Source organism: Jatropha curcas, chromosome 4, assembly GCF_041381405.1.
Source record: "Jatropha curcas cultivar XTBG-Jc1 chromosome 4, XTBG_Jcur_1.0, whole genome shotgun sequence".
In the NCBI taxonomy this organism is placed as follows: Eukaryota; Viridiplantae; Streptophyta; class Magnoliopsida; order Malpighiales; family Euphorbiaceae; genus Jatropha; species Jatropha curcas.
In genome coordinates this window covers 271,265-341,393 of record NC_143154.1, presented here as the reverse complement: position 1 = coordinate 341,393, position 70,129 = coordinate 271,265, and the positions used below count along the sequence as shown (strand labels likewise).

The 70,129-nt window shown below is 33.0% G+C and overlaps 7 protein-coding genes and 2 pseudogenes across 11 annotated transcripts; 4 read left to right on the top strand and 5 right to left on the bottom strand.

Annotated features, from left to right (window-relative positions):
* Positions 1-1,732: 1,732 nt before the first annotated feature.
* On the bottom strand, positions 1,733-4,742 carry LOC105628585 (uncharacterized). Its single transcript, XM_012210036.4, has 5 exons — positions 4,587-4,742; positions 3,672-3,777; positions 3,081-3,180; positions 2,649-2,735; positions 1,733-2,261 (listed from the first exon to the last, which is right to left on the bottom strand). Exons 1-5 carry the CDS (start codon positions 4,648-4,650, stop codon positions 2,127-2,129), a joined length of 492 nt encoding a protein of 163 aa, XP_012065426.1. The 5' UTR covers positions 4,651-4,742; the 3' UTR covers positions 1,733-2,126.
* Positions 4,743-10,070: 5,328 nt separating this feature from the next.
* On the top strand, positions 10,071-15,788 carry LOC105628586 (MLO-like protein 10). The gene is made up of 15 exons (XM_012210037.4): positions 10,071-10,835; positions 11,374-11,431; positions 11,663-11,874; positions 12,621-12,737; positions 13,040-13,100; positions 13,214-13,302; positions 13,550-13,624; positions 13,702-13,790; positions 13,917-13,966; positions 14,128-14,168; positions 14,249-14,422; positions 14,630-14,665; positions 14,769-14,836; positions 14,914-14,974; positions 15,187-15,788. The coding sequence occupies exons 1-15, from the start codon at positions 10,635-10,637 to the stop codon at positions 15,589-15,591; spliced, it is 1,737 nt and encodes a 578-aa protein (XP_012065427.1). The 5' UTR covers positions 10,071-10,634; the 3' UTR covers positions 15,592-15,788.
* Positions 15,789-23,475: 7,687 nt separating this feature from the next.
* On the top strand, positions 23,476-24,640 carry LOC105628587 (RING-H2 finger protein ATL8). The gene has a single exon (XM_012210038.4). It carries the CDS (start codon positions 23,822-23,824, stop codon positions 24,449-24,451), a length of 630 nt encoding a protein of 209 aa, XP_012065428.1. The 5' UTR covers positions 23,476-23,821; the 3' UTR covers positions 24,452-24,640.
* Positions 24,641-27,266: 2,626 nt separating this feature from the next.
* On the bottom strand, positions 27,267-31,028 carry LOC105628588 (GTP binding protein). Of its 2 annotated transcripts, XM_089720808.1 has the most exons (6): positions 30,790-31,028; positions 30,456-30,516; positions 30,228-30,363; positions 29,745-30,072; positions 29,038-29,166; positions 27,267-28,416 (listed from the first exon to the last, which is right to left on the bottom strand). In XM_089720808.1, the coding sequence occupies exons 1-6, from the start codon at positions 30,878-30,880 to the stop codon at positions 27,818-27,820; spliced, it is 1,344 nt and encodes a 447-aa protein (XP_089576934.1). In that variant the 5' UTR covers positions 30,881-31,028; the 3' UTR covers positions 27,267-27,817. The 2 variants fall into 2 exon arrangements, with proteins under 2 accessions (XP_089576934.1, XP_089576935.1); XM_089720809.1 differs by lacking the exons at positions 30,456-30,516; positions 30,790-31,028 and having other exon boundaries at positions 30,162-30,302.
* A 1,980-nt stretch (positions 31,029-33,008) lies between these two features.
* On the bottom strand, positions 33,009-36,228 carry LOC105628619 (monosaccharide-sensing protein 2). The gene is made up of 5 exons (XM_012210063.4): positions 35,763-36,228; positions 35,099-35,665; positions 34,085-35,001; positions 33,717-33,904; positions 33,009-33,635 (listed from the first exon to the last, which is right to left on the bottom strand). The coding sequence occupies exons 1-5, from the start codon at positions 35,839-35,841 to the stop codon at positions 33,197-33,199; spliced, it is 2,190 nt and encodes a 729-aa protein (XP_012065453.1). The 5' UTR covers positions 35,842-36,228; the 3' UTR covers positions 33,009-33,196.
* A 911-nt stretch (positions 36,229-37,139) lies between these two features.
* Positions 37,140-40,345, top strand: LOC105628589 (mitochondrial phosphate carrier protein 1, mitochondrial). 2 transcript variants are annotated; one of them, XM_089720115.1, is made up of 7 exons: positions 37,429-37,460; positions 37,558-37,648; positions 37,746-37,907; positions 38,015-38,058; positions 38,434-38,648; positions 38,739-38,863; positions 39,863-40,345. In XM_089720115.1, the coding sequence occupies exons 2-7, from the start codon at positions 37,641-37,643 to the stop codon at positions 39,891-39,893; spliced, it is 585 nt and encodes a 194-aa protein (XP_089576241.1). In that variant the 5' UTR covers positions 37,429-37,460; positions 37,558-37,640; the 3' UTR covers positions 39,894-40,345. The 2 variants fall into 2 exon arrangements, with proteins under 2 accessions (XP_012065430.1, XP_089576241.1); XM_012210040.4 differs by having other exon boundaries at positions 37,140-37,460; positions 37,558-37,907.
* Positions 40,346-43,153: 2,808 nt separating this feature from the next.
* Positions 43,154-61,521, bottom strand: LOC105628590 (zinc finger CCCH domain-containing protein 51-like; annotated as a pseudogene). Its single transcript, XR_016320418.1, has 4 exons — positions 61,202-61,521; positions 44,651-44,730; positions 43,734-44,538; positions 43,154-43,540 (listed from the first exon to the last, which is right to left on the bottom strand). The product of XR_016320418.1 is annotated as a zinc finger CCCH domain-containing protein 51-like (transcript).
* Positions 61,522-61,564: 43 nt separating this feature from the next.
* Positions 61,565-65,448, top strand: LOC105628592 (RCC1 domain-containing protein RUG3, mitochondrial-like; annotated as a pseudogene). The gene is made up of 6 exons (XR_016320417.1): positions 61,565-61,922; positions 62,472-62,609; positions 62,798-62,991; positions 64,115-64,243; positions 64,398-64,553; positions 64,857-65,448. The product of XR_016320417.1 is annotated as an RCC1 domain-containing protein RUG3, mitochondrial-like (transcript).
* Positions 65,449-66,501: 1,053 nt separating this feature from the next.
* On the bottom strand, positions 66,502-69,807 carry LOC105628593 (plant intracellular Ras-group-related LRR protein 4). Its single transcript, XM_012210042.4, has 5 exons — positions 69,430-69,807; positions 68,536-69,205; positions 67,421-68,334; positions 67,136-67,329; positions 66,502-66,835 (listed from the first exon to the last, which is right to left on the bottom strand). Exons 2-4 carry the CDS (start codon positions 69,179-69,181, stop codon positions 67,180-67,182), a joined length of 1,710 nt encoding a protein of 569 aa, XP_012065432.1. The 5' UTR covers positions 69,182-69,205; positions 69,430-69,807; the 3' UTR covers positions 66,502-66,835; positions 67,136-67,179.
* Between the last annotated feature and the right edge of the window lie 322 nt (positions 69,808-70,129).

Sequence of the window (70,129 nt, the reverse complement as noted above, 5' to 3'; positions counted from 1 at the left end):
GATTATTTAATGTATTAATGTATCGGCTCGATTTCATTTGGTTTGAATTTGTTTGAATTTATTTTGAATTAGTGTTTTGGTTTGGTTTGATTTGATTATTCAATGTATTGATGTATTGGTTTAGTTTGGATTTATTTTGAATTACTGTTTTTAGTTTGGTTTGGTTATTTAATATATTAATGGCTTTAAGTAATTATTAGTTTTTAAAAAATGATAAAATTTAATAACAATGAATTATTCAATTAATGTATTAATATATTACTTTATACCAAATGTTTATTTTCAAATTTATAAAGTAATAAATATTTTCTCTAACAACCGTCAATGTTCCTATTTAAACGTTTCTCTATAAACCATAAACTACTAATTGAGCTGTGTTAGGATATATATATATATATATATATATATATATATATATATATATATATATATATGTGTGTGTGCAAATACTTCCAAATCTTACATGACAATATTGATAATTAGAAAAAACACAAAATCCTAATAAACTAAATTAAGTGTAACGATGTTGTTGAGAATGAAGCAGATATTTTTATTTGGACGAAATTACACTTCTTATCAAGCAAGAATACACTGAATACATGACAAAATAATAATATCCATATTCCCCACTTTGAATATTTCTTTTCAATGGTATATTCCAATTGCTTCTTTTTATCTTTGCCCAAGACCCAATTCCCATGTGAATAAATGGCGATGAGCTCCATGTTAATGTATTTTTAACGTTTCCTATTTAAACGTTCCAATTTATTTATTTTTCTTAAATGGTATAGTAATGTACTTTTTTTTTTTTTTTTTGAATTATTTACCCTCAAAAAATATTTTGGCTTTTTTAGATATATAAGCTGTATCACTATATTCTTCTGTATTCTTGGTAAACGTGCATTGGTCCCTACTTTTAAATATATTATTCGTTTTTTTTAAAAGTTCGGAACTGTCTACATTTCAATTATTTTCACTAATGGAGTCAGTAGTTTTTACTCAAACTTTTTTTGTCTCCTTTTTTAGAGATTATTTAACATGATATTCCTTGGTATTGCCATGTAGGATTTCAAAGTAATGACATGTGTATGACTTAATTGTTTATTTTTATATTTATTTGAAAATAAATTAATTTATGACTGAATTAAACCATCTTAAATGTAATTAATTAATATAACGTTAAAGAATTAATAATGTGTTAAGTAACCGTTTATATAACTTTTAATGATATAAATAAATTGCATAATTTATAAATTTTAATAATATAGGCAGTTATTATTTTATATTTAAAAACTAAAAATTTTGTATTAAACTAAAGTAGGTTAAATATAATTGATTAATTATAGAATTAATAATATGATAAGTTGAAGATTTATACACTCTTAATTATTTAAAATAAATTATTTATTCATAGATTTTAATAAAATAACAAGTTATTTAATAGCATAATAAAAAAAAATTTCATTCAAGGATCTATAAATTATATATATTTTTTCTCAATTTTACTTTATTTTACTTTTTTAAATTATATATATATATTCTTTCAATTTTTTTTAACCATAGCACGGGTATATTTCTAGTTTTGCATATTTCTTGTAATTTCATAGTTATTTAATGCTTCAATATTTAAGAGTTCAGCTCCTGATATTTACTATGCCCTTTTTGTAGATTATAAACTTGATGATGAAATAGTACGTGTAAACTAATAATAATACCCTCTGTTGCACAGAAATGGAAACTAGGAAACATATAGAGTGACGTCTTATAAAATATAATTTTACACAAGAAAACATCTATAGCTAGAAGTTTCCCTGCATCATAGATAATACCGAAATGAGCTGGGCCTAATTCGGTGCAGGGTTGGCTTATGTCCAAAAAACAAACCTTAGACATGACTTTCGGCCTTACCCGCAAGTTGATCACAAAAACAGTAGTGTAATACAACAGTATCATTAACATTTTTCTGATCAATAACCTTCAACCAAAGCCAAGAACACAGGAAAAACAGAACAGGTTTGAGAGAATAAAATTCTTGAGACATTATATTCTAGTGCTGATCACAAGTAAAACCCTTCTTTTTTTTGTCATTTTTCAGTTTGTTTTTGAAATCTCAACAAATATGTTTCTTATGTAGAAGCTTGGATCTCATCAGAATTCACTGCAGTTCCATTTGGGGTATCCTCTGCATGCAACTGAGCAGAAACCTCATCTATTGCAGAATTCAACTGTGCAATCTTCTCGGCCAGTACTTTGCGTGTCTTCTGTTGTCATAATATCATAACCGAATAAGTTTTCAAATGTGAACTGTGCCGTGAACCATAAAGGCAAGATTACATCTTTTTCTTTTGGTTTGTATTTTAAAGGGGGTAACTAATCAAAGAACAAAAACTAGGAAGTCTGCGGCTAAAAACCTTGTCCATTTATATGAAAATGGAGGGCCACAATCCATGTCCCCGTGCATTCACTAGAAGTGATGTATGCCTGAGCATACTTATTTTTTAAATCATCTTATTCCAACCTCAGTCACTCTTATAACTCCCCATTATAAACATAAACTATATTTCAATAAACTTAGCCTTCTTGCATGCAATGATTAATGATAATGAACATGATTTATATGTATGATAAATTGTGAAACAAGTTCTGACCTCCAATGCCTTTTCCTCGTCATATATGAACTTCGGCAGTTTCCTCATCAAACCTTTTCTGTCAGTTCCAGCTAGTGCCTTGCTGATCTGCATATATGCGTATCAATCAGATGATTCAGACTCAATTTTAATGCATGTGGCAACCTCTTGAACGGACCAAAACAGATCCATGAAAAATTACTGATGCATGGTAAACTGATTTTAGTTAACTGGATAGCGAAATACTTTCACTTTCATTAAGCATAAACCTGAATAAAAAATTTTATCATAGCGGCTAAAAGATCAGATGTTGTACACACAACACAGACTGAGAATGTCTTCAAAAGAACAGACATCATTAAGTTTAACGGATAATATAGTGAAACAGAGGCCTTAATGTATAGAAAATTTGCTTAATGCATAATCCACCAACAAAAGATGATGAAGTAGTACCTGTGGAGCATAGACACAGCCTAATGCGCCAACAACTATTCCTCCCAATACAAAACCACCAATGAAGATACCTGCACTATTTGACCCACTCCGATCTCCGCTGCACTTGCATTAGGAAGGAAAAAAGAAAAAAAGGAATGCCGTTGAGATAAAAGACACTGATTTCCAATCAGCATAAGAAGAAAGATATTGATTCAATATAATACTGACGATAGCTGAATAATGAAACCGAAATCAGACTTAATTAAGAATGGAAGGCAAATGGTGGAAAACTGGAAATTGGAAAAAAAAAAAAAAAGTACAATGAGAAAGAATGCAAACCATTGCTTCCTTTAACCATTTTAAAAGGAACAAAGTCATGCCAAACAAAAAAGCTCTAATTGGGGAAATAAAAAAGAAAAGAATTATATAAAAATGTGATTTTCATCAATGCTATGGCTTTCATGCTTTATATCCACATTGATGGTGCCAACAAATAAAGTATCTGAATCCCTGAAAGTGAACAACTAGTATGCAGGTACTGCTACTACTTTTTCGCAGCTATATGATGGTGGGACAACTTATATGTCACCCAAGACAATGAAATTTTACCTTGCTTGAAGAGTAAATGGCCTTCTATATGCAACAAGTCTTCCTTTTTTAGAGGGATTACAATGGCCAACGGGTAAAAGACTCTGGTTACTTGAATTCAAGGAACCTGGCAATCATCAAACACAATAATCAAATTACAAATTGAAAACACTAGAAGCAGTCACAAGCAGACTGCAAAACATAATTGGCTGTGTTATTTTGGCATTGCAGTTGAAACTAATTTTTTAGAAAAACTGCTGATTTGAAGTTTTTTACAACAAACATGCGCAATCCAACTTCAAACCGTGTTTTAGTTATCTTTTTCAACATATTCAAAGTTTGTTCTTCTCAACAACAAATTAAACAGAAATGCGAAACAGAACTCTAACAGTATGAAATTTTAAGTATAAGACTGAAAATATAACTACAAAAATGCAAATGCAAAATCGATTGTCATTGGCACATAACAAATAATTAGTAGAAAGCCAGCAGGCAAAAGGCATAATAAATAACAGTAAATTTCAAATAAGAGCATAAAAACACATTATGACAAATCTCTAACTATTAAGTATCTCTTTGACAACTTAAACTATTTCCAAGATTTCAGTCTACCATTGGCCGCCAGCATAATTGAAGATTCTTGGGGTTCCACTCTCTGGTTTAGAAATCAGAAGTGAGTTCCCAAGAACAATAACTGGACGCCAATTACACAAATTTTAAAAAACCTTACAGAAATCAAGAACTCAAAATGTTAAAGAAATAAGAGAAACTGATTAGGCGATTTGGGTTTTCATTTCTTGCAGTTTTGATGATAATCAAACGAGGTAAGCTTGTATTAACAATGAAACAACAACGAGTGAAGCCGACCCAATACACAAATATATATATATTTATACACATTAGGGAGACTTGAGGCAAACAAGAAATGATCTTTACCTGATGATAAGAAGTGGGTTTGAGGATGAGTGAATGAAACGTAGGACCTTGAAAGAGTAGTCATGGTTGGTTTTCGACTGTTTCTTGATTTTTGTGTGTCTGTGTTAAAGCTTTCTTCTTCGATAATACCAAGAGCTGACTACGGCTAGGCCGTAGGCCCAATTTTCAATTGTATAAAGTCCACTTGAAAGCCCATAAATAATAGCCCTCCATCAAATTGGCCCAAATGTCAACTTCAGCCATACTACTACAGAAAAATTCTTGAATTTTTAATGATGAAGTCAACAAATAACCTCCCAATTCCAAAAATATATTTTTTCTAAGTACGAAACTCAACATCGGGTCCATTTGAAAATGAAATTAGGTAAGAGTGTCGGTGTAAAACTTTGACATGTTGAGAGTTGCATGGGCTTATGTTTGTTGATTCAATTAATTGAATTTTGATAACGTCACGCGCATGCATTAATGTGTTATACTATGTACACGTGCATACAAGATCTTCTCTTCACTCCCAAATTACAATCGGTCCACATCACTTTACCGGATCTTGCACTTTCAATTTTTTTTTTTTGGGAATTATGATATTTGTTTATTGGTCATTAATATGATAATATATATATATAATCGGATCATAAATGCATATTTTTACATATATACGATATATTATTCCAATTATAGAGTATAATTTTATATTTTATTACTCTCGTTATGCTAATTTTGACATTTTTTGAATTTTTATAAGAATTAAAAAATTGATTGAATCGTTTCAATTTTTAGTGTAAAAAATAAGAATAATTAATTAAATTATCCTCTCATTAATTTCTATAATTAAGAGAAAATAAATTCAATAGAGATAATTAAATAAGAATAAAAATTGAAATGATATAATTAATGCTATTTTAATTTTTTGAAAGTTTCATATAAATAAAATAAGAAAAAAAAATCAAAAGTGTCAAAATTAACGAAATCTATACGGTACTCTCTTTTGTCTCAAAATTCTTATCTTTCTTTTTTTTTTTTCATCCGTCCCAAATTGTTGTCATATTTCTTTTTTAAAAAGTCAGTAATACTGAGAATTAGAATTTTACTCTTTATTTAATATAATTTTTTGTTAACAAATATAGTAGTTAAACTACTAAATTATCATTAATTAAAATCTTGCTATAAATAAAATTTAAATATCAATCTTTAATCTTTCTAAAAAAACCTCTATTTAATTAAATATTTGACTATAGTTTGATTAATTTTAATAAGAATTTAATATGGATTATTTAATTTTAATGAGTCATATTAAATAAAAACAAAGCAAAAGTTATAGTTGCATGCATATTAATTGATTAATAAGTTAATTAATTGCTGGAAATTAACAATTAATTAAAAATTTATCATTTATGATGTTCCAATTGCCACCAAACCGTTGACTTCTGTGATTGTTGACCTTTGTTTTGTTGGTGGTGACTGACATAATTAATTATTGTACTATAATTATCCAAATTTCACCAAACTGACCATTAAATAACTTAACTTATAAGCATGGATTTTCTTTTTTTTATGGTTAGGGCAAAACATCACTCCATTGATTGATGGTTCAAAGTACTATTATTTTAACACAAAGATGAGTAATAATTAGAAAAATTGCCAAAATTATGTAGACATGAGATGGCTGTAGTGAGAAGAGAGATTCTATTTTCTATTCCCATTTACAATTTCACATTATGTGTGTATATTTGTTAGAAATTCAGTTCATTCTAATAGGGGTATGCAAAACATTTCAGCGAACCGAACCGATCTATTTCCATTCAGTTCGATCAATCTGTTTAAAGGGGATTCAGTTTGGTCGGGTTAGTTGGTTTGCAATGAAGTTATTAGTGAACGGTGAGAAAATGACGTTAGTTTTTAACTTTATAAACTTTCACAAATTAACTCTCCATGTTTGAAATTTTGAATGTCTCTCATTTTCATAAAGTTACGAGTATTTTCAATTAAATGCGCATAAATATAATAAAAATGTGGAACTAAAATTTTTTATACTCTCACTATCTTCTTAACTTCTACAAGATGTCTTTATATAAATTTGGAATAGATCATAAATATGTAATTGCATTCACAAGCTTTTCAAACAAAGGGCGGTGGCTCTCTAGAAATATACACAGTTGATTATTTTCACTTGAGGAGAATCTAAATAGGACATAACCAATTCATATTAAATGTTGTTGTTTTGTTTCATTTTATACAACTTATTCAGAATATGAGCACGAAATTTTCATCAGCACTCAGTTAAATTATAAAATTACATTAAGTTAGTCGAAGTTAACGAAATTCGTACACATATTTACAAGTGTAATATCAACATAAAATGATCTTTTAAAACTATAGTTCAACCATCCAACTGCGTATCCATATTTTGACTAATTACAATAACTATCACTCAAAGCTTGTGCTCATCTCCATAAAATCGAGCAAACTATTAAAAATATACATTGAAAAATAGTCGGAGAGCAAACTGTTAAATGAATTCCTATTTTTGTCTGTCACTTTCATTTTTTAGAGAGTAATGTTCATGCAGATTACAGAGCTAATATTAGTTCTTTCCAAAATTTCCATTTTTAAAATAAAATTTTCTGTAGTCTGCTCTAATTAAAAAGTTTCACTATATAAAAAGAGTCGAGGGAGTATAATTTTATAATTAATTCAAGGAGTATTGACCTGTTAACTTGAAAAATTTTTGAAAGCCGTTTTTAATTTATGAATATTTAATATGTAATGGTGATCCCTACTAAAAAACCTTAAAAATTCAATGAAAGTCAAATAGTTCCACTTTGACTTTTAAATTTTTTTATTAAGATTCTCATTCATATGTACTTCAAATCATGTTTACAATAGATTTATAATATATTATTCCTTTCTTAAAAAAAAATTATACTCTCTCCGTTTTTTTTATATAAAAATAATTAAATTTTATCAAGATTAAAAAAAAAAATAGTTTAACCAACTTTTTTGTCATTTTTTTCTAATTTACTCTAATATTTCATTTATTCCTCCTTTAATGTCACTGCATTGTTTAAATTATGTTTCAATCTTCAATGAGATTTTAAACGCTTTGTTGAAATGAAAATTTATACTCTAACCTATAGAGAGAAATTAATTTTTTGTCCTTTATTTGGAAAAGTTATGTGGAAAAATGAAAATTTATGTTCATTTAACCTTCCAACTGCCTTTGATTATTGAAAATATATTTTAAATATTGCGCAATTTTTTAAATATTCGACAAAGTCCGTAAGAATTCCTTTCAATATGGTCAACTTGAAAATTTTGTGACTTTTTTTATTCAAACTCCATTTTAATCGATGCTCATATAATTTATACGAATACATTTTTTTCAACAAAAATTGATGTAAAAAAATCCAGTTTCTAAAATTTATTCACATTAAATACTCATCTATACTTTTATCTCCTACTATCTTAAGAATCTTTCATATTAAATGCTTTACAAAGAACTAAAACAAAGATAAGATAGATTTTCATATTGGCATGTTTTCTAAAACTATCAAATTAGGTAAAATTTGTTATATAAAAAGAATATCCAAAATAAAAAATTTTATTAAAAAGAACCCGGGAGTAAAATATTTTTTTTTAAGGAAAAAAATTATAGAATATCATTTTAAATTATTTGGTGTGGTTTTTGTACGTAAAAAAAAAAAAAAAAAAAAAAAAAAAAGAACTTTAGAACGAAACTCTGACGACTGACATCCTGTACGTGATCCAATGACTTGATTAGTTTTAGTTATCCATAAATAAATATAATCTAGAGATTAAGAAAATCATACAAAATCATTAATAGGGCTAGTATTTTACTCAAATGCACTTTTTATAAAAAAAATAAATAAATAATCAGTTTTTGACTTCTCTATGATACTGTCAGGGTAATAACGGGTGTGTGTTCTTTGTATCATCACTTATTTTATAAAAACAAAAAAAGAGAAAAAGAAAAATAAATAAACTATTTAATTTTTTAATTATTTTCAAACAATTGTATCATTTTAAAATTTAATTTCACACTATGAATGTTATCTTTAATACACATCAAGATATAGTTTAGTAGTACGCAATGGCAGATCCACTTTATAAAAGGAGGGATGAATTGATTCATTCTAATTTATACGTGTATATTGTAAAATTAATTCACAAAGTTCAATTTATTTATATTTTTACCCACTTTTTTTTTAAATTATATATCAATCCGGGAAAAATATTTTTAGATCCGCCGCTAGCAGTAAGTACATGTAACTTAATTGCGCGAAAATGTTGATATGGTCAATATGATTACATTGGAATAAGAGGTTTATTATAATAGAACTCTTTTGTACTTGTATTTGTTATTTTAATTACCTTTAATTACCTTAATAAGAACTCTATTTGAATTAAACAACTTCACCAAATGTGTGGATATAAATTCAAGACAAAATTGTTCAACATATAAAGTGATTTGAAACCTTGACTTTTTACTTAAATGACAGTGATTCAAATTAAATAAATTCCTAACTACGCTTACCATAAATATATTTTCTCCGTCCCAAAATATAAGTCGTTTTGAGTACTTTAACGAGTAATAAATGATATTCTTCAATGTTATCTGTATTTATATTAAATACAATAACAACATTCTCTTGGTTTTGAGATAAATGATAATTTGGTTAAATTATTCTTGATTTGTTTCAGAATACTTGTCACTATCTCTGTTCCATAATACTTGTCGCATTTGAAAAAAATAGTTTGTTCCAAAATACTTGCTACACTTGTAGTTTCAAGGAATAATAAATATTTTTTTCCATATTTACCTTTTGTATATGACCAATAATTATTACTTCAATTTAGTAGTTTGATTAGAGAATTAGTATTAAATTAAGGATAATATAGTCAGTTTACTCAGCAATTTATTGTAATTTAGACAAATTTAATGGTTTTCTTAAGAGACGTGAAATTTCAAATGTGACAAGTATATGGAACAGAGGTAGTGTGATTTAGGAAAATTTCTAATCTCCTTGCAAATATATTTTGGGAAAAAAGTATTAAATATGATGCGGTTCATTAATTTAATAATGAATTGAAAAAAAATTTAAAGTGGATATTAAAAACAAAAAATTCATATAGCCGACTTCAATTAGTCTAGGACGAAGGTTTATTTGTTATTATTGTATAGCTACAGATGATTGTGCCGGACACAAATATAATAAATATTATTTTTTAAGATTTAATTTAAGTTTTAATATTTCACTTTTTACTAAAATCATTTTTTAATATATATATTTTCAACATTTTTAATTATGTTCTTAAATGTACATTTGTCTAAATTAGAAGGATTGTCCCAAAATCCAATAATACCTCGAGAAAAAAAAAAAATGTAGCTATTACTGTTAGAGTAATAAAAAGGCAGTGAGAATCGTAGCTTCTAACCCGTTCGTTTCGTTTTAGTTTACGACAAAAGACACTGCTTTTTCTGGTTATGGGATCCACAACCTCCTTTCTTCCTCAATCAATGCCGCCATCAGATGTTACCCTTCGTAGCTGGCCTTCTTGTTCTTACCATTTCGTTTCATCCTTATATAGTAGTATAGTTCTATACACACTGTCCTAAAGGAGACTCTTTTCATTTGACTTCATTTTATCTCTCACCAAATCTGAAACGGCCATAGTTCATATTGAAAGAAATCAAGAATACGCGTGTAACTTGTCTGTGTATAAATAAGGAAAGAGAGATTACCATTTATTAATGCTTCTTTCTAGCTGAAACCGTGTTTTTACTGTTAATTACTTAATTAAGTACTCAAGACTCAAATTTCTTCTTCATTTACCTACGAGCCCCACCACTCTTACTCGTCTTGCTCTGCAGAAACTGTATCTTTTTCTTCTTTTATCTTTATATATGCATAAAGATTCTTTCTGTAACGATAAATAGTTATTACACCCTGTCTCAAACTCTCAATCAGTTTTCTCATCTTTCTTGGCGTTTCTCATCTTTTCTTTTTGTTTTTTGCTCCCTTGTTTAAAATGAAAATGAATTTGCTATTTTCTTTGTATTTCTGGATGGTGGTGGTGTACGGCGGAGGTGTAGTGGTTATGGCTTCTAGTGATAGTAGTTCGACACAGAGGGAGCTTGATCAGACACCCACTTGGGCCGTGGCTGGCGTTTGTGCTGTTATGATCATCATTTCTATTTTATTGGAAAAGGGTCTTCACAAATTTGGAACGGTATGTCTATTTGCCTGTCAATTGATTTCGTGACTTCTTTAAGTATTTTTCACTGTTTTTCAGACATGGGTTTTCGTTTTTGCTTCTTATATCAATAAATTCTTTATGTTTTTTCATTAATTCTTGTTGCTGGGTGGTTTTTAACTTTTATTGCTTTCTGCTCTTCTTTGACTCAGCAGACAAGAATTAAAGACATATTTAATTCAGAAAATGAAAAATGCTTTCTGTTTCTTTCTCTCTGTCTCCTTTAATTTTGGATTTTTCCATTTGCCAATTGAGAGATTGATAATTTTTTTTAATTATTACTTTCTCCCCTGCTTTAGCCATTATAGTGTAGCTCTCAAAGTGAATTTAACATTTGGTGCCAAATTACTTGTAAAGCTTATTCTTTTCCAGTTTTTTTGTTAAATGTAAGTAAAGCCATGTTGCTGATATCTGCTTAATTTTGTTTGAAGAATAGTTAATTGAACCTGTGATCTTGCTATGATGGATTATCCTAATTGTATTTGTTCTAAACTCTTTGAACTTTTTAATTCAGTGGTTGACAGAAAGGCATAAGAGAGCTCTATTCGAAGCCTTGGAGAAGATCAAATCTGGTAAGTACGATAAGAACAATGTTTATGATAATTAGTCAATAGAGCATTAGTTGAATGAAGCAAAGTCAATCTGTTTTAGTGATTATAATTAGCATATGGACCAGCAACATAGAAATAAAGAATTGGCAGAAATTGTCATTTAAATGAAATGTTCTTGATACTCATATTTGTGATTTTTGAAACACTGCTATTTAAAAGGTTGCTAATTTGACTTTGAAATGATGAATGCAGAGCTGATAGTTTTAGGATTCATTTCACTGCTCCTTACTTTTGGGCAGACATACATTACAAAAATATGTATTCCCCAAAAGGTTGCAGACACTATGTTGCCATGTCGGGCGGACGGTGTAAATGATGAAACTGAAGAAGGGCATCGTCGGCGGCTATTGTGGTTTGAACGTAGGAATTTGTCAGGTAGTGAAAGCACTACTATATGCAAAACGGTGAGTGTATATGTTGCCAATTGGTTTTTTTCTTTCCTATTGGTACTTGATAAAGCAATCAAGAATAAAGCAGGTAAGTGAAAACTATTAGTGATAGCTTTCAAGGAATATTTTACTACCAACAATTAAAGAAGCCTTTTCTAAATATTTCTTTTGGTTAGTGGAATGTATGAGTGCGTGCCAGATAAGTGAAAACTAAATTAATATGAATGTTAGATTCCTCAGTATGATTTTTCGTATATGGATGAGCTAATTCAACAAGGCATGCTATAATTGGTAGACCATTGAAGCACACCAAATCCAACGTAATTGTTCTCATTAAACCATGAGGGGTGAACTGGACTAATTATTTTATGGAGAAAATTATATACTTAAATGCAGTGAAGTTCATTTAGGATGCTGAATTAAGATTTCCAGTCAAGAAAAATTCAACCTTTAATAGATATTTCTGTTAATTATGAAATCATTAATTTGTGCTTAAGAGCACCCTGTGTTCAACAATTTCATTTACATCTATCTTGGTTTTGCTTCTAATGTCTTACATTCTGAATTTAAAATTATTACAGTAGCTTTTCTCTTCAATCTGAGTTGGTCTCAAATATAGTTGTATCAGGCATTTCATAAAAGCACAAGTCTTCTTATATGTCAATTGATACTTACTGCCTTAAAAATTGTACATCGCATTTTTGTCAAATGCATTGCATTCGGACCCAGAGAAAGATCGTTCATTTAGTTCTATTTTACAGGGCTATGAACCACTTATATCAGTTGATGGATTGCATCAATTACACATCCTCCTGTTCTTCTTAGCAGTCTTTCATGTGGTATATAGTTTAACAACCATGATGCTTGGAAGACTAAAGGTATGGAGATAATTTTTTTGTTGTACTTTTCTAACAAATCTCATTTATTTAGAAAATGGGCAGCATTAGATATTTTCATTGCTAGAAAGGAAAACCTTCAGAGTAAGGCTTAGTGTAGAGATTTGACTAGACACAGTCATTCATTTGGGTTTATATCAAAATAGGCATGCTTGTTGGTAATTCTATATCCTGCTAAATAATTATAATGAACCAAGTTAATTTTATATCCAAAGGCTCATAATAAAAATGAAGAAAATGACAGTTGATGATATTTAGTTACTTAACAAAGTTACTTTCTGCAGATTCGTGGTTGGAAGGTATGGGAGCAGGAGACTTTATCCCATGATTATGAGTTTTCAAATGGTATGATATTGTCACCCTCTTATGTTGTAGCCTGAAACTTTCAGCCTTTTACACTTAATAAATGGATCTACATTTCATCTTTGATGCCAAATTTTATGAACTTTTATGTGCAGATCCTTCAAGGATCAGACTTACTCATGAGACATCTTTTGTGAGAGCACATACTAGTTTCTGGACTAGAATTCCTTTCTTCTTTTATATTGTAAGATATATTTCACTCAGCAACACTGTTTCATTTTCATTTTCTTTATTCAGAAAATCAGTATAAAATATGTTTATGATGTGGGTTGAATATTGATTGGGATTTTCCAACTCTTATGTCTAAGTATCCATTTGTTTACATAAGATGAGGGTACTTGACAGTTTTTGGAAAAGAAATTGAATGCATGGATAAATATCAAAATAGAAAATATAAATTGTTGATATTATTTCAATCTATGGCATTGCAGGGTTGCTTCTTTCGACAATTTTTTAGGTCTGTTAGCAAGTCTGATTACATGACATTGCGCCATGGATTTATCACAGTGAGTTTTCAAACGCATAATTTACATCTTCCCGTGTTGGACAGGCCACTCTTATTTTGACAGTACTATATTTGTAGGTCCATTTATCTCCTGGAAGTAAATTTAACTTCCAAAAATACATCAAAAGATCATTAGAGGATGATTTCAAAATCGTTGTGGGAGTAAGGTAAGCATTAACTTTTATTCTTCTGAGATATCATCATGTTATGCTCGTATTTGTTGCGGTTTGAACTTACATTAATAAAATTCTCAAATATGTTAGGCAACCTAACTAATTGAATGTTGTTGACAGTCCAATTTTATGGGCATCCTTTGTCATTTTCTTGCTCCTAAATGTTAAAGGTAATGCACTTCTCTCTCTCTCTCTCTCTCTCTCTCTCTCTCTCTCTCTCTCGCTCTCTCTCTTTTCTTTTCTTTGAAGATTTTGGAACAAATAAGCACTTACAAATTGAAGTTGCAAGATTATGAAAAGTCTTAAGAATTTGTTGGTGATTCTTTTTTAGGATGGCAAGCATTATTTTGGGCTTCTATAATCCCAATGATTGTAAGATCTCTGTTCTTGATATCCATTGTCGGAATTAAAAAAGAAAATCAATTTTCTAATGACTTTTTAATTGGTTGCAGATAATCTTAGCTATTGGAACAGAGCTCCAATCCATTCTGACAAAGATGGCCATTGAAATTGCAGAAAGGCATGCTGTAGTGCAAGGGATGCCTCTTGTGCAAGCCTCAGACAAACATTTTTGGTTTGGCCGGCCTATGTTAGTTCTTCATCTCATCCATTTTGCCTTGTTTCAGGTATTGGATCACCTTCTCTTTTACAGACATATTGAATATAACTTACCTGTACAATGACATAAATCTGAAAATTAAAAACGGTACATATATATAAGAAATGTGAATGCTTCTTGAAAAGCTCCATAATTCAAATGAGAGTTTTATGATTTGATTTCCTGCCAAGAGAATTTAATAATTTTCTCTTGACTTGCTTTCTTGTATATGCAGAATGCTTTTCAGATAACATACTTCCTGTGGATATGGGTAATGGATTGTTCCTGCCAATCTTGTCATTCGATGTATCCTTCGTCCAATCCATCTGTGTGTTGCTCATAGTATGCTCACTAACAACTTTATTTGTATGCAGTATGAATTTGGGATAAATTCATGCTTCCATGCCAATTTCAAGCTTGCAATAGTAAAGGTTGCTTTGGGGTAAGCATTTTCTTTTAGGTATTTAATCTTTGTTTTAAATTGAGTTGCTAGATTGAATTTTTGCTTCGGCCTTACAGGGTCGGAGTCCTATTTCTATGCAGCTACATCACACTTCCATTATATGCCCTTGTAACTCAGGTACTCTAATCATGTACTTAGATTCCACAAATGGCTAAATTCCGTTGCTAAACCAGGCTTTAACTGATAATTTTCAGTACCAGGCCAAGCTTACAAATTCTTGCATACAAAAATTCATCCGCAAACCTGGATCATTCCCATTCATTAAGTTGCATTCCTTTTCCTTTACATTTGTTTTATTAATTGAAACCACTGTCGGTGAATGCGCTCAGATGGGTTCGCATATGAAGAAATCAATATTTGATGAACAAACAAGTAAGGCGCTTAAGAAGTGGCATATGGCTGCAAAGAAGAAGCAAAGGAAAGGAGGGAAGTCTCCCACCAGAACCCTAGGTGGAAATTCAAGCCCAGCATCTACACTGCACTCTTCTGGACGGTCACTGCACCGATTCAAAACTACTGGGCATTCTGCTCGTTCGTACGCCTACGAAGACCAGGAAATATCTGATATGGAAGCCGAGGCACTGTCACCGACACCATCAACAACCAACTTGGATGCAAGAACTATTCAGAATGATCAAGCAACTGAACTAAGCGAATCTCATGATGATGACAAAGGAACAAGTAATGAAGATGACTTCTCTTTGCCAAGGCCTGCCTTGACAAAAAAACCTTAATTATATATATCAGTTACAGCTATAGTACAGACAGTGGCTTTTTCCTGTTGCAGTTGCCATTGCACCGCCTTGTACATGAGGTTCTAAGAAAAGATTATAGCTCTTTGAAGTGCAGTTATCTCAAGTCATTTGTTTCATACAATTTTTTTTAAATATATACATGCAATTTATAAAGGAGAAAAGGCATTATGGTTTTAGTCTCTCATCTCTAGCAGTATTTAACAGTTCAGAAATGGAAGGGGAAGGCAGTTTCAGATCTTTAACGTTTAAGTTTTCACATACGGCATGTAGTCGACCATTGAATTATTAAGCTAATGGTAACGATTACTATATCGGTGTTATGAACTAAATGGATTACAAAAATTAAGCTTTAGTTTCAAATTAGTTGTACTTTTTAAAAGAGATTGAACAATCAAGTTTATATTTAACATTTGAAACAATTCTCAAAATTGATTATTCTCGAATTTAAAGTTTCATACCTTTTGCACAAAAAAAAAAAAAAAAAAATATATATATATATATATATTAGCACCTCAAATTTACATGAAATCATCAAAAGCTTGTTTTTACATAAAATAAAATAAAATATCAAAATTATTAGTTTAAAACATTAAACATTAAATCCTCTGCTATTCCCACTTGGGCCAGTCTAGTACTAAGATCCAGGTGAACTTAAGGCCTCCAAGACCCGTAGTGAACATAATTAACTTTAAATATTTAATTTAGCTAAAAGAAAATGAAGATAAATGTAATGCAACCGAGATTATATTATGATCCTGACTACATGCTGTTTTAGTTTAGCAAAACCAGCTATTGTTCTTCCAGAAGATGTAGATCCTGTCGCTGGTGAGAGAATCAGAATTACCAACACATTTTCCAAATTTTGGAACATCATCTTTGAATATGAGCAAGGACCAGTCGTCCATAAATTATACAGTACAGATGTAATTACAACTAGAAATCTACTATATTATTATAATATAATTCATAAGAAAAGCACAAACAATATGCTTATAAGTGCTGCAAATTCATATTTTATGACAGAGTATGCTGGTTAGGCGTCAAAATTCATATGAACTGCAATTTCAGTTGGTTTTTCTTTTTTGTTCTTCATATTGCCCTTACTGCTCTTTAGCTAATTCAGCACCTTCTTTAAGGTTGCATCCTAAAATGCTGTGAGTTGTCTGAGTGTTGTAAATTATGATATATCCTTATTTTTGCACCCCCTATCGATGCAAAATTCAACATTCGTCTTCTGTTCTTCACCTCTTGACGTCCAAGGATCATAGCAGAATGTTCTAACAATGGAAGAACAATTAAAATCTGTTGGTTGTTGTAGCTGATAGGACTCAGGGGTGGAGTGGCGATTCCTTTGATATAGAGAATACAGGCATATAATTGTTTCCAGAGGTCTTTTTTATGCATATTATAATGCTTAGTTATTCAAAACTTTTTGGCTATCAAAGATAGGACACTAAAAGAGAATTACAGATGAAATTTTTGCTACACAATAATATCTTTTGCTATATGCTGAAATTTCATTAGATTGCCATTTGAGATAACCCTTACCTTGCTTTGGCTAACTTAACTAAATGATTTACTTCTTGAAGTGATTTTGTTCCTTGGTTGAATTCATTTGATCAGGTATTACTAGTCCGTGAATGTTACTGCATTTGTATATTCAGGATTTCAAGCTTATGGTCTATATGCTACCATTTGGTCCCCGAGAAACATGTGCTATGCTCCCGCCAAAACCACCACCATTTCACTTTCTTCATGTATATGGCAAGTATGTGCACTTGGTATTTATGTGACATTTCATATATTCTGTGTCGGTCACTATCTTAACTGTTCACAGAATCAATGCCTAGTAAGTCTCTAGCTTCTACCAGTTCGTTAGTTCTGGTGGAAAGATGGATTAGCTAGAGACTTACTAGGTATGGTGCCTTTTAAGCTTAGTACTGATGGATCAGTAAAATTTGGAAAGGCTTATAGAGGGTTAATCATAATGAATGATAAAGGATATTGGATTTGTGATTTGCAACGAATATCGATTGTTGTTGAGTTCCAAATGCGGAACTTTGGGCCTTGTATAATGGTTTAACTCTAGCTAAAACCAGAACTATTTGCCAGTTATTTATAGAGTGTGACAATCTTGTCGTTGTGCAGATGATTAGAGGTGAAGTTGAGGTTCCTGGAAGTTTCAAGCCCTTTTGTGGACTCCATTATCCAGTGGTTAGACTTGTAGCATTTCACATGTCTACATGGAAGCAAACTATTCTAGGCTCTGTGTATAGTTCTGGTTTCTTTGTCTTTTTTTTTTTTTTTTTTTTTTGACATTTTTGCTCTCCCGTGTTACAATAATAATGTTTTTTTCTTGAGTATCAGGGAAGAAATTTAAATATAAATCTATTGTCATATTATATATATATAATATATCTTTTAGTGGCTGGAGCCAGGCGTGACGTGACATATATTTCGTTAAGTTTTGATTGAATTCAATTGCTATCGTCTTCCTACAATTAGATGCTAAGGCTATGAACAATGAACACAGCCTTCCAAGCCATTTCTTCCCTCTTCACATACGTAACTTTTTGGCTTCTTCCATTTTCTAGTATAAGTGATATATCCCAATCATGTTTCTATCTCTTCAGAGTTGGGATTGGTCTTGTCATGATGCTCTCTTGTCCCTTTCAAGCTTCAAATTCATGAATTAATATAAGTCTTTTGGACTTTAATACCAAACAGGATGTCGTTGTATAAATGGGTCAGATTTGAATCCTGAGAGTTACTATCCTAGATTGTCTGCATTCTCAATCCAACTTTAGATTAGGGAATTTAAAATTTAGTAAAATTAATTATTTTATTAATTGTTATATTAGATGTTTTATAGCTAGCTGTTTAATTAGGATTTCATCAAACTTAAAAAGAATAATACGTTTTTTTTAACTTTTAAATCTTAAAAATTATTGTTGAGTCACTCTTGTTTTGAAAATTTTATCTAAATATCAAATCTAACCGAGCGGCAAAATACATGTTCAAATAAAAAAAAAAAAAAATCTCATATTGCATGCGTCTAAGATCTATTTTTTTAATGTTTATAGTTAAAATATTTTTAGAATAAGAAATTAAATATTTATTGTTTATCGATTTAATATTATATTTTAAAGTTCCTTCTAGTAAATCAAACCCTATTTAATAATAAGATTTAATCACCAAAAAAGCTTCAATTTTTGATTTTTTTTTTTAATTTGGCCAATACTTTAATTTTATCGATTAATACTCTATATTTATTTTTTATTATAAATTATTTATGGCTTCCGTCTAGAGTTCGATTAGATGTGATCTACTAATACAACTACGGAAGCGAAGAAACCTATTTGATGAATCTTGGAGTTATGAAGGTGCGAGTTACTCATTGATCAGGGTCTATAAAAAATTTGTTAATCGTAAAAGCATACAAAATTCTTTCGAGTTTGAAGTGAGACAGCGAGAAGATTGTTTCAGCAATGCAATCTTCCAATTTATAGATTTGAAAAGCAAAGATAAAGAATTGAAAATGGCCACATAAATGTAAGCTGGTGTGTTGCAGGCCAATTAACCATAAAAAAACCACAAAACGACGTGCTATAAAATATAAATGAAGGTGGTAACTAAAAAAAAATTCTAAAATTGAAAAGATTAAAAGTATTGGCTAAATTTGCTAAAAACGTGTGCAAGAGCATATCAATTAGGTAATAATTATTTTTCAAAAAAAAAAAAAAAAATCTCATACACAATTATTTGCAAATGTGGGAATTAATTAATTAAACTCCAATTATATCCACAATCCACATGCACACAACTAAAAAATAAATGTCATGTGAGTGGCAGAAGGAAGGGGACCCTACATATTAGACACTGCACATGCTTCTCAAGAACTCTTACATTTGGCGTGGGAAATCTTTTGAAAGGCAATTCTAGCAACCAGGTTGTCAGTTCTTATACTGATTTTAATTTTTAATTTTTTATTTTAAATAATTTCACTGTTATAATTATTTTATGAGGCTGAGGTGTGGAAGAGTTCCATTTTCATCCATTCAATTCTCAAAATATCCATGTCTTCTTCTGCCTTCATTTTAATTAATTAAAGATAACCATTTTCAATTCAGGTCACTTTCATTTTTTATAACAAAATTAATTTTATATTTATGAAAACAGGTGACTATGCTTTCTAAAGCTTGGAATTTCATTTTCAGAAAGAAAACAAAGGGGCTCTTGTTTTCTAATTCCATTTCCAAACTTCAAATTCCAAGAATTTCCAATCATTCACAAATTATTATTATTATTATTATGTCTTAAAGTTATTTTTGCTAGTAGTATATATAATATTGCAGAATATATAAAAAAAAAGTAGTATTCTTTCTGTTTTTTTTTTATTCTGAAACCTTTTTTAATCAGAAAAATATTTTATTTATAATTTTGACAGATAGGATGCATTCAAATAATTACAAGCAAGGCAAGTATCACAAATTCTAATTTAACCTCAACTTGTTTGGTAAGAGAATTTCTTCCAAGTTGAAAGAAAAAGTCAATTTGAGCTCTTCCAAGTAATAATTAATTTCCATTTTCGTAAGATTAAAAATATAAATTTAATGTTTGAAAAGCGCCCTTATTAAAACACGCAAAGAAAAATATTTATACTCTACAGCGCAAAAATAATTATACCTCCTAATTTTGAAAAAAAGAACATATTGAAGATATATTTCTCTGCTCAGACTCAATCGATAATATAAGTTTTAGATCTTAAAATCTAATCTTATAAGTAAAATTCATTTCAAAATATAGTTCACTTCTATTTATTTTGTGAGATTATCGTTGAAATTGTTAAAATTTATGAAACTATAAATTTAAATTTTAGAATTTAATTATCCACTGCTAAGTCATAAATTTCACTCTTTCAAAACTATTGTTTTAGAAAAGGATATAAAATTCTGATTAGTTTCCAGTTGTAGAAAAAGAAAAAGGAGTATCTAAAATACTTAATTATATATATATATATATATATATAATAATAATAATAATAATAATAATAATTGGAGGATTTTATAAGCAATCTCACAACCTTTTCTATTCTTCTTCGCGATTTCTTTTAAATAAGTATTTCGTGTTTCACGAGGCTTTCCTTAATAATGCATTAGTGTAGTCACAATCTTTTTTTTTTTTTTTTATACTTATTCTATCGTCAGATTGTACATATACTTACACCTAAATTATATATAATTAAATTATTATCTGATAAAACTAGTAGTATATATAATATTACAGAATATATAAAAAAAATAGTATTCTTTCTTTTTTTTTTAATTCTGAAACCTTTTTCAATAATAAAAATATTTGTTTATTTATTTATAATTTTGACAGGTAGGATCATTCAATTAATTACAAGCTAGGCGAGTACCGTAAATTCTAACTTAAACTCAACTTGTTTGGTAAAGAGAATATCTTCCAAGTTGAAAAGAAAAAGTCATTAAGTGACTTTAATTTTCGTAAGAGTAAAATTATAAATTCAATGTCTGAAAAGTACACTTACTAAAAAAGACAAAAAAAAAAAAATATTTACACTCTACAGTGCGAAGATAATTACACCTCCTCATTCTAAAAAAAAAAAAAAACATGCTGAAGATATATTTCTACGATCAGAATCAATCGATAATATAAGTTTTAGATCTTAAAATCTAATCTTATAAATAAAATTCGTTTCAAAATGTAGTTCACTTTTATTTATTTATTTCGTGAGATTGTCGTTGAAGTTGTTAAAATTTGTGAAACTATAAATTTAAATTTAGAATTTAATTAATAAAATAGTTAAATCTTGATAAATTGTTTTTTTTTTTTGGGAACTTATCCACTACTTATCCAGATACAGATTTGTTCATTTATGTGGAGTCTATCCACTAAGTTATAAATTTCTCTCTTTCAAAACTACTGTTTTAGAAAAGGAAATAAAATTCTGATTAGTTTCCACTTTTAGAAAATGAAAAAGGAGTATCTAAAATACTTAATTATATTTATATATATATATATAATTATTAATTATTATTAATAAAAAAAAATTAAAATAGTGTAAAATAAAAATAAAACCAATGGAGGAGGAAATAATTAAAGTCTAAAAATATTGAGTTCTCTCATAACTTTGATGTGTATGACTTTGATGTGTGCCATGTGCTATAATTTAATTGAGACAAACAATTTATGCTAAAAAAAAATATTTGCCAAGGAAACAAATATTTTTTTAATGGTTTGACTTAAAATAACTTATATATATATTCATATGAATGGACAATAATCAACCTAATCTCAATTAAAATATCTCTTAAAAAAATCTCAACTAAAATGAAATTAATAATTGTAATCTTAGTCCTTTTCCTTGCACCCTCATTATCATTTTCCTTTCAATAATTGTAAAATTGCTTTCATTATTTCAAATCTATGAAGTTCTTTTATGACTATTTTTAATTTTATTTATCATTTATCTCTAAATTATATTAGATATTAAAGTAAATGAAAATAATTTTAATTTTTGATCCGTTGAGACAAAATCATCTATTTATTCATCAAATCGATAAAAACTGAAATTTAAGACTTCTCACTATTTGTGTAAATGAGAAGATGAATGAGATTTTCGTACACTAAAATATATAATTTTTTATAAATTTTCTTTCATTTTTAATATTTTTTTTAGTGTTTTCCTTTTGTAGGGTATAACTTGATATTGGTTCAATCTCTCTCATAGTCTTCACCCTTGGAAACATATCGTTGCCCTCTTTCAAACAACACCCATATTGTCGCAAGCCTTCATCAAATGTTGACTATTCTATAATTTTAGTTTTCCATTTTTGGACATTTATTGCAGAAAAAAAAATATTTCTAAGTGAATTAAATCGTTTTGATCGAATCATATCGGTTGGTTCGATCTAGCTTTTAAATTTGATGCAGTTCGATTTCAACAAAAAGCTAACTTCGATTTTCCATTCTGAACCGCTCATTTGCATACCCTATGCAAAACATATGCTTTTGACATTAGAGCATTCGCCTCCATTAATATAGATCATACTTTTAAGCATGCAAATTCGAATAGAAGTAAGTGTTAATTTATGCATTTGGTTTATATAATAGTTACTCTCTCTTTCAAAATATAAATCGTTTAAAGTTTTTTTATGAAAATTAAGGAAGTAATTAGTTTTCGAAATTATGACAAAATTAAAAATAATTTAAAGATAATTTGATCAAATTATCTTATATTTCACATTATTACTCCTATCTCAATTCTCAATAATTCTATCTAATATAATTAATCAAGAGATAAGATGATAAAGATGATTTAGAAACATATGAAGATAAAATTGAAAAAAAAATATCATTTATTAATTATTAAATGTATTATATTTCTGAATAAAATAATTACGACTTTTATTTTGAAAGGAAGAGAATATAATTTTAAAATAGAATGAATGATATTTTTTGCCATTAAATGGTAAAAATTTTACACATTATTAGCCTTAACTAATTAATGAAACATAATTTTTTTTATTTAAAAGAAAAACAAGAAAATTAAATTAGGCTAATAACTAATTCAATTTATAAAAATTTTAAAATGAAAACATAGAATAGCAAATAAATAAATTGCTTAGCTTTTGGACCACAACATAAAATAAAATAAACATTTCATCATCAAGCTAATGCCTAACAGTCCAACATTATTCTATGAAAAATAAAAATCCAAAATTATGAGTTTCAATTATTATTATTTTTTTATTAATTTTATTTTTTGAGGTACATGTATATAATTAGAAGGGTGAAAGAGTTATAAAAAAAACAAATTGGGCCAAGTTGTCTCCTATTGTCCACATTAGGAAGGAAGAGTGTAAAGTGGTCCCTTAGGGTAGAGGAACCTGTCTCCTCTGGGTGATAATCCACTACATGCTTCTTTTGCTACATTTGCAACTCCCTTTCCTCTCTTATCTTCTTCTTCCTCTCCTTACTATTAATATCACTTTCGTTCCTATCTATTTACTGAACTAGAACCTCCCCTACCAAACCTTATTAATAATTTTTTTTTTTTTTTCAAAATTCTCCAATTCTTGATTCCTACATATACACACACTCTTCCAAGTTTCAAGAAACTGATTCTTGATCTTTCTTTCTTGAATTTTGTTACTTGATAATATATGTTATTTATCAAGAAACCATGCCTCGCTTTCCAAGAATGCTTACCAGCCTCGACTCTACTCCGGTGGCCGACCCACCGGAGGCGGTCAACGTTGAGTCAGACTTTGTAGTAATATTGGCTGCTCTTTTGTGCGCATTGATATGTGTGGTTGGACTTATTGCGGTGGCTCGGTGTGCTTGGCTCCGCCGTGGCAGTGGAGGCAGCACTTCTCGTTCCACGTCGCAGGCTGCTGCTGTTGCTAATAAAGGGTTAAAGAAAAAGATTGTCCAGTCTCTCCCTAAGTTCACGTACGGCGCCACCGCTGCAGGAGGCGGTAGTTCTTGTAAGTTTGCGTCGACAGAATGCGCAATTTGCTTGGGTGAGTTTGCTGAGGGAGATGAGGTCAGGATTTTGCCACAGTGTGGACATGGTTTCCATGTTGGATGCATTGACACGTGGCTTGGGTCCCATTCCTCCTGTCCTTCTTGCCGTCAGATCTTGGTGGTGGCTAGATGTCAGAAATGCGGCCAGTTTCCTGCTATCTCCTCCGGCCGCGGTGGACCTGCGGCTGAGACTAATTGCAAGGGCAGAGAAGACAATAACAATAACAATAACAACAACAACAATAGTAATCAAAACCATAATGTAATTGTTGGGTTTCTACCTTGACAAAGTCTTCAATTAGGACTTTGGCCATTTCTGTGTATTGTATAGCTTACATTAGAGGTTTTGCAATGCATATTATTTTCTTTCCTGGATAGAGGCGAAAGCCAATTACAGGCAAAAGAATCTATTAGCATGAGCTTTTTCCTTTTATTTTTGTGTAAATGAGAGAATTTGAAACCAGTTCTTGATTAACTTGATCGACTTGATTGATTTGATCGCAGCACTTGCTTTTTTCAAGTAAATATATTGTTTACAGCAGAATTCGTAGATGAACTTGATTGATTTGATCACAAAGCTTGTTTTTTTTTTCAAGTAAAGGTATCGTTCAAAGCTGAATCCGTAGGTTCATATTGGTAAGTACAGAAGAAGTTTTGCTTTTGAACTTTGAAATGGGTTTCCTTCAATGAATGAAAATATAGGCATATTGGGTAATTGACTAGGTTCCATTTAAAAGTGATGCTTCACCAAAATTCCAACATGTAAAGTTATTCAGTCTAAAAGAGTTTGTATTCTTCAAGTTCAAGAGTAATTTGATTCCCCATTTTGCATCTTTGCTTGAAGTCTTTTGTCTTTACAATAATTGAAACTTATCATTCACAAAATCACTATTCCTATTCTCTTTCCCTTTCATTCTAAACCTAACAATACTCACTAATTTAACTTGATATTTTTTTTTTTTGTCTTCTTCACTTCCTACTCTTCTTTGGTGCCTCTCATGTGGCTCTTTAGATAAAGTCATGCATCCATTATTCTAAAATTTACCATTGGCTTTAAAGGGGAATAAGGGAACTTGGGGGAGGATGTAGGGATGAAGAGGAATGGGAAAAAAAAGATTTTTTTTTTTTCAAAAGTGAATGATAAATGATTTAGATTAATCACTCTAAATAAATATAGATTTAATTTTTCAAATTTAAATCTAAAATTGTAGTTGTCTAAAACTTATCTTTAGAACATAATTTCATATTAGAACAAAGAAAAATTAGACAATTTATCAAAAATAACCAAATTACAATACTCTTTATATATATATATATATATACACTATTGGGAGAGGCGATTTTAAACTTCTATTGTCCGATAATATATAAACTTACTACTAGACTATATTTTATCGTGCAACCTAATTATGAAAGTTACGTACCCACTTTCAATGTATATAACCACCATGCACCAAGCTAATCAACAATTGTTACTTCAAAATTTTTTTACCAATTGGAACTCTTGTATCTCTTTTTTTTCCCAATGAATTTCAGCAGTATCCTTATTTGTCCTATGTGTCATCATTAGATTAGTTTGATATATAGATTGATCTATACATCAAATGCAAATAAGTATCATCAATTATAGTACGAACTAATGTATATTTCTAGACTTTACCTGATTATTTTTGTGATACCTTTAAATTTTATGAAGATCCAATTATGACGGTATATTTTCACATTTCAACAATAATTATGCACTCGCCAAAATGAAATATCTTTATAAGAGTTCAATCATAATTCTATATTTCTCCATTTTATTTAACAAAGGATACAGTGATTATTAAAATGTAAAAATATAGTGTCACAGTGGATTCTTCGTAAATTTTAAGGGACTAATAGGATAATCGCAGAGAATACATATCAGGATGAACATCGACGACCGTTGAACGGGGAATCTTCTGTCTGTGTGAACGTAGGGATTAGAGCTATACCAAGAATGATAAGACAACAAAAAACTATAAAGTAGATGCTTGGAATGGAGGTGGTCTTCCACAATTATCCAATCTAATGAATCCAAGACGCGTGTTTAAAGTGGTGATACATTATTCTAAATGGACTAAAACAACACTGAGTTTACACTGATTTCCCTTTAGACTATTGCTGAAAACTCAGCACACAGCACCTTTTGTTTTACCCTTTTGTGCAAAAAGATCTTAACTCATGGCCCACTATAAATCCGAGGTTATCCTCCTTAAGAATAGAAAAAAAAAAAATCTTATAAATATCTCTTAGTAAAAATTACATTGCGAAAAACAGTTAGTCTGTCCTTTTATTTTTAAAAGTATTCTTAAATTCAATTTTTATATATTTTCCGTTAAATCAATAAGAAAAGACATGGTTAAAAGAGAGATTAAAATTTTATATGAGAAAAATTACAATATAGTCTATGTGATTTAAAAAATATAACTAATCCATTCCCGTATTTTAAAAAACATACCAAAGGTGAAAAGAGATAAAAATAATATTTTCGTCATTTTATAAGACACTTAACGAAAAAGATATAAAAATTGGACGAAATGATCTTATAGTCCAATGAAAATAAATTATATTTTAATATATTTTTAAAAACATAAAAACTGACTAACGGTATTAGAGATTGTAATGTAATTTTCCCATATCTCATTTATCTGAGCTGATGATATCTATCTATCAACTATCACATTTTCTTTCAACTTTCAACTCAAGAGTGATTAGCAGTGCACTAAAAGGACATTCACACCTACTTGAAAAATACAAGACTTTGAGTCTCAATTAGTGCTTTGTGCTAGTCTCCTTCAACATGGCTTTTTATAATTGAAATTTTGAATGACTAGATATAATGGAATTTTGCCTACCTTTCCTCTAACTCTACTAAAATCCAACCCTTTACAAGATCATCATATCCCCTGCAAGTTGCTAGTTTCTGTCATGCTATTCCATTTCCTCAATTAAAAAGAACAACTGTTCATACTAAAGTACCTGTCTGTCTCTATTGTGATCCAGCCAACTCTAGGTATGATATATAAATGAAATATCAACTAGTTCTGTTATGCATAGCTTTATACAGTCAACAAAAGTTCAATATCAAAAGAACCCTACTTCCACATAGAATTATGAACATTATTCTGTTTAGGTATACAGAAAAGTAATGAAAAAGTAATCTAGTATCACTCCCACTCAGCTGCAGCAATTGCAGCGTAGTGTCGGTTATTTGATTAACATGTTAACAAAAGGCGAGTCTTTTTTCTTTTCTTGAAGAATACATCATATCTAAATGTTAAAAAGTTAAAAATCACCGGCGGAGTACGACTTTTCACCCACAGATAAAGCAAATCTGCCCCATATGCAAAACCAACTATAAGCAAACTTAGAATTTCTGCTGTTTCAACTTATATTCATGTTTTGTCCGATATCTTAAGTATTATCCTTGTGCATGAAAAAACAGACACTCATTCCTTATCAACCGCTTGCACTTAAAACTGAAGAAGTGAGCAATACAATTTCAAGAAGCTCATCTGGTTTACCCCGTATAAGTATTTGACTGATAGTCATCATGTAAACTTGTCGAGAATGGGATTCAAGGATTATAAAAATGAACTACTTACTCCACATACTGATATCCTTTCGATCAATCAAGCGCCTCTTCATCATCGCTGCCACCACCAAACATGGTAGCCATTTTCATAGCCAATTTTGCAGCCATTTCTCTCCTTTGAAAATCAGGCATAAATCTTAAGTTGTCACGTATATTTCCAATCTCAGACATTAACTGCTCTAAATCTTCAAATTCAAAAGGTGTAACTTCATTTGTTTCTGCTTCTACATTACGATCGTCTACATTGAGCAGTACTTCCTTATTCTGCAATTCTACTATTGATGTTGAGGGCTGTTGCTCCTTGTTGTCAAACTTTTCCCAGTTTGCATGATCATGTTCTATAATATGATTATTCTGACCAATTGATCCCCTTACATCTGATACGGAACTAGTACCAGTTGCAGAAACCCATTCTTCATTTGTGTCATCCCATTGTTCAGCTGTACCAGCAGACAGCACATGATCATGTTCTATAATATGATTATTCTGACCAATTGATCCCCTTACATCTGATACGGAACTAGTACCAGTTGCAGAAACCCATTCTTCATTTGTGTCATCCCATTGTTCAGCTGTACCAGCAGACAGCACTTCATACTCGAATTCATAATCAGATTCTTCTTCTGACAAGTCTGTGCAGGGATATGAAACAATTAGATTCAGATTGTTTCTGTAAAATAACTTAAGGAAAATATTTTTCTAACTTTCCGTTGTTTGAGGCGTTCAGAAAAATAAACCAACGGAAAATATTTTCCTGGTCAAAGAAAAATTAAATCATTTTTTAAGGAAAATAACTTTTCATTTTCATGAAAGCAAAATATTTTCCGGATATTGATAAACTTTATAAATTCATATTTTTTAAAATTTATTAATTATTATAGTCACTACCACTAGTCAACATTTACCACCGGCTACCACCACGGCCATCACCACCGGCGGCTTTCATAATTTATATATATATATATATATATATATATATTTTTTTTTTTTTTTTTTTGCATTTTTCTCATTTTTAACAATAAAATTTTTAAATTATAAAATTTATATTATTGTTAATATTTTTTATAGTATTTTGAGATAAAAACTTTAATATTTTTAACTAATTTTCAATATTACAACCAAACAACGGAAAATAAGTCATTTGAAAAATATTTTTCATCAAGTTATTTTCCTGCAAGTTTTTTTACGGAAATAATCGGAGTGTTAGCATTCAATTAATGGGGGGAAAAAAGATATGGCACATAAAATAAAACCTTCTATATTAGGTAGTGCTGGCTGAGGTATGTTGTTGCCAGATTTTAATATCATTCCAGGCCACATATGAGCAGAGAGAGCACCAAAAAGGCGCTCAACTCCTTGTGAATCGCCATCAACTGATAAACCTGTAACAAACATTTTCATTATCTTTTGGATACCAAAAGTGACGTTAACATTATTACATACTAATTGCAAATGCAATATCTTTCCTGGTTAATCCTCTGTCATCCAAACTGTGATTCAATCCTACCATAATCTCAACTAAGGGCCTTGTGATGTTTGTTTTCTACTTTTGTTTTACACATATAATTGCAATCTTGTTAATTACTAATCTCAAATCTCAGTCAATCAGCTCGGAAAGTTTCATCAATGTACAATATGCCATCGTTTGTGTCATTTACAAATTCCGCATAATGATTGGCCTTAAAGTATAAAGGATCTAAGCAAAATATTCTCATCCTAAAGATATGGAACATGAGGATAATGATAATTTAATTTACTTCCATTTGTCAATTTTTTATGTGTTGGTGAAGTGGTGGAGGTAAAAAAACAAATGAAGAGTGCAATAATTAATTTACTTGCTAGTTAAATCTATAGATGGGTAGGTAGAACGACAATGTAATTGATGGATTTTGCATATATTAGTCAAGTTGCCAAATTGCATGCTAGTTGATTGACGCTGAAAGTAGACAATAGGTCTTACATTTGTCAAAATCAGCATTGGAGGCACAGGATTCAATGTACTCAATATTGTGCTCAGTGCACCAGTCAAGACATGATCTCTTGATATCCCCTGCTGGATCCTCACCACCCAATAGACTACTTCCTTCAGCTTCAGAAATCCCAAACTCATAGAATTCTGTATAAGTATCAGCAGAAGACTCTTCAAGATTCTTTAAGCGTCTTCTGTATTCAGCATGAACTGGATGATCCGAAATAAGATCCACTTTGTTTCCAATGCATAGTAATATTTCAAATTTTTGAATATCAGTGCGAGATACCCAATCCTGAAGTGCGACAAGAGACGATAACTGCACATAATCAAATAAAAGAACACGTTGCATCAGTATATCGTGCTGGAATACAAATGATAACATATAATTGCAGATTAAAAGCTAACCCCAAATGGAGATTGAAGCATCTGCAACTAATAATGCAACAAAAGGAACGATAGAAAGAGGCTAACATCATTAACGTCAAAAACCATCACTAAGGCAGTGAGGCAATTATAAACCGGAAGGGTCTTGATGGAAAATTCATCATGCAGATGAGCCATCCATACAGAAACATCAGCTGTGTAATACTTTGTATTGATAGTCCACCTATTATGACAAGAAAAGGAAGACAACATAAAATTACTATAATCAAATTAATGAAAAGCATTTGTGGAACAAGCAACATAAAGTCTACGCACCCTTGGGCGAGTACTTCAGATGATGAATCCGAAGTATCTTCAAAATCCACTGATAATAATCCTACATCCAGAAAATAGCTTAAATTGCTAAAGTTGAAGCATTTCCTCCACAAAATAACTTAGTCACTCAACTAAAAGCATGTTTCAACAATATTCCACATTAAGACTGATTACAAATAAACCTTTGAATTAAAATCTGAAATTGGATACAGCTGAAATGTTATTACTTAAAGCTTACAACAATCACAATTTAGCATACCAAGCAAGGAGCTTTCTTATACGAATCAAAATCAATCAATCAATCAATATAGAGAGAATTGAGTGAGAGATTTACGAGAGAGAAGAGTGCGCTTGCCAACGTTGGAGGATCCGATCATGAAGATGGCGGGTCGGTTCTCCAAAGCTGTCGTATCGGGCGCTTCCATTTTTAGACAAAAGAAATTCAAATTCAGTATTAAAATCAGTTAAAATTTTCTATCTCTGAAATTTTCTAAACCCTAGAGGAAGAAAGTGAGAGAGAGGGGGAGAGAGAAATGTGCAACTGCAGCTGGGTTCACCTCTTTGCTCCTCCGGGTTCATTCTTAACCAATCATATTTCGCCAATTCATCACTTTTTCTTAAGAAAAAGAAAAACCACCCTTTTTTTTAATTTAAAATTTTCACAACCATCAATTTTTTTTTTTTAAATGACAACCATCAAATTTTAAAGAACAAATTTTGTAAAATTCGCAAAAAATTTTCGCAATTTTCTTTTTTTTTTTTTTTTTTTTTTGAAAAAATAAAATGTGAAGAATAAAAAACATAAAAGGCCAAGTGAGGCAAGATGACTTGTGTGCAAAAATTCTTTACTTTTTAATGAAAAATGATTTATTTAACACAGTTATTTATGAATCTAAAATCTTTTAATTGGAGGAGCGTCAAAAAGATTTTCTATAAGATGTATTTAATTGTTATCTTAATTATTTTATATTAATCATCTATTAATTTTGATACGAACTGACAAAATTTAAAAATTAATGATCATTTTTTGCATTAACAACTAAATGCAATTTTAAGTTTTAATACAATTTTTATTTTGTTTATTTTAATATAAATTGCGAACAATTTTCTTAATTATTTTGGAGTTACTCCAGTTTTTACGATCTAAAATTTTATTTTCTAATCGTGTTAGTGTTAGGTAGGTTGGTGTCGAAATATGTAAGTACCATAGTCAGTCTCATCTATAATTTGGTTAGGCCTAAACTTAAATCTTTAATATTTAAGGAAAGTCATTCAATCTAGAGGGTGGCCATGGTTCCACTTATAAAAAATCTGAAATCGGAATAAAATTAAAAACCGACGGTTTTGATTACGATTTGAAACTGAATAGTTACGTTTTCGATTTCAGTTCTTTAACAGTTTAAAATCGACGGTTCTGACCGATTTTTCGATTAATTTTCCAGCGAATCGTATAATTATAAAATCAAAAATTAAGAAATATTTTTTAAAAAAATTTAAAATTTAAATATTTATGAAATAATTTTTAGAAAAAACTTTAAGAAAAAAATAATAAAACGACTTAATTTACCTGTTTAAAAAGAAGGCTTGAACTTTTTTTTTTTAGAAAAAGGGCTTGAATTTAATTTATTTTTTTCAGAAAAGGCTTGAATTTAACTTATTTTTTTAAATGAAAAGGGGTATTTATAGTAAATTCAAAAATTAACTTTTTAGAAATACTCTTAAAATTAGTGTTATATAGTTGTTAGAAGGATTAATTTGGAGATTTCACAAAAATATTTGAAAATATATAAAAAAAATAGTTGTTGGAATTGGGTGAAACTGGTGGTTCCGATAGGTTCTTGGAAGCGCCGGTTCACGATTTCTCAAAAAAAAACCCTCCGATTCCGGTGCTAAAAACCGTGAAATGGCCATATCTGTCAATTTGTGCTCTTGACATTAGTTTTCACCGTTAATTAGCATCGGTAATCCCTTTTTCAATATGTTGCTTTTACAGATGGAAGTGGGGCAAGTACCTGTGAATTTTGAACTCGTAACCGTATTTATTTAAAATTTTATTATCTGTATATCCATCTCAAATCCGTTTAAATATCCATTTAAGTACCGGTATTTAAATCCGTTTAAAATTTTACTACTCATATCCTCCAAACCTATTTAAAGTACTTCTTAAACAAGTAGGGTATCAGCACATTTTAAACTATCCAAATACGAATTTATTTAAAATATATTTTTTACTAATAAATGGATAGGGTACCCATGAACAAAACCGATACCCAAAGTCTAATATCCGTATCCTTATCTATTGCAGGTAGTAATTTCACTATCTGTATCCGTCTAAAATCCACTTATAACTATTCGTACCTCTCGTTAAACAGATCAGAGTAGATCGGGTACCCTAAAATATCCATCTCACTTCCATCCCTAATTGCTTTAGATAGTGACTGTGATTAATTTAATATAATTAGTTTAATTTAATCAAAAGCAAAAGAGAATATTAATATGCAAATAATTGTTCAATAAACATTATAAAAAAAAAATGCAAGTTTAACTGTTCAATAAGAAAAAAAAGCTGACAAATTTCAATTTCCAGACAATTGAAGATCCAATTACAATCATTTTGTTCCAAAATTATAACATTACCATTTTGTTTCCTCTTCTTTTCATTGTTTTTACTGTTGATGTTTCTGCTGTTACATACTCCAAACACTCTTCTAATCACTCTAATAAAGATTGAGCATTTGAATTCATTCATCTTTGGGAATTGCAGTTGCACCAACAGCAAAGAACTCAGAAATCACTTCTAAAGGCATGCCCTTTGTCTCAGGAACTTTCAAGAAAACGAAAATCCAGGAAACTATGCAGCCTATTGAAAAGAATGTAAACACACCAGAAAGGCCAATGGATTTAAGCATAATAGGAAGCATATAAGTGATGGTAATGTCTCCAAGCCAATATGTCATAGCACAGATTGTGATACAAAGTCCTCGAACGCTTGTCGGAAATATTTCTGAACAAATTATATTAGGAATTGCACCAAATCCCATAACAAAAAAGCTGATATAGAACATAACACTTCCTGTTGAGATTATTGCATGCAAAACCGATCCAATATTGACAATATTGCTAAGGACTAATGCGAGGAGCGAGACGATCAAGACAGGAATTGTATATAGCATTATTGCCCTGCAAGAATTGAAGGTACTAATGCTTATATACTGTAACTGCAAATATAAATAATGGAAAGGTGAAAATAAAGAAACCAACCTTCTACCAGCTACATCCATTAGTCTCATGGCAACCACTATGCAAGGAAGCATTGAGAGTGCAGTGAGGAGACTAATGAAGAGAGATGCAGAATCTGATCTCAACCCCATGTTTGCCAAAAGAACTGCCACGCCTGCTTGTTCGAGAATCTGAGGAGTGTAGTAGAGAACCCCATTGATCCCAGAGACCTACAAGAGCAAGAAGATTGCACATTAGATACATGGAAGAGGCAAAATATATTTTTCTTTTCTGGTTAAAATTTGAAATCTCATAGCTCTAGATGTGAATTTGATACAACTAAGCAATGTATTACAGTCAAATGTTAAAGAATCTGGAAACAAACTTGAAGGCCAATAAAAATATTATACCTGTTGAAGTAATTGAAGGCCCACTCCAACAATTAATGCACGCTTAACTCCAGGTTCAAAAAGTTCGCTGCAGCTTGGTCCTTTATCAGGTATTTCCGGTGGTTCAACATTTGCTGATCCATCAGTAACCTGATCAAGTACTTGCTTAGAGCGAACAGCAGTTCGGCTGACAATAGCAGAAGCTTGTACATATTCGCTATCTTCAGGAATATCAGCAGCAGCTACAGAAAGGAGTGATCCTCGTCGAGAACCAACCATAGCTTCTTGTTTCAAATACATCCTTTGAAGCCCTCCTTCCTTTCTGCCATCTTTACCTGTTGTCTCAGAATATTTATATGCTAATTGCCAACCACCTCCAATACCCATAGCACCTTCTTCGCCTCCATGATTGAATAGACTGCTATTACGTCTAATGCTTAACATACTGGTTGCGGGACGAGCACCATCCCTTTCTACGGTAGAAACTTGTGGCGACAATAAAGGGCTGCACATATTATCATCGGAATCAGCATTTGCATCTCCACCATCATCATCATCATCATCATCATCTCCTCGGTTCGCTTCGTCCCATTGTTCATTTCTGCCTTGATTTCCTGTCATATTAAACATGCTTCCTGTGCTTGGAATCAGCATACTTCCCATTGCAGGAACATTCTCATGAACACTTCCAAACAGAGTTACAAGAGGATCCATAAAAGGCACGTTTTGGTTTGCCATGCTTCCATGTCGAGACATAATTCCAAGATTACTTTGTCCTGTTACAGGTTTAGCAACCCATGAAACGCCCTCTTCAGTTCCATATAATTTCACTTGACCTTTCTCATTAGCCTCAACATCACTAGCTGGACCGATAATGTATTCTTCTATAGCTCCTTCTCGCCCAACACCAAGACCTTCAACTAGCAAAGCCAATTCACCTATAGATCAACATTAAGAAACTTCAGAATTAGCATCGAAATTTCAATATGAGAACCTGGCTATGAGAACTATTAGTTTGGGTATGAATGAACAAACCTGAAACATCTTCCCTTCCACGAAGTCTCTGCAAAATTTGTTTAGCCTGGCTCATCTTTCCCTTACTCACAAGCCACCGCGGAGATTCAGGCAAGTAAAAAATTGTCAATACAAGATAAGCAATAGAAGGAATTGAAAGAACTCCAAGCATAACCCTCCACTTTGGTGAGTCCATTAATGACATACCAAAAACCATGCAATATGACACAAACATTCCACCAGAACCCATGAACTGTGGAAAAGTATTCAGTTGCCCTCTAATTTCTGATGGTGCAGTTTCAGATATATAAACAGGAACAATAGTAACAGCAAGACCAATCCCAAATCCATTCAGTAGCCTTCCCAAAAGGAGGACATAAACATTTGGAGCCCAAAACATCACCAGACCACTAAGAAAATACATAATTGCAGAAATTATCATCAATGGTCGCCTTCCATATATATCTGATACAGGTCCAGAGAATGTTGTTATAATTGTAGCTCCAATAAGTGACATGGCTGCAATTAGCCCTTCCATGGTTGGTTGTGTCTGCAGATTGAACTCCTTCTTGATATAAAGAAGGGATCCTGAAAAAGACATGTAAGGTATTACAATAGACTCAAATCTGGAACGAAGAATCGAATTTAAGTTTTCCTATTTACATATATAATCAAATAAACATACCTGCAATGGTGGAATTGTCCCATCCTTGTAACATATTTCCAACAGCAGCAGCAAGTGCCACAAGAACAGCTCCTCTCATTTTGAGGAATTGGAAAAAAACCCTTTTTTCCTACCCCGAAGGAGACTTTAATCTCACAACAATATATATAAATAGAACCTACTCTGAAAGAGAATTTTACTTCACAACAATGTGTTTTGAAGGTTGTGATACTGCAAACTCTTTTTCAGATCAAATAATTAAATGGGCTTGCTTTGTTTCTATAAAAGAACAATAAACTAGACATTTCAATTTAAAAAGAAAAACAAAAAAGATTTAACAATAACAATACCAAATAAAAGATTTAACAAAACTAGTATTGTGATCAGAAAAGGAAAGTAAAACAGAGCATGTGAGCGTTTTGGATTTTGTTTTAGAAAAATTAGAGAGTGAGTGAATAATAGGTGGAGAGTGAAGTTAAGATGATCGGATTACCCGTTCCAATTCTAAATCAAATACCATATATGGTTGCCAATACCGAATAACGTGCATTGCTCTTCATCACTTTTTTTTTTTTAAATAGAAAAAAATATAATTTCAATTCTTTTTTTTTTTTCTTTTCAATCACATTAATATATTTCCAAGAATTTCTTCCTGGTTTGGTAAGTCTATCTAGTTAATAAATGCTTTTTATATAATCTTTTTTTTTAAAATCACATTCATGAGTTTGCAGTAAAGGAAACCTTGTAGTGAATAGTGATGATTAAGCAATGAATAGGTTCTCTGGCTTCTGCTAAGATCCTTACTTCATGGCTAGTTGGCAAAGTTCTTGACTTCCCTGTATTTTCTCCTTCATTTTCTGCTTCAGATATGGAGTCTATTTTTAATCAGACATTCCTTGTTAATTTCGTTTTATTTTCATATAAGAAAGTATAATTTGAATCTATAAATTATGATTGAATTACTCCAACCACAACAAAAGAGAATTTTTCCCAAAAAGAAATTAAAATTTGATATAGTCAGACATTCCTAAAATCAAACATTCAAATATTTTCTTCATGCACCAGGATCAAACATTCAACCTCATCTTTTATTTAAGAGATTTGAGTCATTTTTACTAAAATCAATCCGTTGATAATTAAATTTGTTAAAATGAAATCACACAATTGAATTATATATATTATTGGTCAGGAAAATCCATACCACCCATTTTAATATTTGGTTGACATTTTATACAATGCCTCTAAAAAAATTAAATTATTTCTGCTACTATCATTAAATTAAATTCCTGCAAGTAAATTATGATAATACCAAATTATTAAACCAATATTACATTTGACAACCTAGTTTCCAATGCGGCAGCATTTAAATGTACTACCAGACAAGGAGCCTTCCTGAGAAAAGGGCAAAGGTACTACCTTTATAAATTCTGAAAGAAAGTCTTGTTATTTTCCTAGAAAATGGGAACTTTTTGTGCTGGTGAAAATGGATGTATGAGGTGAGAGAGCAAGAAAGTGGGTTTTCTTCTTATGTTAACAGAAGGGATAAGCAACTGAGCAAAGAAGACGGCCGCGGTTATGGTCGAAGCATCATTGAGAAATGGAGAAGAGTATAAAGCGGCTGCTGGATATTATGGGCTTTGCGCTGTTAGTGGAATGCTCAGTGCTGGCACAACCCATCTTGCAATCACTCCTCTTGATGTCTTGAAAGTCAATATGCAGGTTTTTCTCTATCGTTCTTGTTTCTATGGTTCTTTTTGGCTTGTTGTAATTCTAGTTGGGGACTTTTATCAAACACATGATCTTCGTTTACTTATAGGTGAATCCGGTCAAGTACAACAGCATATATGCTTGCTTTACCACTCTATTGAGAGAGCAAGGTCCTTCAGTGTTTTGGAGAGGATGGGCAGGCAAGTTATTTGGTTATGGTGTTCAAGGTGGTTGCAGATTTGGTTTGTATGAATACTTCAAGAATCTTTACTCAAATGTCTTGGTTGACCGCAACAGGAGTTTTGTCTTCTTTATGAGTAGTGCTTCAGCTGAAATGTTTGCCAATTTAGCTCTTTGTCCTTTTGAAGCTGTTAAAGTAAGGGTTCAAGCACAGCCCCATTTTGCCAAGGGATTGCTTGATGGATTTCCAAGGGTTTATGCATCAGAAGGGTTTACTGGGTAAAGGTTTCTTAACCATTATCTAGTTTTGATCTTCTTTATGAATTTATACGTGCGTTTATAGACCCTCTGAAATGGTTCTTTTTACTTCTTATTGTTGGCTGCAGCTTTTACAGAGGGCTTGTTCCACTTTTGGGTCGAAACCTTCCATGTAATTGCACAATCATGTAACTTCCATTATCTGGTTTTTCCTTTAAGAGATATTTGTGTAGTAAGCATTTAAAGAATGAAATATCCTTTTGGATTAAGGTGTTGATAGGGAGCAATTTATTACTGAATCTTTAGTTTGGATCTCACCAAATTACTTCCAAATTAGTTAGTTGAAAACTACAAGGAAAGTTTCCCTTTTCGTGTGATCAGTATGATTTGAAATGTAGGATCTCTATGCATTAAATATATAGAAACACAAAATTTACAGTACAAGTTGTTATATTTACGTATGAGCATAACTTCAATAATGACATACTGTGAAATTATTAATTTACAGTTGTTCAGTGCATGATTGATGCTAACACTTTCTTTGCAGTCTCAATGGTTATGTTCTCAACGTTCGAGCATTCTGTGGATTTTCTGTATCGTACTGTTGTTCAAAGAAGGAAGGAAGAGTGCTCAAAAGCTCAACAGCTTGGGGTGACATGTTTAGCTGGATATGCTGCTGGTTCTGTTGGTAGCTTTATTTCTAATCCTGCTGACAACATTGTTGCTTGCCTTTATAACAAAAAGGCCGATAGTCTTATACTGGTATCATCTATTACTGCATCATATTTTAGGATGCTTTCCTTAATTGTAGAAGGCCGTCTACTGAATTAAATTTGCCTTTTACATGAGCAGGCTGTCAAGAGAATTGGGGTTTTTAACTTATTTACAAGAAGCCTTCCTATAAGGATATTACTTGTTGGACCTGCTGTCACTTTACAGTGGTTATTCTATGACAGCATCAAAGTTTTAAGTGGATTGTGAGTGCTCATTCTTGCCCTTTGTTCCTGCTATTGAGTTGTTAATGCTGTTTATAAGGTTGCTTTCTTGAAAATAACAATGATAACCGAACTTATCCTAATAAACTAAAATTGAACTTCTTGGTTTTTTTTTTCCCAACTAACCAAGAAACTAAACAAGTTACAAGCAATAAGAGGATGAAAAAGAACTTTTACATTGGAGTAGGTTTGAAAGAAATGACTCTTATACCGTATGGGTAGACCAATATAACACAACTGAATAGAAATCTTCTAGATTCAATGGCCTTAGTACTGTTCAAGGCCAGTAATTGAAATCACTTAAAACTAAAATGACAGATTCACTGTTTAAGAGGACTGGTCATTAATGCAAATTTTGACATAGTTAGATCGCTGGAATACAAATATCAGGAACATATATTTCGTTGTTTGTGAAAGAAAGTTTGAGATGCACTGACACAGATCTACATAGAGGAAGGAATTTTCTCCCGAGATAAAGTGGCATGTGGTAGACAGAGGAAAGCATTACAGACATTGTTGTTTCCTTTTGAGGCTTAGACTTGTATCTTATTAGCGGTATAACACATTGTTGTTTTATTTTTGTTTCTAAGGCCTATAGTTCACTAGGAAAGGGTAGGGACTGGGATATGATAGACCTTTAATGGGTAAATATTGCCTTGTATCATGTATGATTATTTTCTCACATAAAATTGCTTAGCTCTCTGCCTTTTTTTTGAGATTCCTGTTCCATACTAATTCTCACAAATCCCTTATTTCCATTGCATCTTCATTTAAGACCTGGAATTGTTAGGTCCTCAGCTGCAATGAATTATATATTTCTGTTTCATATTGGGATACTTGAAATCCATTTGTCAATTAATATGGTCAACCATTAGAATCATTCAGATCAAGGACGTAAACAATATTAAGATAGCATGACCTTATCCATATTCATTATTTCTTTTTGTGAAATAATTTACATTTGGCAATGAAATTTTGCAGACCTACTAGTGGAGAAGTTAGAAAGAAGTAGGAGTAGATGGAGCAGACTAAATTCCTGGAAACAAGATATGCAGCTGATATAATTCTGAACCAAGTAACAATAATTTTTCCTATCAAAGAAACAATGAGAAACCAATTATTGTGCCTTTGTAGGTTGGATTCAAAGTCTTTTTGGATGGTAGCATTTTTATGTCCTACCATCGGCTTTTTACTGGCCGGGAAGTTTTCACTAACAGATTGCAGAACAACCATACGCACGCTGGAAGTTTTTCGCTATCTTTCAGAGTTAAAATCTCTCTTGAAGCTACTACATCAAGCTTTCTATCAATAGTTTATACATGTAAAGAGAATTGAAAAAATTATGGTGCCATCTTGTGCAATTGCTGTAATGTTTGGTCTTTCTTGATGTTGCAAGTGCAAACAATATTTTTTCATACAAATGACATAATAAAGATGGATGGGAATGACGTGGTGCGTTGAACATGAACAATTCATCCTTAGGGAAAGTTTTAACATCTCTCGATGAGAGCTTCATTTGAAGTATTTTGGTCTTTTTTTTTTTTTTCTTTTGCCATCAAACACTATTACATGCATTCGTATTTAGAAATATTTTTTCTTAAAAAAAGTTTTCTTTTAAGGGGATGGAGGCTGTCAGGCTATAACCCTTGACCATCAAACTAACATAGGTTAATAGACTGCATATTTGGATAGATTGGAATTGGATAGATATGGATTTTCTTGTTATTTGCTTTTTAAACATTGAATTGAATTGCGAAGTCATTGAAAGCTTCCTAACTTGTCAATATAAATTGTTCTTAAACAGCAAGGTATATCATGAATCTCATCCCTATTACAAAAATCAATGAAAATAATTCAATTTTAAAACTTGTTTCACTCTCTTTGAAACAGAGAACATGTTTATCCCCAAAAAGTAAACATGCATAGAGAATATGGCCTGATACATAAACTTGAACATGAACTTCGGTCGATTATCCTTGTGGAGTTTCGAACTTTGTGAAAGTTCAATTACAATTCTACACTTTTATATTTCAGTAATAATTATGTTCTTGCCAAAATGAAATATCTTTGCTGGTGAGAGGCATAATTATTGTCCAAATGTGAAAATGTAAAGTCATATGATGATTTTCCCGCAAAGTTTAAAAGGACAACGAGAATAATCACTGTAGAGTTAAATTTATGTATTAGCCCTAAAAATAATTGATCACTTGAGCTTTATAAGACAAAAACAAGGTACCTTGGGAAATATGACCACTTGGACATATCTTCCCTCAACTTGAAAGTTGAGAACAATCTAAATGACAGAGAGCTCAGTAGCTCCTGTATTTAACTCACATAATGCATAATGTGGGATACATCAGTTAACAACCGTACACAATTAAACATCCTAAATGCAAATATCTATTTGATATGAAACCACAAGAATAGAAGAGATAAATTTCAAATGTTGAACACAGCAAAGTAGTCCAATATAACCAATTAGAACTGTCAAACATAAACTCTCATAGTAATCACAAATGGAAGAAGCAGAAGACACTTCAGTTTCAACATAGCCAGCAAGAAAGTCTAGCTAGTTACTGTTTTGGCCATATCTATAAGCAAAAGATCTAGTCCTAAAATAATCAACCTCTTCTTGTTGCCACTTTCCATCATCAAAGTTTTTTGAGTAGTTGTACATGTCATAATTCAAGAGTGATTGGCTGCCATTGCCATTTCTTGTCTGCAAGATCTTGAAAACCTTTCTCTTTAGTTGAACAGAAGCCAAGATCGCCCTCTTGGCCAACCCTACAACTAGTTTTCTTCTACTTCTCAAAAATCTTGTGGCCACCCTCTTGACGGATCTCCATGCCCTAATCTTGAAAGCATCAACCATCTCTATATTTTCCTCTTTCTGCTTTTTACTGATCACATTGTTGAAAAACAAGCAGCAAGGAGAGTAGGTTACTGGCTTATTGCCATCTCTTTCTTCCTTCTTGATAGTATGTTCATTGTTTATATGCACACACACACACATATATATAATTGAAATTTGATTTTCTAGTCCTTAGGTTTATAAATGCTTCACAAGTCAAATCATTTTTTTAGGGACACGGTACATTGTATTAAACTTGGTTGCGGCGCAAAAATTGCAGTTTCATTATTACTATAGGTTATGGAATTGTTGGTTAGGGCAGTTGTTTTTTTAATATATATATATATATATATATATATATATATATATATATATATATATATATATGTATGTATGTAGACCTTACATCTAGGCATCATTCATGGAGAATCCAATGTTGGGGACTCGAATAATATTACAGATTTTAGGATAAGAAGAGAAGGAATTACCTCCAACCAATGTTAGTTTGGAGGGCATTGTTGTAATTTACTTGTATTACAATAAGATTTTCTAAAATGCAAAGTAATCAAAGTTGGTTATGTTCTTAGATGCAATTGTCTCTATCAAGTTTGTTTCTTGGAGCATATTTACGTTGACCCACATACACCTACCTCCAGAACTAATTAATTATTCATTTCTAATAACCCTAAATCAGATCATACAAAATTGAGGGGGAAAAGAAAAAAGATGCTTCTCTCTTTGTGATTCCTGTAATTAATAAGAGAACAAGTTTAATTAAATTTTAGAAGTATGGACAGAGTTTTCTTGTGGACCTTCCATTAATATTAAATTTGGAAGTTAAAAAATACCCATAAAGACTTAAGAGGGCCCAAATATTTGTGTTATTTTATCAGATGCCCAGTTCCTGTGACATTATTGAAGATTGCAAGATTTATCAACTTTCAAAAAGCATATTGGTAAGGCAGGGTATGGCTGAGTTGGACACAAGCAGAATGGCATTTAAAGTGTTGTCAACTATGGGTGTAAATTAGTCGAACCAGCTCGAAAATAGTTCCGCTTGAATTGAGCTCAAACTTGCTCGTTTAGCAAGTGAACTAGGCTCAAACCTAATGATATTCAACTTATTAGCTTATCGAACTTTATCAAACTTTTATATATACATATATAATATTATTTTAAATTACTTAAGCCTCGAGCTTCGAATTAAGCTCAATTTTAAAATTTTTCAGGTTAAGCTCGAGCCTAAAATTTTCAGGCTTGTTGAGTTTCGAGCCGAGCTAAATTGTACCCACTCAAGCTTCGAAATTGACAATTTCAAGCTTAGCTCCACTCATTTCCACCCATATTGTCAAGGACAATGTTCATCTAAATGAGTATATTCAAGTGAAAATATTAGTTAGTTTGAATGAAGGCAACTAAAATACAGTAAGTTAACTCCAATAACACATTTATGGAAAATTTCTATTACAAATATTAGCCTTTTCAGAAGAGTATAATCTAATGTTAAAACATGCTATCGACAAGAAGACAGTCACCAAACAAAGAAAACCTATAACAAAAATTCTGGTAACCCTGTCTCCTTTGTTAAAGTTCTAAGATTGCCAAATCACTTATGTTATACTCGATAAAAATATTACAGAAAAAGAAAAATCTCTTCAACTATGAAGACATTCATGGTAACATCTTAGAGTTATCAAAAGACATCATTTACCCTCTTCAGCCATCTTCTTACGGATTTCATGAGCTGTGTTGAAGATACCGAGCTTAGGTTGGTTGCACAAGAAACACTTTTTGTGCTTTGCATGGTGCTGTGAACCAGAAGGAGCAAAAAACAGATCAGATCACAATCACATGAAAAATATATAACACAATTCAAATGCAATATTAAATCAAACACAACAAAACAAAGACATAAATTATCGTATTGAATACTCTCTTTCCTCCGAAATGCACACATTAAGCACATACTAAGTCATCGCCATCAAAAGCACAAGCATTTACCTTCAAAGCACGATGTTCACAAAAGTAGTGCTTGCATTTAGTCACAACAGGATCTACAAAAGGCTTTCTGCAAATGATAATGAATCATCATCATCTTCATTGTCATCGCTCTCGCCCAAACCATCCTCATCCTCTCCCAAAGCCAAATTTCTCTTCCTTATCTTCTCTGCCTCTTCCCATTCTTTCTCTAGTTGCCAGCCAGGCTTATAATCCCCTCGATCATACATGAATTTACATGAATCTCCGTATCCACAGTAACCAGTTTCTTTATAATCCTTACATATGTCGGGCTGATAATCAAACCTTGCCGACACCCTAATGTGAGCAGAAGCCCTAAGGGGGCCATGAGAACCACCAGCTTTTTCACTTGAAATTGTTTGCTCCCTTCTAAAGCCAGCTTTATGATCAGTATAGCCATGAATTCCTTTGTACAACTTTTCATTCCCAGAGACTGGGTTTTTATCCTTCAAAGCCTACTCCGCTTGCTTAAGAGCCCTCTCATGAATGGCTCGAGCATCTTTTGAGAATTCAGTCTCAGTTTCCAGAGTTGTTGTTGTATCATGTTGAACTTGAATTTACTTTGAAGACTCAAATTGAAAGATTGGTCTATTAGATTCCACATTTAATTCAGTAGCCTTGCAATTCTCGGAAGGTTTAGAAGAAAAGTATAGCTTATTATTTTCAGATTTTGGAGCCTTTTTCTAATTGTGCAGCAAGGAGCTTTCTGAATCCTCATCTTCATCTTCCTCAATTGTTCTCTTCCTTATGTTCTTGTTCTTCAGTGGCTTTTTGAAGAAATTACACACTGCAAATGCCCAAGACATCAAAGGCAATACTTATATTATGATGCAAAAAAAAAAAAAAAAAAACTTTAAAAGAGGGAGAAACCAAAGGAGATAAAGTTCCAAGGCATATACCTGGTGCAGGTTGTTGGGATTCACCTGAATCAGCCATCTTCAGATGTGGAAGGAAAATTATATGTAGGACTATATGAGATCTAGTGGAAAAAGCAATCCTTTATAGCTTTGAAAATAAACTGAGAAGATTACATCAACCCAAACACAATATAATCTCACGAAATGAGAAGACAATTGTAGTGCAAATAGATTCATTAAATAAAACAGCACCAACGAGCTTGATTGGATATATAATAAATCCATACTTTATATTCAGGAACTCTCACAATATAAAGTGCAAAAGCATGATAGTAATAGTGAATAAACCATCAACCATCTAAAGGTTTTTAAACAAGATATTTACACCATGCCTCAAATGGCTTAAACAATTTAAATGATTTTTCAGGATTAAGTCAAAATTTACACAACACTCATTGGTTGAAGATTGGGGATTAATAGAAAATCAATAAAAATAAGCAATTAAGGAAAAAGAAAAAAGAATGACTTAATCAAAGAGTGAAACGGGTACTAATCAATTGAAACAAATACAATCAAAATCAAAGTAGATATGCACCTGTATAACAGTGAAGCCAAATGTATATTAAAAATTGGAAAAGTGATGCAAGGGAGGAATATAGGCAATTAATTCTCAACAATTAAGCAAGAATAAGATGATTTTGGTTGGAACAAAATAACAATAATTGGTTTCAAAGAACCCCTAAAAGAATTAAAATTCTGAATTAATAAGGAAAAACACAATACATCAAACTGATTTCTGTTGTCCTATTTATATAAGTTAGGGCAAATCTTAATTCTATACTGAAAAGTATTCTTAATCAGTCAATAGTCTATTAAATTAGTTGAAACTCTAGGCGGTTTAGTGACAAAAATGATATCTAATAGATGCTTAGAAACTATGAATAGAATAGAGATAGTTCAGGTTTAAGCTAGCTATGAAAAGAGCATTTTGTCATGTGAACAGTGAATTATCCTAACTGAAAGCACATAAGCTGGTCAGTAATATACCTGTATGGAATACATGAAAGTTACTGTTCATTTCTACAAAAAAATCCAAAATTTTAACCCTTGCTTGTAATTTTCCTTTTACAGGACATGTTGCAAAATACAATTTTTCAGTTCAGCTCCAAATTGATAAGCCAATAATGAAGAAGAAATAAATTTCAAAACAAATTGACAACAAAAATTTTTTTGACAAGGAAACAAGTTGATAACATAAGTAGAAACGGAACTGCAAACAATGAATACTGCAAACAAGCAAGACTGACAATTAGCAAAGCAAAGATAATCAAATTCAACAACCAACAAGAAAATAAACAAGAACAACATTTCTTGCAATATAAGAGAGAATATAAGCAAATTAACCAAAACCAAACATCTTGCAACTGAGCTTCAGAAGGTAAGAATATATTGCAAAATAGAACTTTTCAGTTAAGTTAGTTATGAATTGTTAAGTCAACAATGAAGAAGAAATAAATTTCAAAACATCAACAATGCAAATGTTTTTTTTTTACAAGGGAGAAAATCAATAAAATAAGTAGAAACTGAACTGCAAACAACAAATACTGCAAATAAGCAAGACTAACCATGAAAAAAGCCATAGAAATAGTCAAAATTCAACAACCAACAAGATGAATAACAAGGGCAAAATTTCTTGCAATGCAAAATAGAATAAAAGCAAATTCAGCTCTTTCTCTCTCTCTCTCTCTCTCTCTAAAGAAGAATTTCAGAAAAAATTGGAGGAAGGAGAGATTTCCACCTTGTCCACATTGCAAAAAAACAAACCACACTGAGAACTACTGCTGGTTCAGACCTGGAGCTCAATGTAAGGTTTGTAAGCAATTTGGTCACACCAAGAAAGTTTGTTTTACAAACCAGAATCAACAAGTGGTATCAGAGCAACCTTGATCTCAAAGGGCTGTGTGTGTTTGAGTGAAAATCATAGAGAAAGCCACCAAATAAACCAGAATTTGTGAAGTTTTCTGTTTATTTGCTTTCCCTCAAATGGCTTCCAGCAGCATGTCTCTTTCACCACCTCATTTTAATGGGGAAAACTATCATGTTTGGGCTGTGAAGATGAGAGCTTATTTCAAGGAGCTTGGATTATGGCAGTATGTGGAGGAAAACAGAGTACCTCCACCTCTTAATCAAAATCCAACCCTTCGGCAGATTAGACAACATGAAGAAGAGGTTGCTAAGGCTCCAAAAGCTCTGTCCTATATTCATGCAGCTGTTGCAGATTCTATCTTCACCAAGATTATGACATGTGAGACAGCACATGAAGCTTAGGAGAAGTTAAAAATTGAGTATCATAGATCTGAAAAAACTAGACAGATGTAGGTATTTAATTTAAGAAAAGAATTTGAAATATTGAAAATGAAGGACAATGAAAAGGTGAAAGATTATGTTGATAGAGTTATGAAAATTGTAAACCAAATTCGATTGTTGGGAGAAGAGTTAAAAGAGAAGAGAATTGTGGAGAAAGTTATGGTGACTCTCCCTGAAAAATTTGAAGCTAAGATTTCTTCTGTTGAAGATACTTTGAGACATGTCACAAATATCATTGAATATGCTTTCAAATGCTCTACAAGTTGTGGAACAAAGAAAAGCCTATAGGGAAGAAGAAACCATCGTAGAGAAGGCTCTTGTTGTGACTCATAAAACAAAAATGCAAGAAGGAGGTTCAAGAGACCAGCAAACTGACAGAAAACCAAAAATGAAGAAGAATTTCAGAAAAAATTGAAGGAAGGGCAGATTTCCACCTTGTCCACATTGCAAAAAAACAAAGCATACTGAGAACTAATGCTGGTTCAGACCTGCAGCTCAATATAAGGTTTGTAAGCAATTTGGTCACACCGAGAAAGTTTGTTCTACAAACCAGAATCAACAAACACAAGCCCATCATGCACAAGTCACCAAAAATTCTGAAAACTCTGAAGAACAACTATTTGCTGCCATCATGCACAAGTCACCAAAAATTCTGAAAACTCTGAAGAACAACTATTTGCTGCAAATGAAATTGAAAAATGTGGTGTCTCAATTGAAGCTAAAGAAGCATGGCTTGTTGATAGTGGTTGCACTAACCACATGACACCAAACTTGGTGAATTTCGATAGCTTGGATACAAATTATTCTTCAAAAGTCAGACTTAGAGATGGTAGGCTTGTTGATGTCAAAGGCAAAGGAGATGTGATTGTACAAACTCCTTCAGGTACAAAGGATATTTCCAATGTTCTTTATGTACCTGAGCTAAATCAAAGCTTGTTTTCGATTGGTCAATTGCTGGATAAGAATTACAGTTTGCTATTTAAAGATAAAACTTGTGAAATAAGTGATCCTTCTGGCTCAAAGTTATTTGTTGTCAAAATGAAACGGAGAAACTTTCCTCTAAATTTAAGAAGCTTCGAAGAAGAATCTTGCTTGAGTCATAAAGAAGAATCTGATTTGTGGCATAAGAGACTTGGTCACACCAATTTCAATTCATTAAAATTGCTGCAATCCAAGAAGTTAGTTGTTGATTTGCCATCTGTAGTTGAAAACAACAGTGAATCCAAAGCCTACAGAATTTTGAATCCTGTTACTAAACAAGTGTATGTCAGCAGGAGTGTCAAATTCGATGAGAAAGGTGAATGGGATTGGAGTAAAATGGAGCCAGGAAATTCTTAATCAGTTCTTGAACAAGATCTTTCTCAGCAAGAGCAAGAACTTCCAGTTGACAATGAAGAATCAGATGAAGATGATTATGCAATTAGAGTGACTAGATCCCTAGAGGCAATTTACAGCAGATGTAATGCTGTCTCACTTGAACCAACTCAGATGAATGAAGCCTTAAAATTGCCTGAGTGGAGAGCTGCCATGGAGGAGAAGTTGAAGATGATTATGAATTTTCATCAAGAGAATCCAACTAAAATACTTTGTGACAACAAATCAGCTATTGCTATGGTTAAGAATCCAATCTGCCATGGAAAAACCAAGCATATAAAAATCAAGAACCATGCAATTCATGAAGCTCAAAAGGAAAATGAAATTTAGATTGTTCATTGCAATTCTGAAGACCAAATAGCAGATATTTTCATCAAGGCATTGCAAAAAACCAAGATTTGAATTTCTTAGGAATAGATTTGGTGTTTGTCTCAACTCCTGCATCAAGGAGGAGTGTTAAAGTTATAGCTACAGCTCTTGAAGCTAAAATTGATGCAAGTGTCGTTGACAGTTTTTAGAGAAATTTTGTTAAAGTCATTTAGATTTTGTTATACTTTGTTGAAATGAAGAAGTAGGTGAACTACCTTGCTTTTAGGTAGGTTTGGTGAACAAACTTCCTTGACTTATAGAAGTTTGGTGAACAAACTTCCTTGACTTATGGAAGGTTGGTGAACAAACTTCCTTGACTTATGGAAGGTTGGTGAACAAACTTTAAAATAACTCTAGTATAAATATTTACATTATGCTGTAATGAAAATGAGATGTGAATATTTGTTTCTCCACACTTACAAAATCTGCAGAAAATCATCACCAACATAAACCGTATACGTGAACAGTAGTATACGCGAATAGTGACATGAATAGTAACTGTACACGTGAATAGTACTATGCGTGAATAGTGCTGGGCTTACTTGAAACGAACTCAGCAACAGTAACTCCAATAGTACTGTTCACCATCAACTTTAAGTTACTATTTTACTATTAATCACTAAGTCGATTCTGCAACGTCTTTTCGAGCGGACAGCACCAATGGACTCGTTGTAATTTTCTCTTCGTCGTGGTATATTTATTTTCAGAATATATCCACGGATCCGGTACCACTATCTGACCGACTGGACCTACTGAAACCTTTGGCTCTGATACCAGTTGTTGGGCATCAGCTCTGATACCATTTGTTAGGCATCAACTCTCATACCAGTTTTTGGGCATCAGCTCTCATACCACTTGTTGGGCCCTTTCAACTAATTAAGAGAAATTTAAAGCAGGGGAAAAGTAAACCTGTGACACACAGAAATTTACGTGGTTCACCCTCAACTATTTAGGGCTACGTCCACGGGACAAACTCCGAATAATTCTTCCACTATTAAAAAATAGTAGTTACACAGAGAGTAATACAAAAATAGTGGCACAAAGTGTTTCCCAAAAACACTCCAAAATAATTTTTTCACTATTTTTCTCTCCCCTAGTTTTAGAAAACCCTTCCTAAAACTAGATAACTCTCTCTCTACATTTTTGTTTTTCTTCTTTTGTTGTGTGTATTGTGAGCTGCAAACTTCTCCTATTTATAGGAGAAGGAAACGCGTATTGAACGAGCTGTACAATACCAATGCAAATTGGCTACCACTTTCAATTTGCACGTTTCACGGCTGCCGCCTGACTTCTTTATTTCCTCCTCCCTTTCCTGACTTTTCTTTCCCTTTTTTTCTTTATTGTACACACGTGGGTCCTATTTAAGTGGGCACAACACAACAATTGGTTTGGTGAACAAACTTCCTTGACTTATGGAAGGTTAATGAACAAACTTTAGAATAACTCTAGTATAAATGTTTAAATTATGCTGTAATGGAATTAATGAGATGTGAATATTTGTTTCTCCAGACTTACAAAATCTGCAGATTTTTCCTTATCTTCCTTATTTTTCTACTCTTCTAAACCGACAAGTGGTATTAGAGCTGAAAAAGGAATTTTAGTTAGCTACAGCAGTGAATCCAAAGCCTACAGAATTTTGAATCCTGTTACTAAACAGGTGTATGTCAGCAGAAGTGTCAAATTCGATGAGAAAGGTGAATGAGATTGGAGTAAAATGGAGTCAGGAAATTCTAAATCAGTTCTTGAACAAGATCTTTTTCAGCAAGAGCAAAAACTTCCAATTGACAATGAAGAAGAATCAGATGAAGATGATTATGCAATTAGAGGAACCAGATCCCTAGAAGAAATTTACAACAGATGTAATGTTATCTCACTTGAACCAACTCAGGTGGATGAAGCCTTAAAATTGCCTGAGTGGAGAGCTGCCATGGAGGAGTTGAAGATGATTATGAAGAACGACACATGGATTTTAGTTCCTAGACCATTGAATAAGCATGTAATTGGAACTAAATGGGTATTCAAATTGAAATTAAATTCTGATGTCTACTTCAATAAGCACAAAGCAAGATATGTTGTTAAAGGCTACGCTCAACAACAAAGGGTTGATTTTACAAAAACCTTCGCACTAGTTGCAAGATTTGACACTATCAGATTGATTTTGGCACTAACAACAAGTGAAGGTTGGCAAGCCTTTCAATTGGATGTGATATCAGCTTTCTTAAATGGTTCTTTGAAGGAGGAAGTGTATATTGAGTAGCCTGAAGGTTTTAATGATGGAACCAATAGAGTGTGTTTGTTGAAGAAAGCATTCTATGGTTTAAAACAGGCCCCAAGGGCCTGGTATGCCAAGATTGATCATTACTTGCTGAATTTGGGTTTTAAACGCAGCTTGAATGAGGCAACACTTTATGTAACTCAACAAGAAAATGATGTGCTTATCGTTTCGGTATACATTGACGATCTACTTATCACAGGCAACAATTTACAATTAATTCAAGAATTCAGATTGAAGATGCAGCAGGTTTTTGAGATGAATGATCTTGGCTTAATGTGTTATTTCCTTGGGATTGAAATTGTTCAAGATGAGCAAGGGATTTTTATTTCACAAAAGAAATTTGCTTGGTAGCTACTTAAAAAATTTGAACTTAGCAAATGCAAACCGGTGAGTACACCTACGGCCCAAGGAATAAAATTGCAAAAGAATGATGGTTCTCACTCTATAGATGCTTCAACTTATAGGAGCATGGTTGGTTCTTTGCTGTATTTATCTGTAACAAGACCAGATATCATGTTTGCAACAAATTTACTGTCGAGATTCATGAATTCTCCAACTGAAAACCATCTTACAGCAGCTAAACGAGTTTTGAGATATGTGCAAGGGACTGTTGGATTTGGTTTGTTTTATAGAAGATTAAATGGTGTGAAGTTGTTGGGGTTCTCAGACAGTGATTGGGCTGGTTCATTGGACGATATGAAGAGCACTACCAGTTTTTGTTTTTCACTTGGTTCTGTTGTCATTTGCTGGGAAACAAGAAAGCAAGCTTCAGTCGCTCAATCAACTGCAGAAGTAGAGTATGTTGCAGCATCTGCTACTGTAAACCAAGCTATTTGGTTGAGAAAAGTGTTAGCTGATCTAAATTTTCATCAAAAGAATCCAACTAAAATACTTTGTGATAACAAATCAGCTGTTGTTATGGTTAAGAGCCCGATCTTCCATGGAAAAACCAAGCATATAAAAATCAAGTATCATGCAATTCGTGAAGCTGAAAAGGAAAATGAAATTCAGATTGTTCATTACAGTTCTGAAGACCAAACAGCAGATATTTCACCAAGGCATTGCAAAAACCAAGATTTGAATTTCTTAGGAATAGACTTGGTGTTTGTCTTAACTCTTGCATTAAGGAGGAGTGTTAAGGTTACAGCTACCGCTCTTGAAGCTAAAATTGATGCAAGTGTTGTTGACAGTTTTTAGAGAAATTTTGTTAAAGTCACTTAGATTTTGTTGTACTTTGTTGAAGTCAAGAAGTAGGTGAACTACCTTGCTTTTAGGTAGATTTGGTGAACAAACTTCCTTGACTTATAGAAGTTTGGTGATCAAACTTCCTTGACTTATGGAAGGTTAATGACCAAACTTTAGAATAACTCTAGTATAAATATTTACATTATGCTGTAATGGAATTAATGAGATGTGAATATTTGTTTCTACACACTTACAAAATCTGTAGATTTTTCCTTCTCTGCAGAATTTTCCTTCTCTTTCTTATTTTTCTGCTCTTCTAAACCGACAATTTTTTTTTTTTACAGCAGCAGATGCTGCAACATACTCTGCTTCTGCAGTTGATTGAGCGACTGAAGCTTCATTTCTTGTTCCCCAGCAAATGACAGCAGAACCAAGTGAAAAACAAAAACCGGTAGTGCTCTTCATATCGTCCAATGAACCAGCCCAATCACTGTCTGAGAACCCCAACAACTTCAGACCATTTAATCTTCTATAAAACAAACCAAATCCAGCAGTCCCTTGCACATATCTCAAAACTTGTTTAGCTGCTGTAAGATGGTTTTCAGTTGGAGAATTCATGAATCTCGACAGTAAATTTGTTGCAAACATGATATCTAGTCTTGTTACAGATAAATACAGCAAAGAACCAAATAAAGCAAAAACAATGTAGCCATCATCAGAGAATAGAAACACAGTGATCTGAAATAGTCTTTCTGTAGCCTTGCTCCCCCATAACAGACTCAAACTTCTTGTACCACTGTCTCAGTGCCTGCTTCAAGCCGTACAAGCACTTCCTCAGTTTGCAAACACAATCCTCTTTTTCTACGAAACCCTCTGACTGCTCCATGTATATTTCTTCTTCCAAATCTCCATGTAGGAAGGTAGTTTTTCCATCCATTTGCTCCATTTCCAGTTCAAAAAACTGGCGACTGTTTCAAGCACTGTTCGCATGAGTGTCATTTTCACAACTGGTAAAAGATCAAAATCAATAACCTTTTTTTGATTGAATCCTTTTACAACCAGTCTAGCTTTGAATCATGGTTGGGAGCTGTGTTCTTCTTGCTTGATCCTGAACACCTACTTGTTCTTCAAAGCTTTCTTGCCTTTGGACAGCTTCACCAGCTTAAATGTTTCATCCTCATGCAAGGACTTCATTTCATCTTGCATGGCTTCAATCCAGTTCCTCTTGTGTTCATTTTCCATAGCTTCTTCAAAGCTTTCAGGTTCTCCCCTGTCAGTCGTTAGTACATACTCATTGACTGGATATCTAGTAGATGGTTGTCAGACTCTACTAGATCTTCATAATGTTTGACAACCTTCCGCTGCTGGTGGTTGAACATGAACACCATAATCTTCATCTTGTTCATTCTAATTAGGAATTTTTGGATTTTCTAACTCTGACACTTGTTCTTGTGGAACATTTTCTTCATCTCCAATTTGTCAGCGGTCTATTAGAGGGACTCTCTGTATGTCTGTTGAGTCTTCATCAGATCTATTGGCACTCTGCTTCAATATCTTCAATAGTCTGATCTTCAACAAATACCGCATCACAATTTCTTATAATCGTCTTCTGGATTGGCTCATAAAACCTATAGCCACATTGGTCGTGGCCATAGCCAATGAATACATACCGTCTAGTTTTGACATCAAGCTTAGACCGTTCATCCTTCGGGATATACACAAAGGCTTTGCAACCAAACACTAGCAAATGATCATAGGAAACATCCTTTCCCAACCATACACTCTCTGGAGTATCATGCTGTAGAGGGAAACAGAGTGAACGGCGAACTGCTGTGAGTAACGCTTCACCCCAAATCTTTTAGACAACTTTGCATGTGAGAGTAAACATCTGACTCTCTCCATCAAAGTTCTGTTCATCCTTTCAGCCAAACTGTTCAGTTGCGGCGTCTTGCAAGGTGTCGTTTGATGTCGACTGCCATGCTCTTTGCAGAAAGCATCAAATGGCCCAGTGTATTCTCCACCATTATCTGTCCTGATACTGTTCAGCTTCTTGCCTGTCTGTCTCTCAACCAGGTTTAGAAGACTTCAATGTGTATACCCAGGTCTTCCTAGAATTGTCTTCGATAAGTATTACAAAATATCGATTTCCACCATATGACATCGTCAATGGTCCACACAAATCTAAATGAATCAGATTTAATACATTCTTCATTCTAGAAGGAGGGGTAATCTTAAAAGCTACTCTGTTTAGCTTTCCCGCCATACAATCAGGACACTTATCTAGGTGAACTTCATCCAATCCACATAGTATGTTCTTTCTTGCCAGAGTCTTCTTACTCATGTGGCGTAATCGTTTATGCCACAATTCAACTGTACAGTCATTCTCCGCTACACTCAAAGTGTCTTAGGAGAGTTTCGCACGCATCACGTACAGTTTTCGGTCTTTAGCTACCACAAATGTACCTTTTCTGAGCTTCCACTGACCATTTCTGAAGGTGCTACAGAAACCTTCATCATCAAATCTGCCAACCGAGATTTGGACGCATGCTCGAAAGCCCATTCCTCATAAGTCTTCTCTTCCGGTTTAGTTCAACTAAACACGGGCAAATGCATTTTGATTACCATAAGGAGATCTCTCATTTCTCCATATATGGTAATTCTCGCCATTTAGACTGATCATTTTGCTTGTCCATTTTGACTTGCGCAGAAAATCATCACCAACATAAACCATCTACGTGAACAGTAGTATACATGAATAGTAACTGTATGCGTGAATAGCAACTGTACATGTGAATAGTACTATGCGTGAATAGTGTTGGGCTTACCTGAAACGGACTCAGTAATGCCAATAGTACTGTTCACCATCAACTTTGAGTTACTATTTTACTATTTATCACTAAGTCGATTCTGCAACGTCTTTCCGAGCGGACAGCACCAATGGACAAGCAAATAAGAAAAGAGAAGGAAAATTCTGCAGAGAACGAAAAATCTGCAGATTTTGTAAGTGTGGAGAAACAAATATTCACATCTCATTAATTCCATTACAGCATAATGTAAATATTCATACTAGAGTTATTCTAAAGTTTGTTCACCAACCTTCCATAAGTCAAGGAAGTTTGTTCACCAAACTTCTACAAGTCAAGGAAGTTTGTTCACCAAACCTACCTAAAAGCAAGGTAGTTAACCTACTTCTTGACTTCAACAAAGTACAACAAAATCTAAATGACTTTAACAAAATGTCTCCAAAAACTGTCAACAACACTTGCATCAATTTTACTTCAATGGAGTTGTAGCTGTAACTTTAACACTCCTCCTTGATGCAAGAGTTGAAACAAACACCAAGTCTATTCCTAAGAAATTCAAATCTTGGTTTTTGCAATGCCTTGGTGAAAATATCTGCTGTTTGGTCTTCAAAACTGCAATGAACAATCTGAATTTTATTTTCCTTTTCAGCTTCACAAATTGCATAGTACTTGATTTTTATATGCTTGGTTTTTCAATGGCAGATTGGATTCTTAACCATAGCAACAGCTGATTTGTTGTCACTGTTATGATTAGCTGCTGTATTTAGCTGTAACTAGCTGTAATGAGTTGTAATTAGCTGCTGAGATTAGGAGCTATAATTAGCAGATCATTAGCAGATTATTTGGGATCCTTGATTAGTTACCTATATTGTACATATGTAGTACTATTTATATCCCCAATTCTTAAGGGAATAATCAAGTCAATATTTCCTCTCATTCTTCTTCTTCACATGGTATCAGAGCCAGCAAAGGGCCTAAATACATTCCTCTTCTTTTCTCTTTCTCTCTTCTAAGAGATTTCCAATTACCCTATTATTCTCTCTCTTTTATAGTCACAGCCACTAAATTTGACTCAAGCAAGTCTCTGATACCCAAAAAAAATAAGAAAGAGAAGGAAAATTCTGCAGAGAAGGAAAAATAAGTGTGGAGAAACAAATCTTCACATTTCATTTTCATTACAGCATAATGTAAATATTTATACTAGAGTTATTCTAAAGTTTGTTCAACAACCTTCCATAAGTTAAGAAAGTTTGTTCACCAAATTTCTATAAGTCAAGGAAGTTTGTTCACCAATCCTACCTAAAAGCAAGGTAGTTCACCTACTTCTTGACTTCAACAAAGTACAACAAAATCTAAATGACTAATAAAATTTCTCCAAAAACTGTCAACAACACTTGCATCAATTTTAGCTTCAAGAGCCGTAGCTATAACTTTAACACTTCTCCTTGATGCAAGAGTTGAGACAAACACCAAGTCTATTCCTAAGCAATCAAATATTGATTTTTGCAATGCCTTGGTGAAAATATATGCCGTTTGGTCTTCAGAACTGCAATGAACAATCTGAATTTCATTTCCTTTTCACCTTCACGAATTGCATGGTACTTGATTTTTATATGCTTGGTTTTTCCATGGCAGATTGGATTCTTAACCATAGCAACAGCTGATTTGTTGTCACAAAGTATTTTAGTTGGATTTTCTTGCTGAAAATTCATAATCATCTTCAACTCCTCCTCCATGGCAGCTCTCCACTCAGGCAATTTTAAGGCTTCATCCATCTGAGTTGGTTCAAGTGAGACAACATTACATCTACTGTAAATTTCCTCTAGGGATCTAGTCCCTCTAATTGCATAATCATCTTCATCTGATTCTTCTTCAGTGTCAACTAGAAGTTGTTGCTCTTGCTCAAAATAATCTTATTCAAGAACTGATTTAGAATTTTCTGGTTCCATTTTACTCCAATTCCATTCACCTTTCTCATCGAATTTGACACTCTTGCCGACATACACCTGTTTAGTAACAGGATTCAAAATTCTGTAGGCTTTGGATTCACTGTTGTTTTCAACTACAGATGGCAAATCAGCAACTAACTTCTTGGATTGCAACAATTTTAATGAATTGAAATTGGTGTGACCAAGTCTCTTATGTCACAAATCAGATTCTTCTTTATGACTCAAGCAAGATTCTTCTTCGAAGTTTCTTAAATTTAAAGGAAAGCTTCTCCGTTTCATTTTGACAGCAATTAACTTTGAGCCAGAAGCATCGCTTATTTCACAAGTTTTATTTTTAAATAGCAAACTGTAATTCTTATCCAGCAATTGACCAACCAAAAACAAGTTTTGATTAAGCTCAGGTACATAAAGAACATCGGAAACATGCTTTGTACATGAACGAGTTTGTACAAATCAGCAACTAACTTCTTGGATTGCAGCAATTTTAATGAATTGAGATTGGTGTAACCAAGTCTCTTATGCCACAAATCAGATTCTTCTTTATGACTCGAGCAAGATTCTTCTTTGAAGTTTCTTAAATTTAGAGGAAAGCTTCTCCATTTCATTTTGACAGCAATTAACTTTGAGCCAGAAGGATCACTTATTTCACAAGTTTTATCTTTAAATAGCAAACTGTAATTCTTATCAAGCAATTGACCAACCGAAAACAAGCTTTGATTTAGTTCAGGCACATAAAGAACATCGGAAACATGCTTTGTACCTGAAGGAGTTTGTAAAATCACAGCTCCTTTGCCTTTGACATCAACAAGCCTACCATCTCCAAGTCTGACTTTTGAAGAATAGTTTGTATCCAAGCTATCGAAATTCACCAAGTTTGGTGTCATGTGGTTAGTGCAGCCACTATCAACAAGCCATGCTTCTTAGCTTCAATTGAGACACCACATTTTTCAATTTCATTTGCATCAAATAGTTGTTCTTCACACTTTTCAGAATTTTCAGTGACTTGTGCATGATGGGCTTGTGTTTGTTGATTCTGGTTTGTAGAACAAACTTTCTCGGTGTGACCAAATTGCTTACAAACCTTACATTGAGCTGCAGGTCTGAATCAGCAGTAGTTCTCAGTGTGCTTTGTTTTTTTGCAATGTGGACAAGGTGGAAATCTGTCCTTCCTCCAATTTTTTCTGAAATTCTTCTTCATTTTTGATTTTCTGTCAGTTTGCTGGTCTCTTGAACCTCCTTCTTGCATTTTTATTTTATGAGTCATAACAAGAGCCTTCTCTCCGATGGTTTCTTTTTCCCTATAGGCTTTTCTTTGTTCTACAGCTTGTAGAGCATTTGAAAGCACATTTAATGATATTTGTGACATATCCCAAGTATCATCAAGAGAAGAAATCTTGGCTTCAAATTTTTCAGGGAGAGTCACCATAACTTTCTCCACAAATCCCTTCTCTTCTAACTCTTCTCCCAACAATCGAATTTGGTTTACAATTTTCATAATTCTATCAACATAATCTTTCACCTTTTCATTGTCCTTCATTTTCAACATTTCAAATTCTTTTCTTAAATTAAATACCTGCATCTGTCTAGTTTTTTCATATCCATGATACTTAATTTTTAACTTCTCCCAAGCTTCATGTGCTGTCTCACATGTCATAATCTTGGTGAAGATAGGATCTGCAACAGCTGCATAGATATAGGACAGAGCTTTTGGAGCCTTAGCAACCTCTTCTTCATGTTGTCTAATCTGCTGAAGGGTTGGATTTTGATTAAGAGGTAGAGATACTCTGTTTTCCTCCACATACTGCCATAATCCAAGCCCCTTGAAATAAGCTCTCATCTTCACAGCCCAAACATGATAGTTTTCCCCATTAAAATGAGGTGGTGAAAGAGACATGCTGCTAGAAGCCATTTGAGGGAAAGCAAATAAACAGAAAACTTCACAAATTCTGGTTTATTTGGTGGCTTTCTCTATGATTTTCACTCAAACACACACAGCCCTATGTATACCCAGGTTTAGAAGACTTCAATGTGTATACCCAGGTCTTCCTAGAATAGTGATCGATAAATATCACAAAATATTAATTTCCACCATATGACATTGTCAATGGTCCACACAAATCTGAATGAATCACATTTAATGCATTCTTCATTCTAGAAGGAGGGGTAATCTTGAAAGCTACTCTGTTTAGCTTTCCCGCCATACAATCAGGACACTTGTCGAGGTGAACTTCATCCAATCCAGGTAATACGTTCTTTCTTGCCAGAGTTTTCTTACTCATGTGACGTAGTCGTTTATGCCACAATTCAATTGTACCGTCATTCTCCGCTACACTCAAAGTGTCTTAGGAGAGTTTCGCACGCATCACGTACAGCTTTCGATCTTTATCTACCACAAATGAACCTTTTGTGAGCTTCCATTGACCATTTCTGAATGTGCTACAGAAACCTTCATCATCAAATCTACCATCCGAAATTTGGACGCATGCTCGAAAGCCCATTCCTCATCAGTCTTCTCTTCCGGTTTAGTTCAACTAAACACGAGCAAATACATTTTGATTACCATAAGGAGATCTCTCATTTCTCCATATATGGTAATTCCCGCCATTTAAACTGATTATTTTGCTTGTCCATTTTGACTTGCGCAGAAAATTATCACCAACATAAACGTATACGTGAACAGTATTATATGTGAATAGTAACTGTATGCATGAATACTAACTGTACATGTGAATAGTACTATGCGTGAATAGTGCTGGGACTCAGCAACAGTAATGCCGATAGTACTGTTCACCATCAACTTTGAGTTACTATTTTACTATTCATCACTAAGTCAATTCTGCAACGTCTTTCCAAGCGGATAGCACCAATGGACTCGTCGTAATTTTCTCTTCGTCGTGGTATATTTATTTTCAAAACATATCCAAGGATCCGGTACCGCTATCTGACCGGCTAGACCTGCCGAAACCTTCGGCTCTGATATCAGTCGTTGGGTATCAGCTCTGATACCACTTGTTGGTTTAAAAGAGCAAAAAAATAAGAAAGAGAAGGAAAATTCTACAGAGAAGGAAAAATCTAATCCGCAGATTTTGTAGGTGTGGAGAAACAAATATTCAAATCTCATTATTTCCATTACAGCATAATGTAAATATTTATACTAGAGTTATTCTAAAGTTTGTTCACCAAACTTCCATAAGTCAAGGAAGTTTGTTCACTAAACTTACCTAAAAGCAAGGTAGTTCACCTGCTTCTTGACTTCAACAAAGTATAAAAAAATCTAAATGACTAACAAAATTTTTCCAAAAACTGTCAACAACACTTGCATCAATTTTACTTCAATGGAGCTGTACAACAAATCAGCTATTGCTATGGTTAAGAATCCAATCTGCCATAGAAAAACCAAGCATATAAAAATCAAGTACCATGCAATTCGTGAAGCTGAAAAGGAAAATGAAATTCAGATTGTTCATTGCAATTCTGAAGACCAAACAGCAGATATTTTCACCAAGGCATTGCAAAAAACCAAGATTTGAATTTCTTAGGAATAGACTTGGTGTTTGTCTCAACTCTTGCATCAAGGAGGAGTGTTAAAGTTACAGCTACAGCTCTTGAAGCTAAATGCAAGTGTCGTTAACAGTTTTTGGAAAAATTTTGTTAAAATCATTTAGATTTTGTTGTACTTTGTTGAAGTCAAGAAATAGGTAAACTACATTGCTTTTAGGTAGGTTTGGTGAACAAACTTCCTTGACTTATAGAAGTTTAGTGAACAAACTTCATTGACTTATGACTTATGGAAGGTTGGTGAACAAAACTTTAGAATAACTCTATTATAAATATTTACATTATTCTGTAATGAAAATGAAATGTGAATATTTGTTTCTCCACACTTACAAAATCTGCAGATTGTTTCTTCTCTACAAATATTTCCTTCTCTTTCTTATTTTTCTGCTCTTCTAAACCAACACTCTCTCTTCCTTAGCTAAGTTGTGCTATCCTTTTTAGCTGTGTTGTGATTTTCTCGGAGGAGAAACTTCAATTCGGTATGATTTTCTATAAACAGGTATTGTACTAGAGAGAATAGCAGTACTACAACAAAAAAATTGCAAAATACATAAATGCAGAGAAAATAAAAGCACCCAGATAACAATCAACATATAGCAAATTATGAATTTTCATAATCAAACCATCAGACTGAAAAACTAAAAAGCCTATTCCTCAAGAAACAGGTAAGCATCAGATTGCAGAATATAGCTTAGTTAACGAGAGATAATACCCGCCAGAGACATACATCAACAGAAATACTGCAACAACAACCCCAGGAATGGACGAATAGCAACAAATGACTGTATCTACTCAACAACAAGACAACCAGAACCTTATTCCTTCAGAGAAAAAAACCGATGAAATCAAAACCAAGCCACAAAGTTCTCCTTCCTAGTAATTAGGGTTTGGTCTGCAGTTCAACAATTGATTGTAGTATGGACATGGAACAATTGGTATACAAGTGTGAGGAAATTTTAATGGACGTCCCGGAAAGATGAAGTCTATGAACTGTGGGTTTCAGTGAGAGAGATTCAACCATGGTCTGATGGAGAGTGAGCGCGAGAGAGAGCGCTTTTTAAGCCTTATCAAGGAAGTGGGGGTGGAAACGACAGCGTTTGCATTGAAATTAGTATTTTATTAAAAAAATAAATAAACAAAGATTTAAAGATTCAAATTCTTAACCCATTTATTAAAACCAAAAAAGTTGGGTCAACAAAATTGAGAAATGACACGTCTTAGCCGCCGTCTCACAGCATCCTCGGCCGCCACTTCTCCTCATCGTCCGCCGCCAGAAAGAAGGTGCCCATTCTCTACGAAAGCCCAGAAATCAAGGACCAGAACCGGACGTCGTGACACTACAGCTCCTCTCGTGGGGAAAAGGTGCTTCTGGCCAGCTTGGTGGCGGCATCGAAGAAGTACGACTATACCCAGCTCCAGTGGCCAATCTTCAGGTATTACCGTCCTCTTTTAGGCTCTCTCCAACCCCAGGCCAACTTCTTCTCAAAGATAACAAACAACAAGTGATTGAAGTGGGAATTTCTTGTGGATTATTCCAATGTGCATTGCTTATAGATGGTAATTTATGGATTTGGGGAAAAGAGGATGGGGACGTTTGGGCTTTGGACACAAGAATCCTGCGTTTGTTCCTACGCTAAACCCTAATTTGGATAACGTTTGTTGTATTGCTTTGGGCGGTATCCATTCTGTCGCCCTCACTTCCTTAGGCCAGGTCTTTTCATTGTTAGTACTTCTAATAGCGCCCTTTTTATGAACTTGAATTGTAAAATAATTTTTTTTAACTCCATATAAAGTTCTGATTTTTTTACTCTACGAAGAAATCCATTGGAAGTTCTGATGTTTATGCAAGTAATGCTTGACACTAGGACATTGCATGTATTGTTATTGACGAGTTGCAAGTATCTATTTCACTATATTGACCTGACTAGGAAGTCGGTATACATAACTTGATAGTGTTGTGTCATTAAAATTGAAGCTTGCAGGGGTTATGGTGGTTTTGGTGCACTGGGACATTCTGTTTATCACAGAGCTGCTTCCTAGATTAGTTGAAGGCGCTTGGAATGGGGAAACAAAGCATATTGCCACTAGTGGCACACATACTGCTGCTGTTACTGAATCAGGTTAGTTAATCTTTTCTTGTTCATGTACTGAAAATAAGTATTCTAATTTTCTATGCGAACCTTAGGAATTAGGATATAGTTCCACACAAACTCAAAGTTTACCTGTTAGGCAAGAAATGGCCATGGCTTTTATAGTGGCAATTTGGCAATGCTTCTCTCTGTTGATTTCAGCAATCATTTGGATGTAGGGGAACTTTATACATGGGGATGAGATGAAGGTGATGGTAGGTTGGGCCTTGGCCCTGGGCGGGCCCAAATGAAGGTGGTGGACTTAGCATCCCTTCCAAAGTCAAAGCATTGCCTGTTCCTGTTGCTACTGTTTCCTGTGGTGGTATCTGTACAATGGCACTGACGGAAGATGGGCAGATTTGGAATTGGGGAGGTAAGGATATTACTTCCTTTTGCGTGAACTTTATGTTCTTTTTCCTTTTCTGTATTGCAATATAGATTCAAGTATTTGATTTAATTTTGAAGAAAATATCAGGCACTAACTGTTGATTCAAATTCTTGCAAAAATAAAAAAGGTTAGTGTAGATTGAATTTCCAATTGATTGGATCATTTTTTCTCCATGGTGAAATAATATCATGTCCTTACAGTCATCTTGTTTTCTGTAAATAGCATAGCTATCTTATTGTGGAGAATGTTTTTTCCTTTTTCCAATTGCTTCCAATAACTTTGGGGAAGGGTGGAAAGATGATGGGCAAGGATAAGAAACTTCCCACCTTACAAGTCAATTGCTGACTTTCAAAATCACAACTTATTTGCTGTAAATTGTATATATGTTTTTTATGTGGGTTGCAACGTTTCTTATTAAGTCATTTTCTTCTTCCTCTTCCTTTTCTTTCTTTTTGTCTCTATATTTTGAAATGTTGCTTTCTTGATTATGAATTATGCCTTAGATTCTTGATCTTGACTCTTGTCAATGGATCAAATATTATCCTAGGCATTATTTGCTTCAGTGAGTGATTTTTTTGTGGCAAATGCCCTGTTCTTAATGTGCACTTCACTTCAAAATATATAGTTTTTTTTTTTGGGGGGGGGGGGGGGGGGGGGGCGCGGGGTGGAAGGGGGGTGCGCAAAAATAAAATTCTTGGGCTTGCAACCGTAAGGGCATAAGTTTAAGCCCCTTGAGAGTAGCTAATTTATGTCAATGTGTGTATATGTCAATGTGTATATGCACTTCTTCGAGGTCTTTCATTTTTTAGGTACAATTTAAATTTTTGGATTTAGTTAGTAGAAAAGCAATCATTCATTTTTAAAAAAAAGGAAGGAAATGCATTACTTATAGATAAACAACATGCTGCTGTGAGGATTTTTTTTTTTTTTTTTATCTAAATCGAGGCAGAAAATTTTTAAGATCTAATATATGAATAATGAATGTTAACTGCCGCGATCTGTTGATGCTTTGCTACTTTCAGAGCTGGAATAAATTTGTATTTGCTTCACATTTTTTATGATACTGAATAAATAAGTCTAATTATAGCATTTTTATCTTTTTGCTCAGCAAATTCAAACTATGAGCTTGGAAGAGGCGACAAGGTTGGTGGTTGGAAACCAAAACCGATTCCTAGTCTTGAAGGGGTTCGTATCATTCAGATAGCAACTGATGGATATCATTCTCTTGCTTTAACTAGTAAATGACTGCAAAATCTCATTAGTAAAGCAAGAAGTCCAAAATTTTTCGTCTACTTCTTTTCTTCTCAATTTGACTTTTATTCTTTCTGCTCCCTTTTGATTGTCTAGCATAATTTAATACTTTTGTGATTCCTTCTTGCTCATTATATCAGATTAGGGGAAAGTTCTTTCATGGGGCTTTGGTGGACATGGCCAGCTGGGCCACCCTTCAATTGAAAACCAGAAAACACCAACAGTAATTGATTCTTTAGCTGATCAACGTTTTGTTTATATTGCTTGTGGAGGTTCATCTTCAGCAGCTGTAATTGGTAAGATTCATGTGATCTAAGTAGCCTTTTCCCTTTACTTCTAACATATTCTATTAGTTGATATTATCTTACCGTATGGTGAAAATTTGAAGTACTGTGCTTTCATTTATCTTCATCAGACATAGATTGGTCAGACTGAAATTTTACATCTTAAGATTTAGTTGTGTTGAAGTCGGTTGCTAGTTGCAGAATTGGGACAAGTTTAAGGAATTGCACTCGCTTTGCGTTGAAGTTCCTGAAGCAGAATTTTTATTTTATTTTATTTTGATGTCGTTATAAACTGCTGTTTTTTATTTTGAGCAGAAAAAGGGAAGTTGTATATGTGGGGAAATGCCAGAGACTCTCAATTAGGTGTTCCTGGTCTGGCAGAAGTTGTATATGTCCTGTTCAGGTCAAGTTTCTAATGGAGGATGATGGCTTGGGACCCCATAACGTGTTGTCTGTCGCTGTTGGTGCATCTCATGCAATGTGTTTGGTTTCGAGATGAAGATGCTAAAAATAAAATCAATCTTATGTCTGTTAAGGATGCAGATTCTGCAAGGCTACAGAGGTTGAATCTTTTGCGGTAGATCTTTAAGGTTGATGCATTGTAATCATTAATGACCTGAGTCAAGAATGATTAGCAAATGAGAATTTTGCATAGACATCGGAGCTTCTTGTGGTTTTATCTCCTTAATGTGTCATTTACCGCAACTCTATTCCATCTCGTAAGTTTGTATTGTCTGTGTTTCTTACAGGCATAGTTTTTCTGTCAGGCAAAAGCAGAGTTCATGTTTCGAGTTTCAACTAACCACAGGTAGAGAACTTGAGTTTCTTACTTTTATGAATTGGAAGAGAGAATTGATGTAGAAACCTTTGAAGTGATGAAATTTGATTGTTGCATTTCTTTCTGTAATTTCATCAGCAAAGATAAAGAAATGGCTACAATGTAAATTTATATGATGTGATCGACTCTAATATCAAACTTTTACACATGCATTCATTTTAAAAAGGAAATTGTTAAAGCAAACCAAAAGACATGAAATGGGAAAGTTAAAAGAACAAACACAAAGGTGAAACCTTTGCCCTCCTTTTACCTTTAAAGTTAAGATAAAAACAAAAGTATCTGACTTTTTAAACATAAGTATCTAATAGTGAATTTAAGCAAATGCAGAAGGATCTAATAGCGAGTTAAGCAAATGTTAAGAACTTTAGAGTAATTTCTTAAAAATAAAGGGACAAATGTTAAGTAGGATCTAACTTTAGCTACCTAACAATTGTTTTTTCTCTATCTGAAAAGTTATGTGAACCAACCAAAACAAAATTAATCAAAAAAGGGAGTGGATATACCTCATGAGAAATCAAAATAAATAAATAAATAAATAACCCATATGATACTAATTATATATATATATATATATATATATATATCCATTTATTGGATAATGATGCCACAATAAAAATTCTCTACATTCATTTGCCATTATTATTTAAATAAAACATGATAAATAATATAAAGTCCAGCGAGGCCATGCACATGTAAATGCTTTCCGAACATATGTTGAATACAGACAAATAAAATAAGCATTCATTGTTCTAGAGGGAATATCAGATACAAGTTGGGGCTAAATAAATTATAAAACGCGAGATAGAAGAAATGAATCAACATCTGATTTTTCTTGTGGCTTTTTTTTTTTTTTTTTTTTCACCAATTCAAACTCTAAAATCAAAATGACTACGTAAATACCTCAGCATGACTCTCTTCCGCCGCGAACGTAATGTCATATCAGCTGGTAAAGCATAAAAAACCGAAAATTCATAATTGTAATGTCACTGCTTACATCAGGTGCGAACCGACAGTTAAGACATGGAAAAGTTGACCATATAGATGCAGATTTTACTATATGTTCAGTCTTCAGACACTAAAAAGACAACACAGATTCTGATAAATTCTATAGAATCTAAAATCTGTTGAAAAGAAAGAGATTCTATTGAAATGATGAAAATGAAAAGTTATACTTCATACAACAATGATGGACAATGGACATACAGAGCAGTATATTCTTCCCCTCCTATCTAGCCGGTTGAATTATACACCTCATTACAGTTCAAGAACAGCAGATACAAATGGAGTAAAATTGAACCAATTATATAAAAAAAAAAAAAAAAAAAAAAAAAAAAAAAAAAAGTAAATCTACAATTGAGGAGAAAGAGTAAGAGCTATGTTTTACAAACCGAGTCCCCTTTTTGATGTTTTCTTTTCTGTTGCACTGAGATCTCTCTCCTTTACAACTGCTAAAACCCTGTAAGATACCGAGAAAAGAAAAACAAAACAAAACAAAAGCACATGAGTATGTCGCAGTGTGACCCCAAAATCTGGCTCAGTAATAGCTGCCATTTATTTCAATTATGCTGACAACCCACCCCCTCTCTGCCCTTCTTTCTTTTATAAGCCAGCCTAACCATTATCTAGAGATACATACTGACAAAGACAGCTGACCACAATGATTTGAAAAGACCTGCCTTAGTTTTTGTGCAGTAACAGAATTACATGATTTGAACTGTTAATAAGTTGGAAAGGATGAAGTGTATCACCAACTTACCAACGTAAAAGTCGTGTTACGTATCGTTTTACAATTCTTGCAACTCAAGCTTTCACATAGTCCATGCTATTGCGCTTCCTTTTGTTAGACTTTGAAGAAAAGAAGCAGATCTGCGCCCAGCTCTTTTTCTGCTTTGTAGGCTGTGTTTTAACATTCCTCTTCTCAAAAAGTTCGGCCATGTACTGAACAACTGCCTGAGGAAACCAAGAATGGAAAAATGAATTAGAACTGAGGTAAAACAAATAATATTCTACTTCAAAACTTAAAAGTTGAATGATTCTTTACCTGGGCACCTTTTTCAGCTATATGTCTTGGTGGCACTTCTAAAGGATTTTCTTCTGCACGTAGGACACGTAGACGTGTGAGCATCCTGAAAGAGTCTGGAAGGACTCGTATCTGGTTATTGCTAATGTCCAACTCTTCCAGATTCTCAAGGTTCCCAATAGACCTTGGTAGATATTGTAGATCAGCAAAATTGTTTCCTACATTCATCTTCACAAGCGAGGTAGCGAAACACAAGCTCTCAGGCACTGACTCAAGCTCATTGAAACTCACATCGAGCTCCTTCAGGTTTAATAGAGATGACATAGTTGTAGGTAATTGTTTGATGTTATTATAACGGACAGACAGAAACTCTAGGGTTTCTATCTTTCCTACAGCTTCTGGGAGCGCCTTAAGCCTGTTATAATCTGCACGAATCTCCGTTAGTGAAGAACAGCGACCAATGGTGTGTGGAATTTCTTCAATGTCATTCGTCTCCACGTTTAATTTCTTCAGGCTAATGAGTGAACCAATAGATTCTGGAAGTGAAGATAGACGATTTGAGCTCAAATCAAGTTCCTGAAGGCGTACCAATCTGCTAAATGTAGCAGGCAGAGATGATAACTGGTTAGCCCTGAGGTCCAAAAAGACTAGGCTAAGAAGATCTCCAATAGATTCTGGGAGTTCAGAAATCCTGTTGGAATGCAAATCCAACTTTGTCAAAGAAGAAAGTCCTCCAATAGTGGCTGGCAGGGCGACAATCCTGTTCTCTGACAAGTCCAAGGAAACCAAGTTTGACAACTTGCCAATTGAGTCAGGTAGCCATTCAATCTGATCCATCAACTTGTTTTGGAGATTGAGATCTCGAGTGCCTTTCTTGGCAGAGACTTCAATTAAACTAGCAAGCTTTATTAGACTCAACTTATCACCATCTTGACCTGCAAAAGTTATACAGCAAGGAATGAAAATCAGAAACTACAGCAGTCATCATTAATATTAGGCCGACCGTGCAGAGTAACTAAATTGCCAATAATTCAGAAGAATCCCCAGAATGGTCGTAAAGCAAGCATTTTGAACTACAATAAAAAGAATCAAACAGAACGGAAATAAATAAAGAAACTGAAAAGAATCAAACTCACTTGAATTAGTTGCAGTAGTCTTTAGAGTGGAATCCACTATCTGAGGCTTAGTTCCTCCACTAATTCCATCAGAGTAAAATGACGACTTAGCTTTCTTCACATAGCTATCATCTCTGGTAAACAATTCTGTCGTCCTCATAGGATTTTGCTCAGAATAGTACACGTTCGGCGATGCAGTAATAGATGATTTACCAATAGAAGAAGCCGCCAAACTAGATGTAGAGAAACCACTACTGGAAACTGTGGAAGCAGAGCCATTAGCATAAGTAGACGAAATAGAAGGAGAAGAAGCAGAAGAAGGAGGCAAGCATTTGGAAGCTCTCTGGATATATTCATCGAATAGAGCGTGAATATTTTCGAGATCGAGCAATTTCAAGGCCTCCCTCTTCTGCTCTCTGCTTTGGAAGTAAACCGAATTCTTCTGCATCTCTTGCAAGATAATAAATAGCTCTTCTGGTACATCAGGGCTTTTGGTTTGCCTAGAAATGGCTTCGAGTCTGGACTGGTCTTCTTTGTCCACGTTTAGAATCAATGCCTTAGCGGCCTCCACCTCGTCCAGTCCTGGTCTCGGCGGCAACGATCTGTGAATTCTCATGATCTCCTCGACGGCCTGATCGACGGATCTTATAGACGACGTCGTATCCATTTTCCTTTTTCTGTACTGGAATTCCTAAACCAAAAAAAGTCATCGAAAAGCAGTTCTTTGAGACGAAAACAGTAGAAAATACAAATACAATTGAATGAAAATTCAGATTGAGATCACACAGTAAGAATCTGCTTCTACAAGTTTCTAGAAGCACACTTATAAAGAAGAAGAAGATCCAACGTATCTCTGAAAAGGAAGCAATTACAGCAAGTACCATAAGAGTGAACAAGAAATCGAAATGAACGAACCTGAATATGGAAGAGGTATTGAATTGAGTTCTGAGAGAGAAAAAAAAAAAAAAAAGGAGAAAAGAGGATAAGGGGAACTGGTTTTTGTTTAGATTAAGTAGTAATTAAGTGAAGAGTGGTAGAACGTAGGAGGTTCGCCTGAAATCCAGAGTCTCCTGCTTCTTCGTCTTCTCTGAAATACAGCTATTCCCATGCTAAGCTTCTTCTTCTTCTTCTTCTCCTTCTTCTTTCTCTTCGTCTTGTTTGGCGGATTCTTATTTTTATAATTTTCCTTTTCAAAGAATGGATTTAGAAATTGAAAGAAAAACCGTGAAACCGATTATGACTGATCGGTTATCAACAGAAAAAACTCTACTCACCCTCCTCTTTTGTCTTATTGACTTTTTTCCCACTTTCACCCCCCCCCCCCCCCCCCCCAATTGAAATGGATAGGAGCAAACCCGGTTTTTGCTATTTCCAATTTAACACTCATGAAGGACTAATTACAAGCGATGAGAAAAGGCGTTTTTGTGAAATCATCAAGTAGTGGGAGTATTATTTTCAGGATTTTGTATGTTATCATTGTTATCTGGACAGACAATCTCAACTCATAATTTAATACTTGAAAATGAGAAAAGCCTAGGCTATAAAACTTGCTATTTTTGAATAAATTTTATTTTAACAATATTAAAATAATATTCAAAAATATATGGAACTACAG

Excerpts from the sequence above, each read along its gene's own strand:
- LOC105628588 (XM_089720808.1), bottom strand. The coding sequence starts at position 30,880 with ATGGAAGCGCCCGATACGACAGCTTTGGAGAACCGACCCGCCATCTTC. Across the intron at positions 29,167-29,744 it reads CAATGCTGATTTTGACAAAT|GTTTATCAGTTGATGGCGAT; the intron begins GTAAGACCTATT and ends TGTTTGTTACAG. Across the intron at positions 28,417-29,037 it reads AGCACTACCTAATATAGAAG|ACTTGTCAGAAGAAGAATCT; the intron begins GTTTTATTTTAT and ends ATCCCTGCACAG.
- LOC105628587 (XM_012210038.4), top strand. The coding sequence starts at position 23,822 with ATGCCTCGCTTTCCAAGAATGCTTACCAGCCTCGACTCTACTCCGGTG.
- LOC105628586 (XM_012210037.4), top strand. The coding sequence starts at position 10,635 with ATGAAAATGAATTTGCTATTTTCTTTGTATTTCTGGATGGTGGTGGTG. Across the intron at positions 12,738-13,039 it reads TGATGCTTGGAAGACTAAAG|ATTCGTGGTTGGAAGGTATG; the intron begins GTATGGAGATAA and ends TACTTTCTGCAG. Across the intron at positions 14,975-15,186 it reads TATATGCCCTTGTAACTCAG|ATGGGTTCGCATATGAAGAA; the intron begins GTACTCTAATCA and ends GAATGCGCTCAG.
- LOC105628593 (XM_012210042.4), bottom strand. The coding sequence starts at position 69,181 with ATGGATACGACGTCGTCTATAAGATCCGTCGATCAGGCCGTCGAGGAG. Across the intron at positions 68,335-68,535 it reads GACTACTGCAACTAATTCAA|GTCAAGATGGTGATAAGTTG; the intron begins GTGAGTTTGATT and ends TAACTTTTGCAG. Across the intron at positions 67,330-67,420 it reads TAGCTGAAAAAGGTGCCCAG|GCAGTTGTTCAGTACATGGC; the intron begins GTAAAGAATCAT and ends TGGTTTCCTCAG.
- LOC105628585 (XM_012210036.4), bottom strand. The coding sequence starts at position 4,650 with ATGACTACTCTTTCAAGGTCCTACGTTTCATTCACTCATCCTCAAACC. Across the intron at positions 2,736-3,080 it reads GCTGTGTCTATGCTCCACAG|ATCAGCAAGGCACTAGCTGG; the intron begins GTACTACTTCAT and ends GCATATATGCAG. Across the intron at positions 2,262-2,648 it reads ACGAGGAAAAGGCATTGGAG|AAGACACGCAAAGTACTGGC; the intron begins GTCAGAACTTGT and ends TTATGACAACAG.
- LOC105628589 (XM_012210040.4), top strand. The coding sequence starts at position 37,317 with ATGGTCGAAGCATCATTGAGAAATGGAGAAGAGTATAAAGCGGCTGCT. Across the intron at positions 38,059-38,433 it reads TTTGGGTCGAAACCTTCCAT|TCTCAATGGTTATGTTCTCA; the intron begins GTAATTGCACAA and ends CTTTCTTTGCAG. Across the intron at positions 38,649-38,738 it reads AGGCCGATAGTCTTATACTG|GCTGTCAAGAGAATTGGGGT; the intron begins GTATCATCTATT and ends TTACATGAGCAG.
- LOC105628619 (XM_012210063.4), bottom strand. The coding sequence starts at position 35,841 with ATGAGAGGAGCTGTTCTTGTGGCACTTGCTGCTGCTGTTGGAAATATG. Across the intron at positions 35,002-35,098 it reads TGGAAGGGAAGATGTTTCAG|GTGAATTGGCTTTGCTAGTT; the intron begins GTTTGTTCATTC and ends GTTGATCTATAG. Across the intron at positions 33,636-33,716 it reads ATGGATGTAGCTGGTAGAAG|GGCAATAATGCTATATACAA; the intron begins GTTGGTTTCTTT and ends CAATTCTTGCAG.